Source organism: Sceloporus occidentalis, unplaced genomic scaffold (assembly GCF_023333645.1).
Source record: "Sceloporus occidentalis isolate IW3139 unplaced genomic scaffold, rSceOcc1.0.p SCAF_132, whole genome shotgun sequence".
Lineage (NCBI taxonomy): Eukaryota > Metazoa > Chordata > Lepidosauria > Squamata > Phrynosomatidae > Sceloporus > Sceloporus occidentalis.
The window spans coordinates 97492-169580 of NW_028317112.1; the positions used below are offsets into that span (position 1 = coordinate 97492).

The following is a 72089-nucleotide window of genomic DNA, read 5'->3' on the forward strand; positions in this document are numbered from 1 at the left end:
CTTTTAAGGGCTACCTGGAAAGGGTCGCAGGCTTAGGGCATTCGTATCTTTCTAGTTAACCCACCTAGAGATTCCCGTGTGTCCCTGAGACAGCATCAGACCGTATTGCCCATGAGGAGCAGGGAGCCTAAGCCTTTGCAACTCTAAGTGATGGTCTCTGAGTTTGACAGAGGCCAGGCCACTAAGTGGAGTCTCCAACCTACTTATTATTAATAAACAATTTTTATGTCGACAATGAAAATGGAAAGTAAATGGACATTTTAGGGATTGGAGGGGTAGTTGTACTAAAATAGGTGCATAGACCACAACCTGGTCACTCAAGAGCCACTCAATGGAAGCCAAAGGGATCGTAATAGTTGGCGAGCCACATGTTAAAGACCCCTGTGTACCCGACAGTCTGTTATCGGTATTGCCGGTGCCTTCATTGTCGGCGACCAACTCTGATCACATCGACATAGAGAAAGCACATGGCGGCACGTGATCGATGATGAGTAGGTTGCGCTTCTTTTTCTACATTTAAACTGTTAAGAAATTGATTAACCAGACGTTACTCGTTAAAGGTCATTATTTGAAGACTTTAAATAATTTGTATCCGCTCCCTAAACTCATGGAACTCGAGAGTCGTTTCCCCTCAATATTCGTTTTACTTATTTGTTTGCCAGACGCATTTCCAAGTATTTTATATATATATCTATATAAAGATATATATATATATATGCCCACCTGCAATTTATTCTGCAAGGGTTAACAACTGAATACACTTGAATAAATAATATATATAATAGGCAGAAAAGAAATAAGATATATGTGTGGTTAACCGACTCGTTCTTACCCCCACCTTACAAGAAAAAGTATTCGGAAGGCTGAGAGGAGACATTTCTTTGTGTGTAAGGAAGCTTTCTTTTGGTAGATGAATGGAACAGCCCCCCATCAGAGGTGGTAGAGGCCAATACAGGCTAATATGAGATAAGCAAGGGCTGGTTAAGATCAGAGTCTTATATCAGGAGTTATGTATAAAAAGTGATTCTAGTTTGAAAAGTGGTTTTATTACCAGGGTAACCAACAAAATGGCCCAATCATCATCATCAGCAGCAGCGTCCCTTTCATCGCATCAGTGATAAGACCATCTTTTAACATCTTCACAAGAGTCACATTTTATACATAAGTCGTTAACGTGTTTATGAGCATACCTGGGAACTCCCTGGAGCTGCTCCTCCGGTTCTCCGGGTCAAGACCTGAATCCCCCGGGTCGCGGGAGCGGGGTCCTGACACGCCCTGCTCCCCGTCCATTTTTCCTTTAAATGGGGGTGTTTTCCGCTGACGGCAGGGGGAACTCCTATTAACGTCAGCAGGACCTCCCACCGACGTCACAGGACCGCTGACGCCTCTAGATTGTAAGCTTGCGAGCAGGGCTCTCTCCACCAATTGTATCGGTTTGTCTTAGTCTGTCAATTCTTGTCTTGTCATATCCCTTGAATTTATGTATTGTATTAAGCGCTGCGTAAACTGTTGGCGCTATATAAATAAAGGATAATAATAATAATAATAAATAGTGGGTAGTCCTGGCCGCGTCCCGCAAGGGAAGTTCCAAGGTTTGTCTATGAGTCTCACTCACATCTGCCCAAAAACTCTAAACCCCCCCCCCCGGAGATTTCAGCCCATGACCCGGAGACCTGGAGAACCATCGCTTCACCCGGAGACTCCGGCAATAACATGGAGAGTTTCCATGTATGGGCTGCTGGCTGGAGTTGCCCCCCGGGGTTGAATGTTGCCAATCATTTACTGCGTACATCCCAACATCTTACATAGGGTAACTTTTTTTTAAAGGCGCCTTTAAGTGTGTTATAAATGGGATCGTATTATATTTAAGGTATTACAATATAATATTTTTATGACATCATCACTGTGTACCAGCATCCTCCACCCCCCATGACATCATCGCTATTGATGCATGTGGTTATCCCTCCCCATGAATTGCTCTTTATAAATAAGACCCGGTGGGGGTGATGTGTAAGAGCAATTCTGGCTTGGAAACAAATGGAATGACCCTGCTGATTGCTCCAATTTAATAGAAAAAAAAATGAAGGAAGGCAGGAAGATGCTCCAAACGCAGGGTTTATTGAAGAACAGAAGGGTATTTTATATATATATATAGTTTTTATATTTATGGCCAATAGTTTTGGATGTGTTTATACTTATTATTATATACCAAACTATCATGAAAATCCCAGAACTTACCTTTAAATAGTTATTTTTAAAACTAAGCTTACTCCGGAATCACTGATTATATCCCCCTCCCCCGGTATTTTTCATTCACAAGTCTCAGTTTCATTAGCGGATAATATTTTTATTTATTATTATTATATATATATTTTTTTTTTATGAAACAGAACCTCCTAGGTTACTTTGTAGCCATTCTTCACTCCGCATTGCTGTAGCTGTGGTGGTTACCACCAATGAACCTGTCTTAAAGGTTTAACAGTTTAATGTCCTAGACAGCCTCACCCGAGAAGAATACAGATTAAGGGAGTGCTTTCATATGCATTCTTTCATTCATTTTAATTACTTACCTAAGGGAGAAGCTGCATTTCCAGAGCTCCTCCATGGTCTGGCGTTTTGTTAGACACCCCACCGCCATGTACACCACGTGTCGGGAGATGTGTTCGGCCGAACTCATCTCCTGCATGGCAAATAGCTGGGGGACAGGCAAAGGGGCAAACGTAGATCTCCAGAATCAACCCAAAATGCATTTGCAAAGGGGGAGGGGCACCATGAAAATTTAAAGGGACTACTCCGGTACCATATGCACTAAAGTGTCCCTTTAAGCATGAGATCGCCGCTTAGTTTGGACATATGGTAAGGTGCTCCAGAATGACCTATTTAATGAACTCTTTTTTTTATTTTTCGGTAGTCCATATACAGGACTTTAAGGTTTTACCCCAATCTCAAGGCGACTGGGAAGATTCTCAGGGTCACACAGTCAGGAGCCGACTCCTTCATATTCTACACTTTGTAGTTTCATTTAGGATGAGAACATTCTTTGTTCTTTCAGATGCCCAAGTGACCGGACTGCTGGATCCTCGGCTCTGCTACATACTAGATGGGTTCCTGTTCTTATACGCAATAATCGTCACGGCGATGTTCTTTAAAGAGAAGGTCAGTCACACAGCAAACCTATTCAAAATCTACCCATTGCTGGATTTTCAGGATGCCTGTGAGCACCAGACACATGTTCTTCATACAGCATTTCTAACGCTCCTTGTAATTATAAAGGATGTGGGTCAGGGTGTTAGAATGTATCAGTGATTTTTATGTATCCAGATTCGTGGAGCTCTGGCCCTGGGCAAACCCATCTCAACACTAGCGATTCCTTACGTTCTGCGCTCCGTCTGATGACGGGTTCTGGAATATTTTGATTTTTTTTTTTTGTTATTAACCCATTATTAGAGGCTTATGGAAGCTCCCTCTAACCAATAGGCAGAGCTTTCAGACATTTATCAAATATAATTATTATTTTTTTTTTTTTATTCATAGCGATGTCTTTAGGATTAGATTCCCCTGATATATATTTGTTTTTAATTCTCTAGAAATATTTAGATCAATAAAAGTTAGGTTTTCATTTTCTAATAATAAAATAATAAAATAATAATGGTTTAGGGTTACCCCCTGCCCCCTCAAAAAACAATGTGTCTTGGAAACTTTTATTACACTGTAAAGTCTTTGATGAAGTATTCTGATATCTGTCAATCAAACATGTGTTTATAGTCGCTGGAACACAGGGGGCTGGCTTGATATTAGCCCCACCCACCCCCAAAACTGCACCCATATAAGGCGATAATAATTTCCACTTGTTTATTTCAGCTGACGAAGCAAGTCCCCGAGACAATGCAGCAGGACAGCAACTATTCTGTAAGTATCACGGAGGTCGGGCGTCTCAACGTAACGTTATCACACATTTTATTACTTTACGCTCTATACTACAGCTTTTACATCTAACAATGATCTAATTTAAGGAGCGGTAGAAATAACAAAGGAATCTTCGCTTTTCCATCTTTCAAGTTCCATTTCTTGATAAAACAGAACCATTCGGTGGTCATCGGTAGACTATATCGTAAACTCCCCATCACTTAGAGTGTAAGCTCTACAGGGCAGGCTCCTCTTCCTAATGTATTCAATCAAAACAGCACTTATTGTACCTCTCTTTGTATTTTTTACAGTAACCTGTAAAAAGCTAAGTAAATAAGAATATACATACATTACTTACCCCGATGTGTACGGCTGGCATCAGGGTTTCTGCCACCCTTCCTGCCAGCTAACCGCATGGTGATGCCCCACTTAGCAGGCAGCCGCCTAATTTGCCAAGAGAAGAATTACTACAGATGGATGTGAAACGGGAAGCAGGGCACAAGGCTTAGAGTTTCCCCTAAATTTTTCCCCTTGGTAGGCAAGAAAAGCGGCCTTGGTCGGGAGGTCCGTCGTACGGACGCTGCTGCAGCACCTGGATGGGGTCAACACTGCATCTCCAAAAAGTTTGCAATTAGGGTGACTTTGGGCTGTCAATGACCAAGAACACAAATGTAACCTCAGCACTACTAGATTATGGGGCTATGGTTAACACATCATTATCCCGGATAAATTCATTATACTCTACTTTTTGTAGGGCATCGACTACCTGAAAAAAGACCAACCCTACGACCATTTGAATAAGAGACGGGACCCAGAGAAGGGAGAGAGGGGTCAGGTACGTCAACAACGCATCGACACCAAAGAGTGGGCCATTTATCTGCTTGGGTGGCAAAAAACCCTAGATACATCAGATTTTAACTGAATTCTGAATAATTCAAACCACAGTTCAATCCAACATAGATTTAGCTTTTCGGCTGGACTTTCTGGGAACGTGGTGCATGACCTCACCATGAATTCAAGATGGCCACCAGATATGGAAGATGCATAAAGGGACGCTCCAGCATCCCATGCTTTACATTCGACTTTGTAACTTTACCTTAATAAGCCTTCTTCAAACCTAAAAGAATAACCACTTTCGTTAAGGAGAAGCTGCAGCTACAGAGCTGCAGCAGAACAACTACTCAATGTCCCAACCTTGCCGGCCAACTCATTGGCTGCTTGAATCAGGAGCTACAAGAGTAGTGGGTACATGAGTCTGTGGTTGTGGATTTGGAAAGCTTGTATGATAGTGACGTGTCGGCATTGGCGGTGCCGTCAGGTGGTTTATGAGGAACATTAAGCAGAATCTAACTCCAGAAACAAGAATCCGTGTCTTATCCCAGTGGTAGGCAACCTTCGGCTCGCCAGGTGTTGTGGACTACATCTCCCATAATGCTCTTACAGTCATAATGCTGGCAAAGCATCAAGGGAGATGTAGTTCAGAACACCTGGAGAGCTGAAGGTTGCCTACCCCTGTCTCATCCCAACCGATACATTGAAAACAGGCACGGGCTTGCCGTCTGCAGCAGATCTGTGGCCAACAGCTAGAAACACTTGGCTACAAGACCAAAGTCACAGCATTGATAAGCCGCTGGCATTAAAGTGATATTCTTTTGCTGATCAAACACTTAAGGGGATGCTCCAGCCATTCTATGCACTCTAATGCATATCAGAGATCCCTTTAACCTGACACGGTGTCCCCTTTTGCAAATGGGTGGGGGATTCTGAGGATTGCAATCAGTTGCGTGAACCATTGGAGCTGCAGCTTCTACCGAAAGGTAGTAAAGTCTTTTTTAAGTACGCGTCCTTTGTTTAAAGGGCTTTCTGGGACCCTGGATTGTCTCTTAACTGTTTAAAAAACCTCTTTCTATAAAGTCTCAGAAACAGAACCCAAGTTTGCAGCCTCCACCCAGCGGCAGAGGTCCGTAGCCTCGGCAATCGCACGTATATCTCTTACACGCCGGCCTGGGAACGCATTTAATTGGCAAGGAATCGCTGCATCTAGATGAAAAAGATTGCGTGGAAAGTGGGTGCGAGAGCCTCAGCCGAACCCCAGGAGAGATCCCTATCTGCGTCTGATTCCATGCGATATGAACATGCAGCTTCTCGCCCTGTGATGTCTCTCGCCCGCATCTCACCGCGGCACAGAGAGTATACCGACAGCGGAACATCACAAAAAAAACCCATCAACAACAAACAGGTACTCCGGGCTTTGAAGCGCAGAGGCTCGGCGATGACTTGTATCCCGATGCAGATCGCGGAAGCTCAAAGCCACCCGCTATCTGCACATTAACCGCTTGGCCACCGAGCAGAGGAGATGGAGATAAAACACCGGTCCTGGAAGCCGTTCCTACGGGATTTACTGGAAAAAAAATAATCTTCACGGAACCACAATAATTAGAGACGTCTAGAACAGATCTGAAAGGTCGGGCGAAGGATTTACAAACAAAGGGACAGTTTAATGTCACTGACAGCCCCACTAAAGAAAAACGTTTATTAAAGTACTTTAATAATCATTCTTCCAAAATAAAAAACACCTGAGGTAGAAGCTTCAGCCCTCCTCCTCGGTGGTCCGACAATTTAGCCAGTAAAGTAGCCAATCAGCGGCAAGAAAGCCTTCTATTGAAATCAATGAGAGCGGTTTCTAAGCATCCGCACAGCCCCCGGTACTGGAACCAAATGGCAAGAAGTACAAACACATCTCATGGACGGAAAATAGCAGGGGGGGGTGGGGAAAGGGGCAAATGTAAATAGGGGATTCTGCAGAATGACCCCACGCGTATGCAAGGGGGATTCCACGAAACCTTAAAGGGACCAAATCCATTAACGTGTTTATCCATGCGCTTTATCTAACAAGCTCATATAGGTGGGATGGTCAGGTGGCAACATACTTTTAGTCATTTAGTGTAAGTATGTGTGTGTGTCTGTGTGTTAATGAGTGTGTGGGTGTGTGTGTATGTATGTGTGTGTATGTATGTGTGTGTATGTATGTATGTATGTGTGTGTATATGTGTATGTATGTATGTGTATATGTGTATGTATGTGTATATGTGTATGTATGTATGTGTGTGTGTGTGTGTGTGTGTGTATGTGTATGTATGTATGTATGTATGTATGTGTGTGTGTGTGTGTGTGTGTGTATGTATGTATGTGTGTATGTATGTATGTATGTATGTGTGTGTATGTGTATATGTATGTGTATATGTGTGTGTGTATGTGTGTATGTATGTGTGTGTGCGTGTGTGTGTGTGTATATATGTATGAAATGCAATTCCATAGAAGTGTAAGAAAGGAAAGAATTATCAGGAACATTCCATTAGCTGCTATGGCGACTGCCTCCTTCCTGTTCTACGCGGCTGTGATTATATATGAGACGGCCAATCGGTGCTTCTGCTGTTACGGTTGCCACACCTGCCAAAAGTCTGCTATTGGGCCATTTGGTGAACACATTTGATGAGTATCTACATAGAACCTTCACGATGGGCCATGAAAGGGTTAAGAGTCTCGGTGTTCGTTCATTTAGAAAATTCCCAGATGTGCCAACGGAAGGAGGACAGAAAGCAGGGGGTGCAAATGCCGCCTACAGTTACTCTTCCTCCCGATCAGCACGGCACGTCCGGGGCATTACAAAAAAAATTATTACAAATCAAAATCTACATTTTCACATGAAAAAAAAATGATTAATAATCCTCGTGTTTGCATAATTATTGCAGATGATAAAAGTGACTTTGCCTTTTCTTTCCCGCAGCTCAACCGCAAAGTGCAGGAGAATTCTGTCTATACGGTAAGTGCCAACATTATAGGAATTCAGGACCCCCGACGGCTTTCGCCCGATCTGTCAAACGACAGCGTCCAGAAAAACCGAAATATGTTCATTATTACAAATTATGAGTTAAAAAATATGTTTTCTTTCAGGGTCTTCAACGTGATAAGTTGAGCGAGCCGTACAGCGGTATTCACATCAAACCAGAGGTGACTTTATGATTCAATGATTTTTAAAGTTGTTTTTACTTCTAAAAAGCCTAATTTACTCGTTCATTCGGATCGGTACGAATTTTAATTTTAGTTATTTTTGTTGAAATGGTTAATTGGTAGCAATCGCAAAAAAAAAAAAAAAAAAAGTAAAAGCTGGAGAGTTATCCGCTGGCCAGCCCTTATAGTTGGCACCCGGTACACTTTTACATTTAATTCAGTATCATAAATTTAGCGGAAAATACAGAAAGGGAAGCAAACCGTAAAAAAAAGCACACATCCAGATTCTGGGGTTCTTCTGAAAGACCAACACAGCGCATGTCTAGCAAATACTATTTAAAATCTGAGGCATACATATTGGGGGTTCCGTCACTCTATACGGTCATATATTGTACAGCCCAACACTACCCCCAAAGTACAGCCATGTTGGGGCTAGATAGTTATTCAAAGTTATGTTATAACAGCCCACGAATACATCATAAACAACTGTGGCGACCTCAAAAGCCCCCCAAAAATGGAAAGAAAAATCGTGGGGGGGGGTTTAAGCCAGCAGAGACAGGAAGTGGGTGCAGCATGGGTAAAGCCACACCCACTTTTCTCCAAAAAAGGAAAAAGGCCCATGAAACCACACCCACTTTTCTGCCGTGGGACTCCAGAAAAAGTTTCACTGCACAATGAGAGGACGACATGGTTACATTCTTACAATTAACCCTTTATTTAATGAGGCAATTGCCTGCTGGGAGACTGTGAAGACGTTCGCTCATCAAAGGGAGGGCTCACGGCTGCCCTTGTCGTTCTTGGCTACTCCTGCATAAACGTCGCGCAGAACCGTAGGACACAGCCTGAAAATCTTCCGATGGGACCCAGGGGGTTTGTGTATTTATTCTGATAAAGTCTGATCGTTCGCCTGTATAAAAAGGTAGACGTAGAGAAAATCCAAGCGTTTTTTATGTCTCGGTGACACAGAGACCGAACTCGAAGACTTTTATTGCAATATACAACTATCAAGGGACGTTCAGTCTGAAATAATAAAAAAGAGAGTGTCAAGTGAAAAAATAATAATAGCGTTTTTTTTCTCTTCTCAAACCCCAATCGGGAATTCAGGCGGAGAGAAAAAAAACTGAACGGAGAGCGCATTCGAAAATCAAACTGTGCAGAGATACCCGTCACCCAAAAAATGCCATCCTAACATATTCTCGCCAGTCACAATAAATCCCCGATAATTACCGGCATTGACGTGAAATACATTTTTAGCAGACTTGTTGATAATGAAATAAAAATATCTATTTTTTTTTTAGGTATGTTAAAGGAATTATTTAAAAAAATTATAAAATTATAATTTACTAAAAGTATAAAAGTAAAAAACTGCAATGTTTTTGTGAACTACAATTGGAGACAAAGGGTAATACGGGAGATAAAAAAATTAGAATAAATAATATTAAGAAACTAAAACAAAGGAAAACCGTATTAAAAGGTGTAAGCGTGAATCTGTGGTGAATATGGCTGCCATGTGTATATAAATGGGCATATTAGTAAGACAAGTGCATTATAGACCTTATACCATTATTATTATTATTATTACTATTTATTGATTTATAAAGGATCATTATATTCCGAAGCGCTTTTTCTACATATTATTAGGGCTACGCAAAATAACGTTTTATTACTTTTTTCTCCCAGCAGCAGAGGAGGAAGGGGAAAGGAAACGATGCCGTGTATCAGGTAATGCGTCACAAATGTCTCGAATATTGGTTGGTCTGGGAATTAACAAATATTTTTAAGAAATGAATGCAAAGTTACCTTTTTGAGAAATTAATGCAAATGTAGCTTTTTTTATATACTTTTTGGAACATATTCTTTGATTTTTTTTAAATTTAATTTATTTGAAATAATTTTTTTTACATGTTTTCCAAATTAATTAAATGTTTCTTAATACTTTTAATTGCTTTAAAATGTCTAATTTTTCTTTTCATTTTTAAAATCCTTTTAAGATATTTTAAAATAGTATTAAAATTTCTTAAATTTTTTATTCCATTTGTTTTTTAAACGCCTGCCAATTATTTGCCCCCCACCTACAAAAAAAAATAAAAAATGTTTTGTCTCGGTTTATGGCAAAGCTTTATCAGGCTGCTCATAGTCGTTATTAAGTTATATTATTTTATATAAATTATAATTATATTATATGAATGAAGCAGCAGGAGGACATTTAGATCGTTGAATTTGGGTATCTCTCTACTGGAGACCGGTCTAGTTTAAAAGGGATGGAGGTAGTGAAGTAGAAGTTGATTATGTTTCCGGGTTTTAACCACAAATTTAAAATAAATTACAGGGGGGGTAAAAAAACAAAAAAAAAACGCAGTGACCCTATCTGCTCCGAAATACCCAATTCATGTAGCGAGAATGTGAAATTAGACGGGTCCCATAATGCGTCTCATTGTTCTCTTTCTTATGATTCTATTTCTTTAACGGACAAGCATGTGACCCCAAAACATAATCAGTATTATTGGACCATCAGGAGATTTATATTAAAACACAAGACTGAATACATTGTGTGTCCAATTCATATACGATCTCGCGTTCCAGGGACTGAGTTCGGCCACGAGGGACACGTACGATGCTCTGCAGATGCAGACTCTCCACCCTCGTTAAGAAAACGAGAGCTCGTGAACGATACATTTCGAGAGGGGACTCTACACGGAAACACCTGGAAAGGAATTGGACGCGCTGTGTGTTCTCATCGTTACATTGAGGGTGTCTTTTTATCTCTGTTGTTTAATAAATGATAACGGCTTTGGTTTAATTAGCATCTGAAGCTGAAGATGGACAGTTGTTAACGGCTTTGATCTCTATGCAGTGCAATGCAGGTTACAAAAAAAAAAAAAAGATATTTACGCGCTTCTGATACATCGTTAGAGCTTTCGTTATGGTTTTATTCCCCCCCCCACACACACATTTTAAAGGTGAAGTTCCAGCACTTACTTATTGATGACATCGCGGTAGACGCTGTGAATTAACCAGAAACAATTTTTTTTTTTGTAAAAAAATAACAACTTGAATGAATTCTTCCTGCTGATTAGAGCCTTCCATTGGTTGCTATGGTGATAAAGCTAATTTTCAAACTTAGCACCAGAATCACTTTTTATGAGCAACCTCATTGAGTTCTTTCCTTTTCCGTTGAGGGAGAAGCAAGGCGTCTGGACGAAAAGCGTTTATTCACTAAAGATGGCACTAGAGATGGCAGGACAGTTGTGGTTTCAACTCCCTCCCTTCACTATTCATGATGAAGGGTCAGCACTAGCAGGTTTCTCCAGCGTGAAGGGCTGAGCTGACCTGTACAATGTATAATGTATAATCATACCATGGACCTTTCTAAATGAGAGGACCCCAGAAATCTTGGCCCACCGTCAAGATTCTATGTAGTGACTCTCCAAATGTGTTACCCAAATGTCTATAAATCCCCGTTCTCATGGAAACCTTTACTTTTTTTTTTTTTTTTAAGATACACTAGAGTCACCTGTGTTCAAGCAGAGACATCAAGCGTAAAATACTGGTAGCAAAAGCACCAATTGGGAGTCTTATTGATGAATAGAAAGGAGTCGGCTCCAGACTGTGTGACCCCGAGAATCTGCCCCTTCACCCTGAGATTGGGGCAAAAACCCTAAAAGTTCCAGGTACGGGTACAATGGATGAGCAGACTGGAGAGACCTCACCGATTTAACTATACATTATACAGGGCCAGAGAAGGTCTTTCTGTGGCAAAAGCGACCCGGGGAAGTCAGAGTCCTGCAAACTCTCTTTTTAGTGAATAAATCCCAGATACGTTCACACGCAAAGCTCAAAGCCCTGGCAGGCTTTACAACCAAAGGGAACGCTGTGGGGTCTCCATTCATTTCCTTGCCGCTCCGAAACCACTATTTTTACTTTAAGACCTGATTTACGGGGTCTATAACATTTACACGGAACTTCCCCTTTAACCCGTTCAGATCTGCTTTCCTTCCGTTGCTCCTCATAATGTACAGGGCGGTTTTGGTTCGTTAGCGCTTTTTTTTTTTTTTTTTTTTTTTTTTAATTAAGAATTTATACTCTTTATATGTGTTCGTTAGAACGGTGTGCTGATATAGAACAAGACGATTATGGTTTCCTGGTAGACGCCATATTAACATTTGCAGATTTAGGACAATATGTCACTTAGGTTTCAGTAAAATTTGCATTATTTGTTGATTATTTAACGCAGTTATATAGAATCAATGGTAACGGGCAAATTTCCTACTACCTGTAAGATTGTAAATAAATGTGCTCGATACCAATAACCCCCGAAGGTGTATACATACATATACAGAAGAGGTCGATAAACCATATTTTTGGATAAGTGAACGATTTAAATGCACATCATTTTTGAGAGTGACCTTAATGGAGGCCTCTAATTCCCAGAAAACAGATTAAACTATATGTGCTTTAATTACCCTAAAGGGTATTTATTGATGTCATTGTAAAAATCCCTCTGAGTATCCAATGTTGTTTTGTAGCTCCCCTTTAATAAATGTATTCGCTTGTAACTGTGTTGTAACTTTGTAGTCTTTTTTTCTCTTTCTTTAAGCTGTATTAAAATTACTGATTTGTCTATCTTGAAAATACGACACATATGAAAGTATCTATCTAGCGGTCCCAGGTAAAGGTCAGTTTGTGTGATCGCTCACTGAGCAGAAATCCTGATTACCGGAAACTGCATTTAATTTATATTGGGCGTGTGAAAAAGAAAGTACACCCTCTTTGAATTCCATGGTTTTACATATCAGGACATAATAAAAAAATCATCTGTTCCTCAGCATGTCTACAAATTAGGTAAATACAACCTCAGATGAACAACACATGGCATATTACACTGTGTCATGATTTATTCAACAAAATAAAGCCAGAATTGAGAAGCCATGTGTGAAAAACAATGTACACCCTTACTGCTTCCATTGGAATTAAGACAGGTGCTGGGAATCAAATGCCTTTGATTAACTGATCATCAGCAAATGTGATCACCTCTATAAAAGCCAAAGCTTTTAGCAGGTTGCTGGTCTGGAGCATTCAGGTGTGTGGTAACACAATACCAAGAAGGAAAAGACATCAGCAATGGTCATAGAGAAGCAATTGTTGCTGCCTTTCAACCTGGGAAGGGTTATAAGGCCATTGCTAAACAATTTTGAGTCCATCATTCTACAGTGAGAAAGATTAATCAGAAGTGGAAAACATTCAAGCCAGTTTTCAATCTTCCCAGGAGCAGATGTCCCAGCAAATTCACTCCAAGGTCACATTGTGTAATGTTCAGAGAAGTTGCAAAAAACCCAAGACTTACATCTCAAACTCTACAGGCCTCAGTCAGCATGTTAAATGTTAAACTTCTCGACAGTACAATTAGAAAAAAAAACTGAACAAGTATGGTTTGTTTGGAAGGGTTGCCAGGAGAAAGCCGCTTCTCTCTCAAAAGAACATGGCAGCATGGCTTATATTGACTCCTTTTACTCCTCTCTATACCAAAGTATTCGAGAGTCAAATCTGAGGCCATCTGTCCGACAGCTAAAGCTTGGCCGAAATTGAGTTGTGCAACAGGACAACGATCCCGAGCAAACCAGCAAATATACAACAGAATGGCCCAAAAAGAAAATACTCAAGGTGTCGCAATGGCTCAAAGTCCAGATCTCACCTAATTGAAATGCTGTGGTGGGACCTAAAGACAGCTGTGCATAAACAGATGCCCACTAACCTCAATTAACCCAAGTAATGTTGTAAAAAATTCCTCCACAACAATGTGAGACAAATCACTTGACGTTATTGCTGCTAAAAGTGGTTCTACGAGCTATTGAATCTGAAAGTATACTTAGTTTTTCACACATGGCTTCTCCATTTTGGCTTTATTTTTGTTGAAAAATGATGACACTGTAATACGTCATGTGTTGTATTTACCTAATTTTTAGACCTGCTAAGGAACAGACAGGATTAGTTATACAGGCCGGAGAGTATATAATATATAATACGAGGGATATAACAGGTTATAAGGACAGGGATTAGTTATGCAGGCTGGAGAGTATATAATATATGAGGGATATACAATGTTATAAAGACGAGATGAGTTATACGGGTCGGAAAGTATATAATATGAGGAATATACAGGGATATAATGGGTTATAAGGACGGGATTAGTTATACGGCCGGAGAGTATATAATATATAATATGAGGAATATACAGAGATATATAACGGGTTATAAGGATGGGATTAGTTATACAGGATGGAGAGTATATAATGTAATATGAGGAATATACAGGGATATAACGGGTTATAAGGACGGGATTAGTTATACGGCCGGAGAGTATATAATATATAATACGAGGAATATACAGGGATATAACGGGTTATAAGGACAGCATTTTTTCCCCTATATAATCTTATTTGGTCTCATCTGGAGGAGAGAAATAAAAGCAGACGGCATACAATGTTAAAACACTTGAAAAATGGTTTAATGATGTTTACAACAGAAATGAACTGTACAGTTACAGTAAGTTTAATATATATAAAAAAATTACAGCAGACAAATGCATCTACACAAAATCTACCATTTATCCTGATTCACTGTAGTCTACATAATCTTCCAAAGTTCATGAGCACTCGAAGGTGTCCCATTACGGGAAATGCTAGGATGCTTTTAAAGAGACGTCACCCAGTTTCTCCAACGTCGAGTGTACAAATAGTGTTGCAGTAAAAAGGCTGTGTTTGAGCTCAACGGAGAGTAACGAAAATGAGTAATTTCTTTTTTTTTGTAGTTTGACCTTAAATGCATTTGCACAGGTTATAAATTCACACCTTGGTTTTCTGGGTGCGACATCACCTCCGATCACTTAATTTTAAAATTTAAGGTGCAAAAAACAAAAGAATATAAGGACCGCACTGAGATAGTTTGGTTTTGGGTTGTATCAACAGCAATTTAAGTCGTAGGAATGTTCGTGATCGATACTTATTAAAGTTCCATAGCACAATTATTATGGCTACATTGTACCCTGGGTTTACAACCCTATACCTTTTGTCAACATGAAGAGAAACAAGGGCAGAGGTTTCTTTAAATGTAAATCCCCCCCCCCACCGAGACAGAAACTGCAGTCAGTGAAAACGTGAGAAGTCGATATTCAGACAGCATTTTCATTATTGAATATTATGTACACACTTTATTTCCTTTTTTCCCCCCATATTTTTTTTTTTTTTTTTTAATATGAACATCTAGGCAGTGAAAACTGTTATGTTAATACATACACAGACACACCCAAAACATACAAAAATACTATATTTTGAAACTACTAAGAGTAAGACAGGTCAGTTAATCTCCATGCTATGACTTAAGAGCATTACACGAACGAACAAGAATATCAACAATTTTTTTTTATTATTATTTATTTTCTTTTTTTTTTATTTATTTTTTTTTCATATCCCAGAAATATACCAAAATATACATCTAAGCTTTGGAATTACTGAGGTTAGACTAATGCAAGTGCTGGGTTATAGTACTCAATACACAAGTCTAAGGTTCTGCAGGAAAGAAATTATCTTTGGTATCTGCATCAGGCTATTATTTATTATTATTATTATTAACATTAGGATTTTGCTTTGGGATAGAGCTTGTACGACCCTACAACCAGACACCCCATCATCAACTGAGAATAAAAAGATCCATTGTAAAAAGTTCCTTCATTTTGCAATCAACCCGCCCCTCCCCCGACCCCATGAAAAGTTTAAAAAGTCACAGGCATCTTCCTAGCCTAGCACAAAAAAGTTGAAAAATACAATGCATAGTTGCACTTGGCGCTGAGAAGAACGTAATAGATAAAAAAGGTGGGATAGGTTCGAAACTAAAATAAATCGCACACAGACAACAATTGCACCTCAGCGTGTATTAATCAACACTAGCCAGCTCACTAGGGGTTTCTCGCAATAGAGGGGAGGGCCTTCGAAATGCATTGCTATTTGGTTAGCCAAAGGTCCCCCCCACTCCGGAAAACCCGTTGGAGGAGCCAATAATGCCCCAGCGTCTTCAGCACGACTCGGTGGAAAAAGAATGCCTTGGCACACACGCATTCTTCATGCCGGGGGGGGCCAAGTATCTGAAGAATAGCCTAGAAAATAGTTCTAGGTCTCTCTATTATATTTCAAACCGAGCACCCCATCTGCAACAGGCTGAAGACGCCCCCTCTCGCTCCAACAGTGTTTTGATTTTTTTGGTTTTTTGTTTGCTTTGAGTTTATACAATCATAGAGAAATCTTTGGTTTTGGCTGGAAAATTGAAAAAGAAAAGTAACAAAAACACAACAGAAAAACCCCCAAAAAACTAACAGTCCCAAGTTTTTATGGCAGCAGAACGGTGACCCGGCAAAGAGATGCCTAAGAGCTGGGGGGGGGCATTTGCTACATTCCAAGAAAATGTAAGATGTAATACGAGATTGTCCATCAACTAACTGCATTTTTTGGTCAATACTCGGTAATAATAGCACTGCAGAAAAAGACAAAACAAGAATGGCAGCTTTTGCTGCCAAGACCCACCCTTAAACTGCTGGACGGCAGGACACGGAACCTGTAAGCCCACCGCGGTAAGACATCAAACATTTTTCAGCCAGCTCATGGTTGTACCTGCACGCTACAGAAGTGGCATCATCACTTAGCCAGACTGTAGAAAAAAAAAAAGCAGATGAAGTGCTTTCCGATTAACGTGACCACCGTCAGTAGGGAAAAAAACCCGTAAAAGATTATAATGTGCCTTAAGTGTGAATAATGGAAGATGTCGAGAAGCTTTGGGATAGTTTAAGGGGTCAGGGCCCAAATGCCGGTCACTCGACCAACCTCGCTCATGTCAGAGTTGACAACTATGTTGGGTTCTTGGAAAAGGTGTTAGAAGGAGGTATACAACATCCTTGGTACCTGTGATGGAGTGACCCCACCGCTACGTAACTAGGTTTCGAAATAAACGGAAGGGGGGGGGGGAGGAAAACCAATAAGTATGGTGTTTGCCACCATGAAAAACTGTTGAGATGATGTGAAGGGGGATCTAGAGCTGTAATGGAAAGCAAACTTGGAATATGTATGCAAGATCACAAAATGAGCTCAACAGATGATGGCCGACAACTCCTAGGGGCGTAGGCTGTGCCCGTGGGCATGGGAGATGAGGTTAATAATCCTTTTTGGAAATCCCACAAGCCGGCTTGTCCTTGTCCTCCAAGTATTAACGTCTTGGAAACGTCATCGAGCGTCTCTCCCCTAACGCCTACATGCACACCCGCTGAGATACTCAAGTCCTGCAAAGTGAACTAACACAACACGCGTCATGTCACGTGACATCTATAACAAAATCAAACCCAAGAGATCTCCCCGACCAAACACTGCCGGTAAGAACGTTCCTCGCTTTCTTGGGCATTGCCTTTCCCTTCCCACCAGGTTTGTCGCAGGCATAAAGGTCACTAACAAGATGCCGCCCCCCCATTCCAAGAGGGTATCACCACAAATGTGTTTTTTGGTTTTTTTCTGGAAAAAGCAAAAAAAAAATCTGTTGGGATTCTTACTAAAAATGTAAATTCTAGTAATGCAGCAAAATATAAATTCCATCTCAAAAGTAGCCCTATTGTAACATTTTGGTCTTGAGCAATTATATTTTCCAAGAGCTACAGACACCACTACAAAGGGAAACACGCACACGTTCTGCAAGTTAACAGAAATTTAAAGGAACAAAACAAAAAAAAACACAAGTCTACTACAAACATTAATTACACAATCTTTGGAAATGCATTTCCTGAAGGACATACGGAGGCCAAAACCTTAAGTGCCTTCCTTCCACGGCCCACTGAGATTTTCAGTGTATCGACACAAACCTTCACTAGCCATTTAGTACTCAACAACCCGCGGCATTTTTTACAATTTTTTTTTTTTTTTAAAGCGCCTCTCAGACCTTAAATATTCAGAACTGGCCGGATTAAAAAAAAAAAAAAAAAAAAAAAAAAAGTCAGGCTCTGTCTATTAAACCGTTCAATAGTGGGTAAGGAGGCCACATTCAGAGCCTCTCTTTGCTCGTTAAACCTTCAGTAATCGTTAGGAGCGATACATACATACATATCTATTATATATATATATATTCATATATATAAAAACACTAAACAAACATCAGTCCATAAAACAAAGAAAGCTATCTGGGTCTCACAGTATTGGAGTAGGTGGCGGGATAAACGATCGGGTGCAAAGAAACGCACGGGACAGATTTCCCTTTCCGTTTTGGTTTTCACATTATGTTTTTGCTTTGCTTTTTGGTTATTTTGTTTCTTTTTGGTAATGGCATGCGTAGTAGCGATATTATTAAAATAATAATAAAAATAAAAAAAAAATTACCACAGCGGGGGCTAAACATAAGGAACATGTTTCCTTTCGGCTCTCACTGGTTCGGGGAACACGTCGCCAGTTGTGCCCCCTCTTCCTAACGCCAAAAAAAGGGGCTTTTGATAAATACATTTTAAATTCATAGGACAGGTGAACTCACAAGGAAAGAGTGGGGGAGGGGGGGTACGCCGCAAAGCTATGGTCTCCTAGTGAATAGTGAACTCATTCAATTCCTAAATAAAAACCAGAAGGACTTTAAGCCGGATAAAGTGTATTTCTGGAGTGAGTCTATGAAGGCTTTGGCAATTAAAAACAAAAAAATCTATACAAAATACATCATTCTTTATAACAAGTCTGTTCTTCACTCCCTCCGCCCCAAATATAATAGTCTATGTAACCATGATGCACAACAAACACAAAATAAAATGTACATACAGCATGATTAGGTTAAGTAATGTCTTCAAACCTAAACCTCTACAAACAATATTTTCTCAGGGTTTAATAAAGTTATTTTTTCCAGAATATCGGAGCGCGTCTATGTTAAAGCCTAGATAAACCGAGGTATTTTTTTTTTATTATTATTTTGTTTTAAATCAGGTGCCCAGAAACCATTCCGGGCAACTCGAAAATCTAAAAGTCCTACTGAGCTGCCACATAGTTACGTAGAAACGAAGGAGATGATATTTTTAAAGCTATTGGGTCAAGCAAAGTCTGGGAGAACAATGCTTCGTGATCCCCACCCGGCACAAGGCGGACATTGGTAAGGTTTTACCCGATACGGATATGCCAAGCAACAAAAAAAACAAAAAATAAAAAAAAAGAGAAAAAGAGAGAAAAAAAAAGAGAAAGAGAAAAAAGAGAAAATGAAAAAAGAAAACGAGAAAAAAAAAAAAAGCACAGAGATGATTTTGCGAACTGGGAAAATATCACGTTTTTTCATACATAGAATTGGCTTTTCATCCAGAATCCTACAGTCTATAGCGATCTTGAACCGTTATCCTTTATTACTTTCCCCATAAAACAGGACAGGTTTCTATTGGAAATGCCCTATAAAATGTTATTTTCGCACGGAAACAATCAAAGTATTCCAGAGGTTTGCCTCATTGGCAAAATAAAATGTGAATTTTTCTAAAGGCATAAAAATGTAATCCGAATAAACACATGAGAGGCGGAGAATCCGTCCAGGCGTTTCAGGCCGGTTACGAAAACCAAAACAATAACCGGAAGCAATATTTTGAAGACATGTTGATTCTTGCAAACTTTTCCTCGCTTGTAGTTTTCCCGGGAATATGAAACGGAATAAAACGACAGCTCTGCTTTAGAGGCTAAATGAACGAGCGATGATCCAAATGAAACCGGCTCTTCAGAAATAAAAACATTATCTGGGGGGTTTAGTGAAGATTATGGTCTACCGAGAAGCCAAACTCTGCTTGGGCACGAAGCTATTCCAGGAAGGATTTCAGGCTGTGGGGCAAATGACCAACAGGAATTGGGAGTTCAAAAAGAAGTCTTGCTAGAATTCAAAAGTGAATCATATTGGCAAAACTACCCCAAAAGGCAGTGGAGAAGAGGCTAACGGCTCAGCAGGGGTGGCTGTTTTTTGGTTCAGTGATAATTACCACTATGGTAAGCGGCATGCAGGCGGTGGGACGAGTTGCTGTTTTGTTCTGTTTGGGCTGTTCTTGAAAGCCCAACTCCATGTCAGCTTCAATGAGTGAGAAATTAGTCTAATTACCCAGTTAATTATATCACCCGCGTTTAATAAATGGAACTCCTAACTCAATACATGGAAGAGATTCTCTCATATGAAGCTTATCGGGTTCAAAAGGGGAGCAACGCTGTGTATCGGGTCATTATGAATATTTTAAAGAGGGTAACGGGACCCACACTGGCGGAATTTAATTCTTAGAGGTGAACGGCAGAAAAGCTGACCGCAGCATTCGGATTTAAGCAAATGAAGCCATTTTTACATCCCGATGGTTCATCTAAAAGCAGTTTTGGGTGACGTGGCTTGAAATGGTTGTGAATGGCAGCGGAACACCAAGTAGGTCTATTCTATTCATTTTCCCAGGAAAAACACCAAAAAAATATAAAGAAACGAGCAACAGAAATGAAAGAAATGGCATTTCCCAAATAACGAAACTACAGCCACTTTCAGGGGTTGGTGCATCAGGCGCCGCCACCGAGGACACGTACCGGACACACGAACCGGCAGGATTCCCCCCCCGATTCCAAAGCAAGCGACGCAGCACGTTCGCCCTCGGCAATCGCCTGCCTACACACCTCCCGAGCCAACCGGCGCGACCAACGACCATAAACCAAAACCCCCAAAAGAACGCCTACCACGAACGCCTACCACTTAATTCACGCGGTGAGGATGACGGGGTGGGGAAGAGGGTAAAGGGCTGGCTGACTTCAGTATCAGAGTGACTTCTTCATCCAAATATTTACAAGAGCGGATCAAGTTTACAACTCACTTTTAACATAAATCACTGGGAAAAAAAGAGGAAAAAAAAGAAACATCCCCAAAACAAGCAGCAATGTTTATATAAAATTAACACCCCCCCCACCAAAAACAACAAAAAAAACTCATTAATGAAAGAAATTGTCAGTAGCATCTATGTCGTCACACACTGCGCCTGAACTGCACTTACACAAACTAGTCCATTAGTACAGCAGCTGCTAGGAATTGACTTTGGTTCAAGCTTGTTTAACCGTCCTCCGCGCCGGAGACGAGCAGGCGACCGTACGCACTGAACGCCCTACTCCGGCAGCGAAGGGGTTTAAAAAAGAACATTTAACAAAAAAAAAAAAGAAAATCAAAGTATAAAAAAAAAAAACATCACAAAAATCCAACAATACATATACAAACACGGTAGAATGACACGGTTAGTATACCGTTTGCAGTTCACGACTCTAGATCGGTTAGAGATGGAAAGGATACGTATTACGAGCAGGCATAGAGGCCAGTAATGGACGAGCCCGGGATACGTGGGGGCCGGTCGGGACGCTCCTACGTCGGATTAGCAGAAACGAAGTCCAACGCGGCCTCCAGGAACCATCCCGGCCGGGAGATGTAGTGTGAACCGCAACGCAGTGATCCAGTCTGTGTTATCATTCTCTTGGATTTTTTTGGTTTCATATATACGATATCGGTACGTTAAAGGTAGAAAAAAAAAAAATATACAATGCAGACCACGTTCCGTCCTTAAACACACTTATAAATAGCCAGACGCGGCCCCTTGGGCACGGCGACAGAGAACTGAAACCGTATGATGTGTGCAAAATGGCCAACGCTTTAAGAGGACACGTTTACTGACCCAATATACAATTATATATATATATTTGTAACGGGGGGGGGGTGAATTGATTATAGACACATATTGAGAGCTCCCCACTGAAACAATAACGGGGTAGCCACCGATCGGTTAGGGTGAGTGAGCGGTTAACATTGCGTCTCACACAGAACTGGCAACTTTGTACACATCATCTAAAGCGAGGTTTCAGTCCTCAGAACTGAAGGACCGCCGACAAGTCAGGTATCGCCGAGAGATCGTTAGGCTGTCCTCAAGCACGTAGGAATCCGAACCGACTTGGATCGACTCCGCAGGGTTGGCAGAAGACACCAGGCGTAGTAGGCTTGGGCAACTGTGGACCTTCAGCAGTGGCTTGACTACGTCGTCGACGGGTTGTACTCCGCAGGCAGCTGGGTGGGTTCCTCCGACTTGGCCAGGCTGGTCTTGGCGCTCTGGACTTCAGGAGAAGATAGACAAGCCACCCCCCTTATTCATTACAAACGGGGGCCGCAAGGAACTCGTTTACCTGGAACCGGTAAGAAAAACTCATCTGGCAGAGGAAATAAAGGGGAAAAAAATAAAACCAGCAATACAGGCCTGCCTAAATTGTACCAGTTAAGAAAAGGAACCCCAACATTTTGATATGACTATAAACACCTTGCATGACATAAAAAGGTCTGTACAACAGACCGATACAAAATGATAATTAAAAAAAAAAATAAAAATAAAAAAAAGTATTCAGAGCAAACCAAATTTCCTCTTACTATATCGGATTTTGTTTTTGATAACCAAGCTTTATCGTGTCCATGTGACTGCTGGAAATAAGTAGTCCTTCCACTTTTTTGTATTTTTTATCCTTTTGTATTTTTTTGAAATTTTTTTTTTTTTTTCTTCGTCTTTTTCCTTTTTTACATTTTTGGTTAGAAAGTTCTCTGATCAGCGGTCATCCCCGAAAAGAGATTGTTTGTTATAAAATTAGGCAAAACGTTCTTCGGTTATTTGTTCTCGTTTCGGATCCTCTATTGAATCTCCTCTTTTTCATTTGCTTAGGAGGCAGCCGGACCTCAGGGCCGATCTACGCTAGATGGTGGCTGCGATCGGTCCCCTAGGAGCCCGTGTGCCGCTCACTGCGCCTTGGAACTCGACGTGGTGGTGGAAACGGCTCCGCTGGCAGAGGCCACGGTAAAGAGAGAGTTCTGGACGGACTCGATGGAGGAGGTGGTGGCGTGAAGGCTCGTGATGGGCATGGCGGCCCCCGCGGAGGCAGCAGAGACCAAGCTAACAGGGTTGCTGGTGAGCAGTGAGAGGTTTTGAGGATTGAGGAATAAGGGTGCAGTCACAATGTTGGGCGTCCCGCCGGCATTGGTAAAAACCAGGTTCCCAGAGGCATCTAGCGATGTTATTGGAAGAGATCCACTAGATGCAAGAGCTGGCATTGGACGAAACAACAGATTCAATTAGGGTCAATCATCATGAATTACGATACAAGCCATTTCACCGAAGATTTATATATAAATATTCACGCACATAATTCATCTCGGCGTTTCTTAAAGCTATACATCGGCAGCCTTTTTTATTTTTAACGGCTCACTCCGAGACTCATTAACCCTTCGTTGTTCCGCAGGAAGCGACATTTCTCTACCCTTAGCAGACAGCTCTTGGTTCCATACCTTCTCGGGGGTGCGTTTTTGTTAAGTATTACAGAGATGTCGTTATAGCTCGGAATTCTCGTAAAATAAGGAGCGGCAACAGTCAAAACGTTTAGTCGTCTCCTCCTTATATTTAAAAGTAAACGTGAAGTTTATTAAAGCTTGACTGACCTTGTATGGTTGCCAGTGTACTATTACTCATCAAGGCTGGGCTTAGCGCGCTGCCGAGCGTCCCCGGGCCGAGGCTGAATAATGCCCCTCTGCGAAAGAAACACATGGCAGCAAATTAACACGTCAGGTATCACTGAAGGGGTTAAAGATTCTAAATAGCAGATTTCTACAGTTATTGTAACAGACAAGTGCGCTAAAGGGATAGAGACCTTTGAGAGGAACGGTGCCTTTTTAAATGGCTTTGTGGAGCGGCAGCTGTCGGTGTTTGTGCAGCTGCCGGCAGCTTCCAGAAACGGTTGCTGACCTTTAACTTCTCAGCGAATTCACGGCATGCAGTAAAAGGATCCGGGGCCACCAGATCTAGAATCCAGGTAAGCAGCCCGGCAACAACTAAACGATGAGAGCGATACATGGAGTAAAGGAGATCCGTACGATGATAGCGGACATGCGGCAGTAGAAAATAAAAGCATATAAAATATATATATATATATAAAATTAATAAAGAAAACTGAGCAGCCAGTGTTCTTTAAAGAAAAACACACACACATATATATATAAAAATAAATGTTTTCCCTAGAGATTAATGCAAGTTTCTTTATTTGCAACTTATTTTGCAGAATTCCTTTAATCGTTGGATATTTATGAATAGAAGAAAAAAAAAAAAAAGCTATAGAGAGGTCGGAAGAAGAATAACAGGAGATAAAATTCTAATTCTGGTCATTACATGCCCACCAAAAACACGGGGGGGGGGGGGTTTCATATATAACGTTCTCCGTATTTAACTGCTGGGTGTGCGGTTATTTTTTGTATGTTTTGTAAGTGGCGGAATATTCTAGCGTCTGCTGACAGGTTCAGGGGGCGATCACCATCACCGCTTTGAACCCAGCAGGTTTCCTATTTAGCAAACAGCTCTCTGGCATCCTAGCCGCACATTACTTACCCAGCGGCAAACTGAGAGGGTGCCATCAGCCCGGGGTTGAGGCCGGCGGCAGCGGCGATGGCAGCGAGGCTCGCGTTGCCCTGGAGCGCCGAAGCGGCTGCCGTGTGAATCCCAGCGGCCGTCACCATCACCTGGCCGGTATTTAAAGAGGCGGCGAGGGGCGCGGAGGTGGTGTGCGTCGTGCTGGTCTCGCTCGCGCTGGACGCTTCCGAAGTTGCTGCGGAGGCGGACGGGGAAGGAGTCAGAGACGGCGAAGTCAGGACAGAGGACACGGGAGGCACTGTAGATATCACAGTCGCTGTGTTGGTCGCAGGGGTCCGCGTCGTGCCTGGAACGGTCAATGAGCCGATTTAAAAGAGGGGCCACCGACTTCATAAAACGACTCGAGGCAGCGGGATGGTTCAGGAGGCTTTACTTACCGGAGGCAGAAAAGTTGGTTACAGCAGCGCTGGTGAGAGGGATCACTGGGTTCACGGTCAACGTGGTGGCCGCGCTACTCGTCACAAGGCTCGGCGTACTGGCGACCTGAAAATCAGAGGTGGCCATTTAGCGAGAAGCCACGGAGACCCCGCAGCGATCATTCAACAAGAAAGCGCTAACCCGGCGTATATCACAAAAGGGCAATTTGGTACCAGCTGTAAACCTCTGGTTATTCTTAAAGGAAATAGAACACGGAACACGAGTCCGTCAACAAAGACACATGATATCACTCAGTATGACACGGAACTGACTTTCAGACAGACCGTATCATGACCGAAATCCCCGCTGTGCTCTCTGCATCATGAAGTAATTTATTAACTTTTTATTTCATATATATATTATATATTATATACACACATATAAACTTGTGTTCAAAAGTTTGGGGTCACTCAGCTTTTTTCATGGTAAACAAGGACATTTCTGGCTGTAACAATTTCAAAAGGGTTTCTATCCATCAATTAGTCTTTTAAACTGAAACTTGGATCAGTGAACACAGGAGTGATGGGAGTGATAAAGGGCCATTGGAGCACAGGAGTGATGGGAGTGATAAAGGGCCATTGGAGCACAGGAGTGATGGGAGTGATAAAGGGCCATTGGAGCACAGGAGTGATGGGAGTGATAAAGGGCCTCTGTACGCCTATGAAGAGATTCCATTAAAAATCAGCTGTTTCCAGCTTTTATAGTCATTTCAGCTACATTTTAAATTGTTAAATCCTAAAAAAGTTATGTTCCCATATTCCTGTAGTTGTCACAATACATATATATATATATTTTTTAACCTGACCCATAAAACTGGGGTCTCCCATCTGCCCCGCGGTTACTCATTGACGGAGAATGCCTGCCGCACAGGGCTCTGTCGCCCAGCAGATGATCTCACGGCGCAAACCCCGCGCTATATCTGTTAACGGCGCGGCCATAACCCTCGCTACGGTGCAGTAATCAGAAGATACAGAGGAAGCGGCAACAATATCACCGCTGAACATTATAGAGAAGGAAAAAAAAACACCGACCAAAATACAAATGCGTGTTCTAATTACTTACTGAGTTATATAGCGCCATCATATTCCGCAGCGCTGTAATAACACAGATGTTTGTGAAAAACATAGCCAAAAATAGGGAATATCTTAAAGCTATGTCCGCTAACTAGAGCTCTGCGTGCCGCGCCGTCTCTTTCGGCTCCCGTCGGCCGCCGACAGTTGAGTAAGTTTATGTCGCGCCTTACCAGTGGGGTTGGAGTGGAGAACATGCTTTTAATGGGCGAGGTGCTGGACGCCCCGCTGCTTGGAGGGTTAATCCTTTTCTCCTTTTGCCGTCGGTTACAGAACCAAACACGGATCACCTCTTTTTCCATGTTCAGCTGGTCGGCAATCATGGTGATTTCCTCCGAGGTAGGCTTTTGGTTCTGAAAGCGTAAAGAATGTTATTAAAAATAAAATGTCACACGGAAAGTAAAAGCATAACGAGAGAGACGTGATTATTTTAGGAACTTTTCTTGGGGGGGGGGGCCTATGTACACCTGTGAGCATTATTACTTCTACCACCACCACCTGTAAACATTACTACTACTACCACCACCACCACCTGTAAACATTACTACTACTACCACCACCACCAACACCTGTAAACATTACTACTACTACCACCACCACCTGTAAACATTACTACCACCACCACCACCTGTAAACATTACTACTACTACCACCACCACCACCTGTAAACATTACTACTACTACCACCACCACCACCACCTGTAAACATTACTACTACTACCACCACCACCACCTGTAAACATTACTACTACTACCACCACCACCACCTGTAAACATTACTACTACTACCACCACCACCTGTAAACATTACTACTACCACCACCACCACCTGTAAACATTACTACTACCACCACCACCTGTAAACATTACTACTACTACCACCACCACCACCTGTAAACATTACTACTACTACCACCACCACCACCTGTAAACATTACTACTACTACCACCACCACCTGTAAACATTACTACTACTACCACCACCACCTGTAAACATAATTTTTTTACCTAAAGCTTGGGATTTTTGCTTGGTATATACATGGTCTAAAAATGAATGTTTTATTTTGTGGCAGGGTCAGCATTATTTCTAATTTCCTAATTCATTCACCTCCCTGAATCCTTACGAAGGATGCCAGCAACGTAATAACAGGGGAGGAATAACTTAACAGGGAAGAGTACGTTAGGAAGGCTGTTCCAAAGGGATGTTTTAATACATATATAGCTTATTGAAATCCAGAAACGCCGCTGCATATCCCTAGTGTACAGAACGATGAAATGTAATGTACGGGAAAGTTGGCGAAGACCCCTAGACTCTCGCACCCCCCACTCACCTCCAGGAAACTCTTCTCTAAGGCCACTCGTATGTTGGTCTCTATGCTGGTGCGTTTCTTCCTCCTGCGATTCAGCCCCTCGATTCCATGCCCCGGGGAGTTCAGGACACTTTGGTTGGTGATCGCAGAGTCCGACGTGATGTTTTCTAGAACACAGAAAGCGAGACCTGCGTCAGTGACGTCAGTCCGACATTACACCCCCCCCCCCCGGTATCATCGGGCGTCCGTCACTGGACATAAATGCTTAAATTCACCTGTATATAAAAATAAGTAAAAAAAAAAAAAACCTGGCACATGGGCCCCCAGTGCCCACTTACCTGCATCATTCAGCCACTTTTCCAGAAGGGGCTTTAATTTGCACATGTTTTTAAAGCTGAGATTCAAGGCTTCGAAGCGGGAGATAGTCGTTTGGCTAAAGTCATTTCCATAGAGTTTGCCCATAGCAAGCCCCACATCACCCTACGGATAAAGCCACAGTCAGCGGTTACAAGAGAACCGGCAACCTCAATAATAATGATAAACTATAAAAAACATCAATTTACAAATGTGTGTGATTGTATGCACACGCACAAAAAATGGATATACATACATACACACATACATACACACACACAAACTACAGTGGCCATTCTAGGCCATATTTCTAAATACATTGCAGGGCGCTCTGGGGGTCGGGCGCTCTGGGGGTCGGGCGCTCTGGGGGTCGGGCGCTCTGGGGGTCGGGGCGATTCTAGTTCTAGTCTGTCTACACTCACTTACAGCAGTTTATCCCTTTTCCCCCCCGATTGTCGACATGCTTAAACCCCAAAAGATTTATCAGGAACACAGCTTTAGACTTTAATATATAAACACCCAAAACGATAGCCCGGAACCCTCGTCACCGCGTATGTTACGGACGCGAGAAGCCGCATTAGCGCCTCACAGAAAGAGGCCTTCAAGCTGTCGCTGAACTACAACTCCCATGACTCTAAATCAGCTTTTCTGTGTGATAGCCGCAGTTCAGACACTGAAGGAGGAACGGTTTTCCGAGGCTACGTAAAGCCAGACTTCCGTCGGCAAATATATTCCATTCCGAGCATCTCCGTATCTATGCGTTTATGCAAATAATCTACTCAGCCGCGCGCAAACTTCTCGCCAAATCTGCACGTAAGACAGGCTTTTCCACACGGCGGGAAATCGCCACCGCTTTCACAGAAGCATCCTTCGGAGCGTTTCGCGTGAACGTAAGACGTCTTAACGCTCATTGGCATGCGGAGAGGCCGCGCGAGGCGGTGAATCGCCCGAGACATTTATTACACCTTTTGTGCGGCTTCAGCGCAGTTAACCGGTCTGACACGCTTAAGACGTGTAATTAGGACTTTAAAGGTTACACACGCCGGAGCTGCTTTTTAAGTGTATTAACCTTTAAGACGGAAAATGCTACGCTAGCGAGAAGTAGCCAAGCAGGGGCTTGCGGTGAGCGCACCGCGCACGCTGGGAAAAATACCCAGGAGTTTATACGGCGGGGCAAGGCAGTCTTATTACAAGACGTTTTCTCCCGGATCCACCTGCCGGGAAAGGGCTCGCCTCCCGCCGCTTACCTGAGTGAATCCAAGTTTGATGCGTCTTTGTTTGAATGTCTTCGCAAACTGCTCGAGCAGCTCCAGGTCGCTCGGCTCCTCCAGACTCGGAGTGTCGATTCGCTTTGGTGTTGACTGGCTCTGTGGAAGTTGTTGCACGGGGGTCGCAGCTATCGTACGCGTGGGGGTTGCTGGCTGCGAGAGATCACAAAATAAAAAATGAGACAAACACGTGGCGCTCTCGGAGGAACTCGTATGGTTTTTGGTGGATGGTCTCTGGTGAATGACGCTCCATCGGAGGAAAGCGCGATAAGGGGGACAGCTGGATGTCTCTTCAGAAACCGACCCCCCCTAGGCTGCAGCTGCCCCAATACTGCTCATGCAACGTAAGACCCCAATTAACGAAGACTCTTGGGGGTCTACACTGCCTGAGATGACCAGCGGTCATCAATGATTTATTTGCTCTGGTCAACATAAAGGACTTGAGATAAAACCCTAACCGCCCCGGCTCGGATAACCGCTTCCCGATGGCGGGACCCTCGAAGGCTTGAAACGTTTATGGGCTCCGATGACGCAAACTAAAATATTATCTCCTGTACATTCACAGCTAAGGATGTCTGCGATAAATACGTGGCCAAGAACAGCCTAAAAACCGCTTCTTTGTAACGATGCAATCCCCCCCCCCCCGCAGGTACTGAAGGTGTGATGTCATACATTATTCATAGCCAGGAAGGAAGAGGTCAGTCGGATGCCGGGAAGCACAAGAAACTTCAGCAAAAATGAGTTAAAAGCCCTGCTGAACAATCACTAACTAAACAGCGTCTAGCATCGATGCCTTATTGCATCGATGGGCATAAAGATCTTATGTTGCAGAACCCCAAAAAAAGGTGGGGGGGTTGGGGGTCTGTCTACCATCTCGAAGTACATGGTTTTGCTGCTTTAAGTTACCTTTTCGGTATAAAATAAAAAATAGCAAAAATATCCCAGAAACTTAAAAAAAAATGTAATTTAATTTATTGGGGTTTTTTTTGGTTCTGGTTATGAAGTCGTTGGCGGCTTAGCGAAGGCGGATTATTTCGAGAACGCTGACCTGTGAGGTGAGGGTGACGCTTGGCTGAGACTGCAGGAGGTTGGCTTGGCTTTGCTGAGGTAGTTGCGTTAAGAGATTCTGCGCCTGCAGAAGGCCTGGAAAAAAATAAATAAAAAAAGAGTATAAAAAATGTGTAGTAACATGCAAGGTATACAGACGCTAGCTGAGCTTCATAATACTCAAAGATTCAATCATTAAATACAATCGGGGATAACCGGTCTAAAGAATTATTACAACTAATTTCAAAAAGAGAGACATTAAAAACCTTTAATTAAAAAAATAATAATAAAATAAATAAATAAATAAATATATACTACGTATACCCGGCCATCCCGCGGACTAAAGGCATAAGACCTTGGCAAGGTACTAAAGTGACAAAGATAAAAAATATCATTAAAAGCCTAAATAGATAGGACACCACTTCTCTTCTTGTCTAAAATATAGCAAAAGATATATATATATATAATAGGCAGATATATATATATTACGTGGAGAAATACAGCCCTGTAATATATAGGTATAAAGTTAATGCTGGGCTGCGAACGGTCTTATATTGGGGTCGGACAAATTAGCTGCCGCTGGTTATAATGTAACATCGCTGCCAAAAAATGAATGAATGAAACGCAAAGTCAAAGACAAAATAGGCAAAGGGAGCGGGGTCTGAAACACCCGGTGCGTTTCACCCACGCGGCTTCGTCAGGGGCTGGGTATACGCAGTACATATAGAGATATTTGTATTATTCTTTGATTCGTTAAAAGTCACGTTTTATGTTTCTCTCTCCGGTTTTCAGCGTATGAAGTAAAAAGCAGGGCGTTGTTTACCTTGTTGCCCCTGCGGCGTCTGCGAGATGATGAACTGCGCCGGCGGCAGGTTGGTGGTCGGATGAACCAACACGAATTGCTGAAGGTTAAGATTCTGCTGCTGCAGCTGCTGCAATTGCTGTAAATCCTGTATTTGGAGACAAAAAAAACGCAAATCGTCAGCGCCGTAGCTCAGAGGCGCGGACAGGGCCGTCTGAGCGTGCTGGGAGTGGGAGGACGGGCTCGTACCTGTGCAATCTGCATGGGCTGAGAGACGGGCATGTGTGTCATCGGAGTGGCGGCCGAGGCGGAGATGGTGGCCCCGGCGGCGCTGTGTTGCTGGCTGGCCGAGTGCTGCACCGCCGCCGCCAGTAACTGTGCCTGCGCCTGCTGTAGTAACATCTGCTGCTGCGCCGGCGTCAACGTCAGCTGCAAGAGAGCAAAACGGACTCACATAAAACATCGCGATATCAGACTGTACAGACCCAACGAGTGTGATGAGCGAACCCCAAAATGTACAAATACACCCTGTTTTAGGCTTCTTTTCCAAACAAAAATACACTTTAGACCAAACCATCGCATCTCTCCCAGAAAATGTGTCGCGTTAAAAAGCCTTTTAAAGCCGCAGGACTTTTCACATAAAGTCTATGGAGGAAGGACTTCATTAGCATTGCCATAAAGCATCAGCTCAGTGTGGTGTTTGAGCCGGGAAAGTCACTCAATAGGTTCGTTGGTCTTTGCCCCCAGAGCCGCACCGTGTGCACTAGTTTGCTTACATTGCAAGGAACCCCTAGGCGGCTCGGCACCCGTAGGCAATGCTTGGCCTGAAGAGGTAAGGCCAGCCTTTCATAAATTTGTATAAATTGTAATATAACCCAAATTTTCAGTTTTTTTTTTCTTTTTAGTTTTTATAATGTCTGTTTTGGGCTCCACAAATGGAACGGTGCGAATAAAAAAGGGTTCTCGCTTAGGGGAGAGAAACACGCCGGTGTGAGTGGACACACAGGCCGCGCCATCGCACCCCCATGTGAACACGCCGTTCAGCAGTTACGCACCTCCTTCACTTCATCGTAAAATAAAAGGAATTTGTAGTGATTTTTTTGGGGGGGGGGGGTTATTTTAATAAAGTTGTTGTTCCGTATTAACAGATTCTTTATTTTGATCTTTTCTCTCTCATCATTTTTTTAGACGTGCTTTATCTTCGCTGACTTCGGTGCTTGTACGTCAAAAATAGTGAAAGAGGCAAAATCGTGACAATTAAAGGATTATTTCCAGGAAGGGTCCGGGTTTTCGGCGGCACCGACAACGTCTCCGCTTTTAATATCCTTTCTTACGATCATGAACACCCCGTAACAGGGCTGCAGCTTGTTACACGCGTGTTACCCGCTGCCTCGCCGTGAAACGCCGTAACGCTTGGGGGGAGGTAACGAAAGTCTATGAGGAAAGCGCTCAGCGAGAGCCGCGATAGAGAAACACGCACGGGGAGGGCTTCACGTTAAGAGCGCCAGCTCCGGAGACAGAATCCGTTACGCCGCCGACCACGACCAATAAAACGGCCACTGAGGCAACCAGTAAAAGAGGCAATACCTTCTGCACTGGTTATCCCTTCTCCGAGCTCCGCTGTGCTCGGGGTCTCGCTTAGGCGGTCTTTGAACAGCGAATTTGGAGTGCTGCCACCTGAAGGCAACCGAGACCCCTGAGCACAGCGGAGAAACCAAAACCATCCCCGCCAACCAAGCACAGCCTAGGGAAGATGTAGAGTGTCACTCAAGCCAGCAGCGCTACTGCGCATGCGCTCTGAGACATCACCGGAGAATTAAATGGGGTCCCCGATCCCACCACGCTCTACCTTTGTCCCGACAAGCGGGACAGAGGTAGAGCTTGAAGGACAGCGGGATCTGGTGTAGAGAGTTGGGACTGTCCCCTGCAAAGCTGGACAGTTGGGAGGCATGCACTAATACATTGTTCTAGCTTCCAATCGGCCCGGCATGCGCAGGAACGGTTAGCAGCCAGCTGGATGAATTAAAACTATACTAGAGCAGATTGCACAATTTTCACACTTTTGGCCCAATCGGCACTCGGCGGACGAGCCCAACGTCAGAGAGAGATTATTTCCGAGCGAATGGAGACGCGGATAATCCGGGCACCCGAAACGAGTTCACATATAAAAAGGGCTAAAAATAGCGTTTCTTACCCCAGTGATCTGTCCCCCGGCCACCATGAGCTGAGTCTGGGGTAAGGCCGCCTGGAGTGAGGGCGGGTGGGATGGCTGGACTGCTTGCGGAGACTCCCCAGGCTCTTCTTTAAATTTAGTCTACAAAACAAGGGGTAGAATCCTCAATAGGCAGAAACAAGCACTGAAACAAAGTCTTTCCTTTATCGGACGGAGCCCCGCAGCGTGCGCGGCCAAGCCGGGCCCTTTAACAGCTTTACTCAAACTGAATAAACCCAAATAATCAACAAAATACAAAAAAAAAAAAACCAACATATGATGTAATCTGCTTCACGCGCAAAACGTGGAAATAGCCATCCCAATATATTGTTCTAAGGATCGGTGCGATTATTCCGTCCCATTAAAGAGCCGCCGGCCATCATATGGGGAGGGGAGGGGAGAGAACTTCAAGACAGGATATTGATTAGATAATACTGACCCTGCCACGGGCTGCCACTCTCCCAGAGTTATATATATATATATATATATATATATACATAATATATTACACTGCCTGCCAAACCAAAGCTACGGGTAGTTTTGCGGCACGGAGTTCTGCTAAAGCGGCGACTGGCTGAGGCAGCCTGACGGGGGAAAGACGAGCGACAGCTTCCCGACGGGAAACTGAATAGTTAATACTGTTTACGAGACAGATCTTTTATGCCAATCACACGGACCGGCAAACGAGCAGCGCAGAGTCCGGGAAATATTCATTCCGCTCGGCCGGACCCAAAGCGATAGAATTTGCTTTAAATATACGAGCAGAAAAATTAACGCGCAGAGGGAAGCGGCTGCCAAAAACCAATTTATTTTCCTCAATGAATCGGAGGTCCACCAAATGCAGACCCCAGCTGGAGGAAGAGTATTGGTTTAACGGAGGGTCATTCCATGTCCAATGCGTGTCTGTGTATGTGTGTATGCGTGTCTGTGTGTATGCGTGTCTGTGTATGCGTGTCTGTGTGTGTGTGTATGTAAACAGAATCTATTCTGGAACCACAGTCATGTCTGCAAAATAAATCCCATCAAGAGAATTCTTTGAAGCCGGTTTGCGTGCCGAGCTGCCGTATCCGTTCTCATGCGCGGCGCTGCTCCGTATACCTCGCGTGCGGATACAACAATATACATCGGGATAGCGTGTAAAATTGATTTGTGGGTCCAGTAAAAGGCTTTAACATTTACGAACGGCTTCCCCCCGGGACTAATATCTCTACAAACGTCTATGCAGGCATCATTTAATGCGGATTACTCCAAACGCGCTCTCGTTAGTTTACTGGTGATCGGGAAATGATATCTCCGTTCAAAAGATAAATAGATGTCTGCCAGCCACAAAAAAGATCCAGGAGCCGAGAGCATCACACGTGGAGCCTTAAAACGGAAGCGCAGAACGGAGACAAAAAAACGCTGAAACGATTCCACAGACCGAACGCCAGAGGGGAGCCAAACCGAAACACAGAGCCGGCCGGCACATCGGCCCCGTTCGGCCCGTTTCTCCTGCTGTAAAGACCCAAACCTTAATCAGTCGTTGGTCTCGTCTTAGATTCAGGAGCCGTATGCCGATCCCACGCATGTTTAATCCTCTCACTGTATTACCCTCTACCACTTCTACTGGGAGGCTGTTCCACTTATCTACCAGCCTCTCAGTAAAGTAAAACTTCTTTAACATCTAAGCCGCTGACCCTCTCGTCTGCACTCGACTAAAGGGTTAAAAACTAAAGGCAAGATCAGACCTGTCTTGACAATGCCCCGGCTAGTTACCCCCCCCACACACCCTTTTTTGCCCCTCCTATTTTTGCCAAGGCTCCTAGGATCTGTCCTGTTTTCCCCCCGACTTGCAGCACTGAAGCCACATGTGCCATTTTTAACCCCGCGATGCCTCCTGCCAACTAACCTGGATGCATCGTCGGTACCGCACCGTACGTGGCACACTGGGTTATTGGGGAGGGGGGAGAAAAGTAAAGGAGAGGAGAAAAAAAAAAACGTAGTGAAAAAGGTAGAGGAGAGAAAAGGTAATTAAAACCGGTTCTGCGTTCATTTGCATATTTTCCACCACCTGTTTCAGGGACAGCGGCGCGGCTAATTAACATAAAGCTCTGATTAATTCTGCCAGTCATTCGGAGATAATTGCCGCGCAGGACTGTAAACATTCTGCTCCGGAGATGCCGCCTGTTTGCCAACATCCCTCTCGGGGAGAGAAAAGTTTTGCCATGGCAACAAAAGACTATTTTCTGGCTTCTCCGGCTCCAAACGGAAGGTCGGTGTAGCAGCGCAATAGCCGCGCCGACCCCCTTCTGCCCTCGCCGGCTTCTTCTCAGCTGCGTTTGGACCGAGCGGGACCCCGGAGCCCTCGGCGGGATAGGAATCGTTCGCCGACGATGGCGAGGGGTAACGGCTAGGCGGCAAACACCGTGCGCCGGGTGCCCCTCGCTGCCGCAGAACAGCTAACAACATGGGCAAAGGGCATTTTCTTTGCAAAAATAAATAATCCTCGGAAGACGATGTTTGTAAAAGATGGCTTTTTTTATAAAACGCGCACAAAAAATGAGCAAAGAAAAACCCCAAAAAGTTTCTAAATCAATTCAGCAATTTGACGTGGGGCTAAAAGCGCGAGACGTTGGTAAAAACGGCGTCCCTGGAGCTTGTTGCTGTTCTGGGGTCATTTGCTGCACAATAATCCATGAATCCGTGATTTGGGTACAGAAACCCTTTTTTTTTTAAAAAAAATATATCCTTCAATCTTAAAAAGCAGCTTCTAGGGTTTGAAGATCCCTCCTGAAATCCCATTAAATCCCAGTACGGCAGACTCGGCACCCATTCCCCAACACTTATTCACCCCGGGGATTCTGTTTCATGGGCACTTCTGGGTAAAAAGTGCTAAAAACTGTGTAAGAATCCGCATTTTCCGTGGCGATTGCTCCGCATTTAATTGCATTTTATACCAAAATCCCAAACGACCCCTCTATCCCCCCCAGGACGAGGATGCCGGGAGATTATGACGTCACCGCGTGCTTTTGATTCCTCCTGCGATCCCTTTGGTTTCGCGCAGGTGGCCGGGGATGCTCCGCACAGCAGATGGGTTTTGATGTTATGGATGGAGTGGCCGGGGGGGGGGCACTGTCCACGTGACACCAAAGCGTCTAAATTCTTAACAGATTAAAAGGAAATCGCGACATTGTGAAATAACTTAAATATTCCGACATGACGAGGGATGAGGGATGAGGGAATAGCGAGAGGAAAACCCCGTCCGGCTCATAAACGCCACAAATAATTCTTTTCAAGGAACGCGGCTTGAAAAAGGAGGCTGGATAACACTTTAGGAAAAGCAGACTTCCTGCCCGTAAGTCAGCCGTATTTCTGTAGGCTTCGTTTATTCATCACATGTAGTTCCACGTTGTGCTACCGGCTCTTATAGCTCTTCGGGGCTTACACGTTAAAGCGGCAGAGCTAGGGTTTCAGCTGCCTGCTGTAAAAGCACCGGCCTGGCCCATAAAATGGATAGTTAAGTCGGCGAGAGGACTTTAGGAAAGCCACAATTTAACTATGCATTATACAGGGCCGGCTCATCCCTTAGAGCAGGAGAAGGTCCACTTGGGTTGATCCTTTACGTGTATAGGAGTCGGGGAGCTGAAGCTGCAGCTCTCCTGAAACCTCTTGGCTTTGTAAACCCTTTCTTACACATACAAGAGCTAGCGAGGCCACGGAAGGTTTACCAGCTCAGGTACACGCGTGTATTCTTACCTGTACATTTAAGGACTGTGCAGCAGCCTGTAAACTGGATCCAGCGAGCTGAGCCTGTAACAGACAACAAAAGCACACTGATTACCCCGAAAAGCCCAGCGCTACCCCAAACGGCACTGCCCATGGTAGGAAGCGGGCATCTATGACTTCGTCAGAAAGGATGGGGACCACGCAAAATCCAGAACGGCCACCAATTGAAATAGATACATTGTAATTCCTCCCCATCCTATAGCAGGTCAGAGAAAAAAAAACCATCATCTCAAATAAATCGAATTCCCTCCAATAGCCGTGGAATAGGCTGCGTGGTCACCTCGATCGCGAAAGGCTCTGTATTTTATCGTCATGATTTTAATTTTACTTTCTCAGTCTATTCATTCCTTCGTAAAGTGGTTGAATGAATGCGCGTGGCTCCTTTAAAGAGTCGTCAAGTAGTTAGTTCACTAAATTCGTTCCGCTTCTAGAACACACTGCCCAGACACCGACTACCCGGATCCGCTCCTTTCATTATCGAGCGCCCCGAGGCGTACATGGTTACTCCGGCACCTTCCTCCACTAATACATGCAACATTGTCTCGCGGTGGAAGACGCTGCAGGGTTCCGATTGCGCAGCGAAAAGTTCATTCCACTTCGTTATCACAAAAAAATACTCAATATGTAGCAAAAAATGCACATTATTTTGGGATGCTAAATATTTCCAAAGGAGAAAAAGCACCCAGAATGCAATCCGACAGACAAGTTACTAATAATCAGAAAAGTTTGGAACTTGTGTGATGCTCGCTACTCTGGCACTGAACGGGTTAAATATTTCGTTCATTACATCGGTTGTGGCGCTTAAGTGGCGGCCGAGGGATCGGAGTTAATTTCTCCAGCTCCGCGCCATCTTCGTGACCGTCTCAGGATAATCACCAAAAATATATTTCGATGTTAACATTTTAAGCATATTCTACTGAATAAACTAATTATAGAAATAGATATAGAAAAATATTATACAAACAGATTATATATACATAAATATAAATCATATGATATAAATCTATATATAAATATTATATATAACCTTCTTTATTGTAGGGTTAAGTAAAACAAAAAAAAGTGGAGACTGAGGTTTTTTTGTTACTTTAAATGCCCCTTTGCCCCTTTGCTAGCCGTACGGTGTGTGCACTATTCTCCGTCATCCGAAACACGGAGCTCATTGCAGGGTCTTGAATACTTTTAACGAATCCGGCGCGCAGCTTGCAATCTTTCGCCGTTCGGCCACCTGCGCGTGCCGGTGCCGCACACACCATGCGCGTGCCCGCCCTACAGTCCCGTCTCGCGAAAAGGACAATAAATATCCGCTGGAAACGGGTCTGGGGAGCCAATTAAAACTTCACGCTGGATATATCTTATCTAAAGTAGACAAAAATAAAACCAGACAGGAATCTCTCCGCAGCGCGATAGGAAGAAAAATAAATACGTAAGGGGAGGGATCTCTGCTCTCCCCGGTTTAGAGCGTTTTGGGGAGAATATCCTTGTTTCTGTAAGTTTCAAAGCGTCTATAATCTTCTTTGTTCTGCGCCTCCTGCTACATAATATCAAAGATAAGTTATCAGTTCTCCAAGTTATAATACAGAGCGATAAGAACGGCCCGGTAGCGATTAGCAAAACCTCGCTGGAACCCGACGCCACCGGAGGCCTCTTCACTTATTTTCATACTTCTGCCCCATGCTGCAAGAACGCGAAGGGCAATAAAACGTTATCAGCGCCTTTACAGCTGCCTCACGCGGGTCTTTGCAGTTATACACACGTTGGCGCACGTCACAAAACCACAAAAAAATATAAGGGGGGAATCTGCAGATACTGCCGACAGTCCTGCAGTCAGGATGCCATTCCCGCCGTCGAGACCTGGTTATGAGCAGTTGCCGGTCTCGTAGGGCCAATGGCGACTGGGCAAGAGATATCACAATACGCCACAAAGTGTTGCAGAATTGCGTTACCGAGGTTGGCATCACTCTAAGCGTTTTGTGGAAGTTGGCAAGAATGAATCCTATTAGAGAGTCCGTGCTCGATGGCGGTAATCCAGGTATTTAAATTGGATATAAAAATGGCGTATCAATGAACAATACAATTTTCTAGCCAGAATAGTAAATTAAAAGGAACTTTATGACTTACGACGTTGGGTCATCTCCTGCCGCTTGGGACATTTAACAGGCTCTGGTTACTCAATGCAGTCAAAGCACAAACAGGGCATGATTAGCTAAATGCAACCTGCCATCATCTGCCAGACCCCGGTATCTGTACCCAACATAACACTGCCACGGCATAAAATCCAAGGCCGGGGCAAGCATCAATTTACTATACGTTCAAACGCGCAGCCCTTCTGCGGGGAGCCGGCTTTTAGAGGCTGCGTTGTTTGCCGTCTGGACGAGGCTCTGCGGAGCAGCTCTGGAAATAATCTGCGGAGTGCGAATTAAGTAAATCGCTTGCTCCGGGGGGGCAAACACCTCAAGACATTTTACAGCCGAGGCGGCCTGCTGTGCCAGAGCCCGCTAGAAAGGCTTTTAAAGCTGGAATTCGGCCGGCGAGAACTTAAAAGTGGTAGAAAACCATCTTCTTACTTACGGAAAAAGAACCGCCGACCCGGGCTCTGATCCCGCTAAACTAGGAGGCCAATTAACCCGCTCAGCATGATCACCAACATCTGCTAAGGGCAGGTTTACAAAGTAAGAAGCACATGGCAGATATTTCAGCCCTTTAAATCCTCAGCTTCTTGGACGGCAATCTTTTAACAAGAAGGAAGGCCTTGCTAATTGCGAGGAACGTCTGGGGTTCTGTCGGCCTCCTCATTCATACACGGCGTGGTTTGCGGAATGAAGCCTATCCTGTTTTAACTTCTGTGCACTGTATCCATCCCCGGGCCTGATGGAGACCCTCTCTGGTATGGTCAAAACGTTGGTATTGGTTGCTATACGACCACATTTTTTTTTTTTATACAGTTTTGGAAGAATCTGTAGAGGGTTGTTTTTTTTTATTTTTTTTTAAGAGTTTCTTTGTTGCCTCAAATTGTATTCCATGATTCAAATGATTCATTGATTCCTGCCTTCCCACCAGGATCTAAATACTCACGGTGACTCCAGGATGAATGTTTTAAACCCACGGTCTATTCGTAAAGGAGTTTGGTCATAAAGCATACATGCAGGTGTCATTACACACAAGATGCCGCACTGCGGTTTATGTATATATATCATGTAGCTGAGTTTGGGCACAATAAAGACTTTTTAAATTAAGTGGGACAGAAGCTGCTTCTATTTATAATAATAATAAAAAACGGGGAGAAAAAAAACAACTAAAAACTGATCTGTAGAACATGCCGAAGTCCCACAATGTAATTTAGGTGTAATGCTGTTTAGTCGGAAAGTGACCCGTTGCCTGCCCGGCCAGCAATGTGCCGCTCCCCTAGTCTGCAACGTGGCACCTGGGGTCCTTGCTTACCTGGTGGAGGTGTCCAAGGAAGGCCTGTGCTTGGGCAGATGAGATGGCGGCTCCCACAGGCAGTGATTGCTTCTGAAAGTCCAGGCCGTTTGTCTGTGTGCCTGCGCAGATGGCGGAGACGTTAGTTTCTCACCTTGCGAAGGAAGCCAACTTCTACTGATAGAACCTTAAGCACCAGGTGGTTTTACCGACACATTGTGTTAACCCCCCCCCCCCCCCCTGCAGCTTCTACGGGGCTCGTCACATCAGCCAATCCAGACAGATAATCACAAAATCGTATTTTATTTTTATTTGCTCAAACTAAACACACATAAATACAAAAAAAAAAAAACACTTCCGGATGTTTTTCCTCCTTACCTGCATTGCCATCTCTATTCTCTGTTGATTTACTGTTTTCTGACGGATTGTTCATTCTTGCATCTAAACGGAAAAAGAAAAAAGAAGATTATGAAGCACATTCCCTGTATGCCATACTTTATTTTGTGGAAGGCCGTTTTCAGGTGAATGCCCACAAAAAAAAAAAAAAGTCCTAAACGCACCAAAGAGTTTTGGGAACCCTCCCAAATTAAATTTAAGATATAATTTTATATAAAAAAAAATATAATATATAAAAAAAAATATATAAATTAGCTATTTATATATAAATGTATCCACAAGCAGAAAACACATAATGATTAATCCTCATGACAATATTATGTTAAATGTCAATTCAGTAGACAAAAAACAAACATATAAACATATACAATTCAAAAGAATAAAAAATATAAAATAATAAATTGGGTTTTAGTTACAGAAACTTTTGTCCCCTTACCGTTGCCGCTACAAAACGTGCAACAGAGGTTTTCCAGACAGATTCATAAAAACTTTACTCCTGTACAGAAAATACTGAGCCCCGGGCTGTTATCCGTCAATCACCCAGAATGCTCGGTGCCGGGTGACACCGAACGGGCCTGTGGCGGACTTTATTAAGGGAATACGTATCGCTCGGGTTGCCGAGGGGGTGCTACACGGATGATATTTGTCTGACTGCTCCCCAACAAATTGCTGTCTGATAAGGGACAACTGCGAGACATTTTCTCCTCAATTAGGGACCTCGTTAAAATGAAAAAAAAAAATCTATCCTTCACTAAATAAATTACAGGAAGCCTGTCTGCCCTTAGGAAATGTCACCTGTGCAGCAAACGTACATTATAATAATTCTCAATCATCTCCGAGAAGCCCGGAGAGAAGACATTGGGACTGCGTGTCCTTTAGTAAAGGAGAAAATGCTTGTTTTACCGATTGCTCTGGGATTTATTCACTAAAAGGGAGTTGTGGTTCACTTCACTATTCATCATAAAGGGCCGACACCGGCAGGGTTCTCCAGGACGAAGAAGTTGGCCATGTATGATGTATCAATTCATGGGCGAGCACACTGAAGAATTCTCACTGATTTAACCATACATCACACAGGGCCATTCAAGCTCTTTCTGCAACAGAAGCCCGCCGGGGATGGACCTTCACAATGTATAGTGACAACTCTCCTTTTGGTGATCAGATCTCATTGATTGCTAAAGGAGCTGCTCGCAAAAAATGCTCCCGGGCACCAAGCACCCCGGGGCGCGCACCTGCACCGTTCTAGAACATTTGGGTGCTCCCAGGTACCCCCTGGTGGGGAGATTCAAGGCTGAGCTCTTCAAGGAGCTTCCTGGAGGAGCCAAAGCCAAGTGTTTCACAGAAGGACTTCGGAGAGCGAGTGTGTGTGTGTGTGTGTGTGTTGTATAGTTTTGTAATAAAAAGTATAGTTGGGTAAAAATAAAACATGTCTATAAAAAAAAACAAAAAACATCTAGCCAGCTGTACATCACGGCTCCTCTAAGGGTTCCCCCAATCTAATGAACGCTGTATGAAGAATTATTACCATCAATAGACTTCATGGCAGATAAAAGTCATTGGGCCCATCCATCTCTTTATGGAGAAACGACTCAAATATTACTTAGTCCGTGGCATTCATGTGGCCAATTTAAAAGTGGTCTGAATGGGTGCCCTCTGGTTCTTCGTGTAGTCGAAGTGGTTAGCATCGTACCCATATATATTTGTATAATTATATTACATCCTCATTTAGATGGCCTTTTATTAATGTAAACAAGTTCAATGTCTCAAGTCTTTCTTCGTGACAAAGGTGTTCCATTCCTCTTACTAACTTTGTAGCATTTCTTTTTCAAGACCAATAACCGCCTCAGAATAGGCCCTTGCAGCAGCTGACTGACATTGAACACTTTATTGTCTACAATTATTTCCAAATTCCTCTCATTTAATGATTTTGCTAATGCAACCTCATTCAAGGTATTATTTGCACATTCATTTTCTTCCCCAAATGCATAACTTTGCACTTATCGATAGGAAATCTCACCTGCCACTTGGCTGCCCAGTTCTCCAAATCGTCCTGCAGGGAACTCATGTCCAGTTGAGACAGTATTACCTATTTATTAAGTATTGAGTATTACAATTTTGTCCCCATCTGCAAATACCGAGAGCATGGCTTTGACAACACACGAAATAGCAAGGGCGCTTGGGACAAAACCCGGAGGTTCTCCCCTCACGACTTTTATCCAGTTGGAGAACTTTCTAGCACATGCTCTATAGCGCTCCCATCGAGGACACTGAAGTAGTAGCCAATCGCAAATATGCTAGCAAACCAATGATAAAACAGCATACATGTGATTGGTTGGTGCTACTCCCATTAAGTAACTCCCCATTGGGAGTTCTACTGAGCGTGCTCCCTGCTTTCATGGGGAGGCATCAGCTGAGAAAGTAGCCTGATTTTCTAACAACTAAAGAACGCCTGGACCAATTTGCATGCACTAAATGCCCCATGCACTTAAACATGAAAATAGAGCTGGAATGAGCTAAAAAAATACCATGTAACCGACAGCCCGCTGGAAATCTGACGCCATAAAAAAGTTTTTATGATGTGTCACTAGTTTTTATTATTAATTTCTAAGTATCTGTATTAGCATGAATCACGGAATCTTTTCCGGTACTCGCGTTAGAACTGTAATCTTGTAACGACTCCTGAAAGTAGCAGATGTGGGGTGAAAAAAACCCCTGTCCTATTCACAGAAACGTCATAACACTCTTAGTTACTTTATTATTCCACTTAAATTATAATTGCACCCACTGGTATACCAAACAAATACAACTTGGCATGTCTGTCATTTTATTCTTTTTAAAGGTTTAATCACATAAAAAAAAAAAAAATAAGAAAGCGTAAGCAATTACCAGTCGGCGCCTACTTTTGTGTCACGTGTTTGCCACAAAATTGACAAGCGCGGCAAAAACTTATCTCAAGCATGGAAGGTTACCAGGAATGCTGCATTTATTTACAAAAGGGTTAAATTGGGCAGAGTAGGTGAAAGTCTGAATTATATCCAGTGTATGGCAGGATCCACTGCATTTAACGATGATACATTCTATACACATCTCATAAGGATAATCCCCAGCAAACGCGTATGCAAGATATTACACTGGACGCCGCCGGTGCCTGCTGGTTTCCAATATGGCGGCTTGGGTGTTGAGCGTGCATGAGTGCTTACTCAGACTGGTTGGTGCCATTGCATGCATCATCCGCAGAGCCCATCTACCAATTTAATGCCGACACTGAGATTATGGGGGGGGGGGAGGGATTAAGATTTGACACATCTCTGTTTCTTAGGCAGTTGGCAAATAAATGTGTCCTCCATAAGGGCCCACCTTGAAAGGTTGTGTTGACCACCGGCTCAAATGTTCTAAAGGCCGGAAACTGGCCGGTCCTCTCCAATCCTGACTTCTGTGAAGTTTACCAAAGAGGCACCTCTTGGCTTGACCTCTAGAGGCAAACACTATGGCGAGAACGGACTTCATCCGTATGTTCTACGATGAAAGGTTCTTGCCCAACACTGAAGGTCAATGTCCCCAGTCAGGGCCATACTGATTTAATGGAAGTCAAGTTTTTTGGGGGGGCTTTCTAGGAAAATGCTGGTATAAACCGACTTGTCTCCATCTTCTACCCTTCCTAATGATCATTGCACTTTTCTCCCTAACCTGCCTAATTTCACGGAACATGAAATGAAGTAACGTAGCAGGAAGAATTTACAAGGACAGTCTGATGCCGTTCCACATCAGCATACATACATAGTAATATTTTGGCTCTGACGATCGATACATTAACAGGAATTATTTTCTGATGTAAATTGAGAGACAAAATAAAAATGGCAGGATGAGTTTAATGTGCATTAGGTGTTAGAGTCCGAGTGGATTTTGCTGCTGTTCTGGGAACTTGAAAGATTTATAGGAAATATTAGATGAAAGTGCTGTAGCCAAAAGTCAAGAGTACAAATTACCCAATTTCTTGCCCGAGCACAAAACGTGAGCCACAGATTACATCCTATGCACATCAGAAGATAATGTTTCTCTTCTCATATGAGATGTGTGCGTAATATTTATATATATTTCAATTCTCCAAATACATATTTTTATTTGTATATATAATGTATGGGGGATGTAGAGAGAGACGGGGAGGGGGATGTAGAAAGAGGTCGGGGGGATAGAGGGAGCGCGAGAGAGAATGGACGGGGAGAGGGAGCGAGAGAGAATGGACGGGGAGAGGGGAGACCGAGCGAGAATGGACGGGGAGAGGGGAGACCCGAGCGAGAATGGACGGGGAGACCCGAGCGAGAATGGATGGGAAGAGGGGAGACCGATGAGAATGGACGGGAAGAGGGGAGACCGATGAGAATGGACGGGAAGAGGGGAGACCGATGAGAATGGACAGGAAGAGGGGAGACCGATGAGAATGGACAGGAAGAGGGGAGACCGATGAGAATGGACAGGAAGAGGGGAGACCGATGAGAATGGACAGGAAGAGGGGAGACCGATGAGAATGGACGGGAAGGGGGGCGAGCGAGAATGGACGGGAAGAGGACCGAGCGAGAATAGACGGGGAAAGAGAGAGAGAGGATGGGGAGAGGCGAGACAGAGAGGACGGGGAGAAACATTAAGTCTAGCGTTCCAAAAGTTTATATAAGTAGATATGCCCTTGAGCCTAATGCCTTGCTCATCACAAAGAGAGACCCGCGAGTGGATCGATCTCTATGAATAATCCGTTTGGTCAGCTCACCCACCTCTACAGCAGTTAGAAGGGATATAGTCCACTGACTGGGGGAAGGTACCACTGATGGTTAAACCAAAGCTCCCCTGATGATCTGCCAGCAGCACAGATGACTGCGTCTCAATCGGAGCTGCAGTTCCACATCAGGTGAAAACAGGTCGACAATCCCTGCTGTAACGTAATTTAGTTCTCGAGTGGATTACATAATCTCTGCCCCGATAACGCTTCTTAACTTCAGGGCTTTGAAGCAGAGAATATGGTTGGTTGAATAACTGCAGCCGCAGGTCCGACGGTCATTTCTATTTTGCACACCACGCCAACCATCACCAGTTCACTGGGTCTCACACACGCTTCGTATTGTATTTCGGAATGGGTTCCTATCCACCAAAAACGTGTCATTAAAATCCCGCTCACTATGAGGGTGGTGAAATCAGAGGCAGCGGACTCGGATTCAAATGCCATTTAGTTTTCGCAAGACTGGTAATCATGATCGGCAGACCGCATGTCAATTTATTTTTCTCTTTACCATGCTTGGCAATAAAGACTATTTGAGGTGATTGGGGTTTCTTTATATCCTGACGGCACAAAAACTCATTGATTTGTAACGCAACTAATTTAATGGGACACTGCAGTCATCATACGCACTTAAATACCATAGCAGGAGCCTTTAAATTTTCATGAGGCTCCCTTTGCGACTATCACGGGAGGTGGGGGTCTGATGAAACATGCACAGAAAGCGCTCCCCATTGATATCAATACAAAGACTTTGCTGCTGTTGATTGGCTGCTTCAAGCAGCCAATCAGCGGTGAGAATCACTGGACCATGGAGACGGCGGCTAGCGGCAGCTTCTACACCAGGTAGGACGTTTTACTTTTTTCCCATTCTCAAAGAATGCACATTAAAAGTAGTCGCAGGATTTGGGGAGAGTGACCTTAACCGCTGCTGTGCCGCCTACCCTGCGGAATTTCACACTTTTGTAACTAAATTCAGCATAAGAACCAAGATTTCTGGTGTCGCCAAATGTCTAAAAAGCCTTCGCCTCAAACAATCCTTTAATCTCGTGCTGAGGTTCATTCGCTTGGTTTTCTCGATGTTTTGTGTACGCGGAACCGCCAGACGGACTCCTCTCCCACAGAACTCGTGGACCTCGTTTTATCCCACGACGGTTATCAGGAAAGATCGCGTTGCGACTCTTGTCGCTCGTTACACGGACACCTTATCTCCTGATATATTTCTCCATCCGGATCCGGCTTTTGATACAAAGTAACGGATGTCTTTCTAGTCTTCCTAGAACGTTATCTAGAGTCGTATTCTCTTTCTAGATCATTGTGTCTATGCGGGTCACCCGACTTTTATTTATAAAAGCATTTGCATTCAGGATTTCCACATACAACAAGGTAAAAAGGATCACTTTAGGGCTGCAACTAACGATTATTTTAATAATCGATTAGTTGGCCGATTATTTTTTCGATTAATCGGATAAAAAAAACAATATGCAAATTTTTTGTTTATTTAAAATAATTTAATGAACTGGATGTTAAAAAACAACTTAAAATTTACATTAACATTCTTATTTTGTTATGATGTAATAAAAAAACAATTTTCAAAGTACAAAAACCCAAACACAATATTTATGAAACAAAATAACCCCAAACATTCTGAAAAGAGGTGGACTATTACTGTTCAAGAAACTTTGCACCTGGCACTTTGCACCCGGCACTTTGCACCCAGCCCTGGCACTTTGCACCCAGCACTTTGCCCCACCCCTGGCACTTTGCACCCGGCACTTTGCACCCGGCCCTGGCACTTTGCACCCAGAACTTTGCACCCAGCCCTGGCACTTTGCACCCAGCCCTGGCACTTTGCACCCAGAACTTTGCACCCAGCCCTGGCACTTTGCACCCAGCACTTTGCACCCGGCACTTTGCACCCAGCCCTGGCACTTTGCACCCAGCCCTTTGCACCCAGCCCCGGCACTTTGCACCCAGCCCTGGCACTTTGCACCCAGCCCTGGCACTTTGCACCCAGAACTTTGCACCCAGCCCTGGCACTTTGCACCCAGCCCTGGCACTTTGCACCCAGCCCTGGCACTTTGCACCCAGCACTTTGCACCCAGCCCTGGCACTTTGCACCCAGAAATTTGCACCCAGCCCTGGCACTTTGCACCCAGCCCTGGCACTTTGCACCCAGCACTTTGCACCCAGCCCTGGCACTTTGCACCCAGAAATTTGCACCCAGCCCTGGCACTTTGCACCCAGCCCTGGCACTTTGCACTGTGCCCCTGCACCCAGTCTCCAACTCTGCCCTGCACCCAGCCCTGCCCCCACACTCACACCCTGCACCCACTCTGCTCTGCACCCACACTCACACTCTGCCCTGCACCCAGTCTCCAACTCTGCCCTGCACCCCCACCCCCACTCTGCCCTGCCCCCCCCACCCCCACTCTGCCCTGCATCCCCTGAAACCCCCCCCCCACCCCCACTCTGCCCTGCCCCCCCACCCCCCCTCTGCCCTGCATCCCCTGAAACCCCACCCCCACCCCCGCGAATCGCTCTGTGCGAACGGAGCCACTCGCACAGAGCGAACCGCAACTAAAAGAAGGCGCGTGTAGCGGAAGCGGGGAACGCTCGCGGAGGTAAGTAAAAGGAGCCGAGTGCTCCAACAACGAATCGATTATTATCGATTTTATCGATTCGTTGTTTCAGCCCTAGATCACTTCAACACCAAAATCAAATCCTAGCAGCACGGGTAGGCCATTCCACTTGCTCCTCTCACGGAGACTCACAGCAGCTTTTGCTGCTAGCAACAGCCAATCACTGGCCTAAATGCTTTCCCCTGAAATAAATAGAACCCACCCACCCTTCACATGGGGGTCTCAACACAGGAACACAGAATTTGCCGGCAGATCAGACCCATCCCTCCCACCCAGTCTGCCCGTTTCTCCCGCTGTAAAGACTCAGACCTTAACCAGTCGTTGGTCTCGTCTTAGATTCAGAAGCACTACGCCTATCCCATGCATGTTTAATACCCTCACTGTATTACGCTCTACCACTTCTGCTGCGAGGCTGTTCCATTTATCTACCACTAAGTGGACACTCCCCTGGAAATATCACGCGAGTGAGTGCTTAATAGGTAAAACAAGGCAACAGACCATACTCATTAACGTTCCAATTTAAAAAACACACCAACTAGAAACAGCACCTTGCATAAAGTTTGTTTTCAAATGGATATAGACGTCCAAGTCTGCCTCAAGGTCACAACAGACCCTAAAAGCATCTCTCCCTCCAACACCTGAATGCCATTTCCCACCCTACTTGCTACGGATAACAACACCGTACGCCATCGGCAGCACCGTCCTCAAACCGCTAGAACATCAGAGCAACCACCCAGCCCCTCGCCGGCTGCCAAAATCAGTCCATCGCATTATTAATCGCCATCCACGAGCTCAACGCAAACCCTCGCAGATGTTCTATACCTGGTGGAACAGTGGCACTGCGTCCAAAGACAAGCGCGTGAGCAACGTAGTATTTTAGATCTGTTTTTAACCAACGCGGCGCTGGATATATTCCATAATCCTGCCGTACTTTTGGAGAAAATACATTTTACCGCGTGTGAAATCGGATAGAAGTGAGATCCATCATGTCTCTGGATCACAGGTAAGGCGGTTCAGAAGAAGAAGTCACGAAGGAACGTTGTGGAAAGTTGGGCACAAAATACCACAGAATTTATGGCACTTTAATTTAACCCCTTCACGACAAAGCCCGTACATGTATGGGCTCACAACGCATTGTCATTAATGGGTTTAAGGACAACCTGTTGTCCTTAAGGGGTTAAGGAGCTTATATGTTGACAAATGTGCCAGATCACATACTCATTTTGGAAAAAGTTCTACTGGGGTCCCCTGTGGCAGCCCCGCTGAGGCCAGATAAAGTCAGCCGTACGTCGAGCACAACCTCAGCTGGGCTTACAGGTATTTACAGTATCGCCACCAGACACTCGGCCGCTGCGTTCTACAATAGACACGGCGACAGACGTTCCTGGCGTGGAGACAGCAGGACCCGCGGCGTACGGAGAAGGAGACATGGATAAATTCTTATAGAAAAGCGAAAGTCCTCACCTTAACAGATTTATAAAACACCACCGGACTTGCCAAAATATACGTAAACAAGTAGATTCCACGCACTGCTGCTAAAGAGATTTCCAAACTACCGATTTCTAGCCGATTCAGTAAAATTCACACAGTCTGATATGTTTGGAAATAGCAAGATTTATTAATACGACGACGGAAAAAAAAAATTGAAATCCCTTCAAACACCAAAAAGGAAAAGAGAAAAAAGGAAAAGAGAAAAAAGGAAAAGAGGAAAAAGGAAAAGAGAAGAAGGAAAAGAGAAAAAAGGAAAAGAGAAAAAAGGAAAAGAGAAAAAAGGAAAAGAGAAAAAAGGAAAAGAGAAAAAAGGAAAAGAGAAAAAAGGAAAAGAGAAAAAAGGAAAAGAGAAAAAAGGAAAAGAGAAAAAAGGAAAAGAGAAAAAAGGAAAAGAGAAAAAAGGAAAAGAGAAAAAAGGAAAAGAGAAAAAAGGAAAAGAGAAAAAAGGAAAAGAGAAAAAAGGAAAAGAGAAAAAAGGAAAAGAGAAAAAAGGAAAAGAGAAAAAAGGAACTTGGTGTTCTGCAGCCTCCGCCGCTCGCTTACAAGTGGAAGTCAAAGAGAGCGGATCAGCCACAGGAGTGAATCCCACTTCACGGCACATGCGATCAGCCTATGCACAGCCAGCCACGCACACCCCCCAATTTCCATATTAAACACTTAGAAGAGCAGAGGCATTACCCACCTAGTACGTAGTCGCCGCAGTCCAGCATGATCTTAGGTGGCGAGCGTCACCCAGAATCCAAACAGGTGGAAGGAAGGATATCCCAAAAAAGGAGGCTACGGGTTTTTTTTGACAGCGCGGGGAAAGGGGGGAGAAGAAGGAATGGATATTACGCGCTACACCATGGCAATCGCAAACCCAACAAGGAAAGTTGAGTTGCTCGGCGGAGCTTTAGTCTCTCCTGCTAGCTCGAACTGACATTGTCAAGGCAACTGAAGCGTGAAAAAGTTCCCCTTTCTGTAATAAAACAGAAACAAAGATTGCAGCTGGCAGTTTCCATAATGAAGCTTAATCAGTATGCGGCTGATTAGGGCCTTATGCAAATCTCGCCTCGTTAGCACAGCAGCCAGCACTTTGAAGTCCATGAGCAATTCATTTGCAGAGTACACTGAAAGCGCTCCCTGCATAATTTAAATCACGGCATAAATATTTATCAGCTCATTTGCATATTAATTGGTTAGCTCAAACATTCCATGCAGTATGGCAGCCAGGGAGGAAAGGGGGGTCCGGGGGGGGGGGGGGTATTATCTCCGGAGTGGCAGCATAATAATTAAGGGAACAAAATGATTTTTTTTTTCTTTTCTTTCTGCACTGAATTGGCTTTTCTGACCTAACACGAGCAAAGTATTGTGACAGGAGGGATGAGATAGCATCAAGTGAGAAGGAGAACGGGTAAAAGGGATGCGGGTAAAATACATCAAAATTATATATTTTTAAAGAACATAAGTTAAAAAATGTGTCAAACAAAGCCAAAATGGTAATTTAGGGATATCTGAGCTGTGATAAGCTACTGCAGGGTATGAACCCTAACATTACAGAAATACTTTGGAATTAAAAGGATTTTTTTTAAAGGAAAAAAGTTTTAACAACTCTTCATAACTTAATCTGTTATATAACCTATGATACCAAGCCAAAATAGTAACAGAAAAAAATATGCAAAAAAAACAAAGCTAAAAGTTAAAAAAAAAAGAGAGAAAGTGGTAGCAGCCAGGAGTGCAGGAATGAAAAAATAATAATTTAATAACTTAATCCATTATAAATGTATGATACCAAGCCAAAATAGTAACAGGAAAAAAATATACAAAAACTAAAAAAAAAAAAAGTGGTAGCAGCCAGGAGTCCATGGATGAAAAAATAATAATTAATAATTTAATAACTTAACCCATTATAAATGTATGATACCAAGCCAAAATAGTAACAGGAAAAAAATATACAAAAACTAAAAAAAAAAAGTGGTAGCAGCCAGGAGTCCATGGATGAAAAAATAATAATTAATAATTTAATAACTTAACCCATTATAAATGTATGATACCAAGCCAAAATAGTAACTGGAAAAAAACACAGAAAAAAATATTAAAAAGCCCTAAAAACGTTAAAAAATATAAAATAAAAATAAAATAAAAAAAGTAGTAGCAGTCGGGAGTCCATGGATCAAAAAAAAAAAAAAAAGAAAAAAAAGAACAAAATAGGAACCAGTCAAAAAAAAAAAAAAAAAAGAAAGAAACCCCCCCCACAAGTCTCCACATTCCATTCCCTGTTAATCCCCTCACAACAACAGTGACCAGAAGAACATGGTTATAGAGCAGCGTACGTGCTGCCTCTGTGAGCACAGTCTCCGGGAGAAGAAGAAGAAAAAAGGACAAAAGATTACAATTAGAAATCTCCGCATGTAACAAAGGGAAAATATTGCAGTGAATGTTAACAAGTGGGCACAAAACTCACAAGAATTCACTTACTAAAATTTGCTATGGATTGAGATTAACCTTTTTTGGGGGGGTCAAGATTAACACAATATGGCCAAACACGTGGCACAGAAGCTCTACAAGTGTGTGCCATGTACAACTGGGGCCAAGACTGGGCAATGAACTTATATGTTATGAGTTAGGAAAATTTCAGGAATTGTTTTTGTTTATTTTTTTAACAAATAAAAAGAAAAAAAAAAAAACTGGCATTTTACGATTTTGCACCAGAATTGCTCCTAATGCCTACTGTGAAAAGGAAGCTTTAACGATTTAAAGATCTGTAAAGAAGGTTACAAACGATGATGAAAACATGTAAGAAAGAAGTCTAGGAAGATTTCACTGTTTAGAAGATCCAGCCCGTAAAATTGAAAAGCATTGCACTCCTTTGGAGACAGGAACTTCACTTCCATTTATCCCGGGCACTGCACCCGGGGACCATCCCCACTCACAACAGTTGTGAATCAGTTTGGAATATGCAGATGTAGGAATTAAACATGATTAAGTATTAATGACAAACACCGCAGCTACGGTACCAAAACGCTGTACAGTACTTCTAGAGCCCTTTATGGTAATGTCAGCTCCATGTATGGTAATGTCAGGGGTCTCCCAGGAGCTCGGTGAACCCTTTATGGTAATGTCAGCTCCATATATGGTAATGTCAGGGGTCTTCCAGGTGCTCGGTGAACCCTTTATGGTAATGTCAGCTCCATATATGGTAATGTCAGGGGTCTCCCAGGGGCTCAGTGAACCCTTTATGGTAATGTCAGCTCCATATATGGTAATGTCAGGGGTCTCCCAGGTGCTCGGTGAACCCTTTATGGTAATGTCAGCTCCATATATGGTGATGCTTCCATGTATAATATTATATTGGATGTATATGACGCCATCATATTCCGCAGCCCTGCCCAACGGGACGTTGCATTTGAATCGCAGAAACAAGTGGCGAGGAAGGACCGGCTCAAATGATCTTACGTTTAATAGCTTCAGCCTATTCAGAAGATTGATACCCTCCGGGGTAGGACACTGCCAACACATAAAGGACTAATACACTAATTAGTTCAAGATTGAGGAGCGACCATCAAGTTGCAAAAGACCAAGTGAAGCCTGCGAAAGTAGAGTGTAATTATGCAATCACAGAGCAGCTTGTTGTGGGGTCTCAATCTCACCCCCCACCGAGCCGGCCTGTAAGAGGCGATGCCGAGAGCCCGGCCTCCCACTCCGCACCCTGTTGCGCTTACTGGGTTATGCAAAGTCTAATCAGCCCTCCGTGCAATCACATTAAAACCAAGAGCAATCAACGAAGCCGGGACTCGAAAGTTTGCCGCGACTCCGGCCCCATTTAGGCTCCACGTACGGCAACATCCACTCGCGGGAACGCTGCGGTGCCCTAATATTTTCCTAAATCCTTACCGAATAACGGTCATCAACGTTAAATCCTTTTATTAAAACTAGCCGTAGTTTGTAACCGTTTGAATGTCTGGTCTAGGACATGAGGTACGCCATCTCAGGTGAGATCAGCTTGTAAATATATATATATATATTTTTTTTAACTTTACTGAGAGGGCGGTAGGTAAGTGGAACAGCCACCCAGCAGAAGTGGTAGAGGGTAATACAGCAAGGGAATTCAAACACGCGTGGGGTAGGCCAAAATGAGGCTGATCTGCCCGCAAATATACAAAAATACATATATTTAGTAATCCTCCCCATCTGCATGCAGGGTGCACATGTATATTAACCACTTGATCCCATGATCACTCCCTACAGGTGTAAGAAAGTAGGAGAGTTCAGGACAGGGGGGTAATTATGTATGCATGATTTCCCTATGGTAATTAAATTGTGTTTTGAAGTAAAATAGTCCCGTTTAAGCAAAAGGTCTGTAGAACTCCGACAGCCCACAGAACAGGCAATTTTGATAAAATGTATATATTCAGCAGTTCCACTTTAGGATCTTTTAAAAGGGACAATAATTCCCCCTTAACATTGTTTTGGGACATTTTGTATTTTTATTTATTTATTTTTAAAGATTTTAAGCATTTTTTTTTTTAGTTTTTTTTCCCCATTAAAAGTTTTTGTTTCTACACGGTATTTGCTAAAATACTCGACCATAAAAATATATCTTATACAACATTTTAGGATATGGGTTCATTTATTTAACCCAGCAGAGCTGACCGACCCAGCCAGAAAATCCCAGGCAAGCCGAGACAAGACGTTCCATTTACACGTAACTCAATACGCATAATTACGTCATTGGGACAGTAAGTCATGATTCCTGTTTAACTATTTTGTCCTCCTACATTGCGCCAGCCGTATAACGATATCATGAATCCCGTAACCTGCAGCATGGTAAGGCTTTATAGGCGCACAAATGCTCATTCTCCCTTCCGGTTGGGGGAGGGGGATTTCGGAAGGGTCTGGCATGGTTTAAAGGGACAGAGATAAGACAGGGGAGCTCCCCAATGACTGGGACCCCTGGGGGGACTGATAACCCCCAGAGCTTTAACACGGTTAAAAGGATGATTAAAGTACCAGGCAGGGTGTACTACAAGCCAAGCGGACAACATGCGCGAAGAATTCTGCATCTAAAGGGGGAACAGATTAGTGCAAGGCCCATTCGCATGTCTGCCAGGAGGGAACATGCGCTTTGTTTCCCTGCCGCACTCAGCGCACAGGTGATCGAGATCTGTATTTTTTTTTATTTTTTTTTTAGCAAGGCGGCTGTGTTTAAAAGCCAATTTGGGCCCAGGCGGCGGCCGTTCCTCTCGCTCCGGCTGCGGAATCGTCTGTTTTGGAAGAGGTAAAGGTTAGGCAGATGTTCCGAGCAGATGCCGTGTTCCCAGAGATCCGCTATCTCTCCTCTGCGGCCAAGCAGCTGCCGTGAAACGAATGATTGTGCTGCCAGACGGCGAGATGTGCCTGGCACGGCGCGGAAAGGAAAGGTGGCAGAATATGTATTCCTAGATTATCCAAGAAAAATAAATCACAGCTCCCTCGTATTACTCGGAGAGACAGCCAGGAAAACAAATGAGTCTATAAAGCGTAAATTCTCCAGCCAGAAGTTATATGGTGGTTACAGAGTTAAAAGGCGGTAGTCGTCGGCATCATATACTTACCACCAAATGTGTACGGCGCCCAAAACTTTCTTAGAATACCACATGGAGCATCCTTCTACATTTTTAACCCCCCCCCCCCATCATATTTAGTAAAGAAAACTGATAAAGAGCCGCATTGGTCCAGGAGAAGGAGAAGTCTTTAGTCGAAGGCGACAGCTTTTATTCGGCCAGCATGAAAAAGATGTCAGATAAGCTTCCAGGACCTCGGAGGTCTCTCGTGCCATCGGAAGACTTTGTTCCAGACTTCAGCAAAGCCCGAGACGTCTGAACGTTACAGGCAAAAGAAACTCTGCATCGCCCAGGAAGGTGAAGTTCTGGGGCACACAAACTCCCGCATCATTACCTGACTCGCGGAGGACTTCTACTTCCCACCTGGTGGAGGTGAAGTAATGTCACCTGTCACAAAGGAAGGGTACTAGTCCACCCAGAAATGACCCCGTGACCTGCAGAGCCACCTACTCAATGAGAATTAAAATAGTTGGGAGATCTGCCCCTCTCACGCCCGGTAAAATATTTTAATCAAACCCCCAAGTACCACCAACCCGTTCGGAACATTGAGCGCTTGTAGAACCTTCTCTGAGAACTTGTCCAAGAACAAAATAAGGAGATATTTTTCATACGCTGGGTAAGCCTGACTTTACAGGCACGCGTTCTTCTGCAGAAGACTCTGGGAGCGTCTCCGAATTAAAGATGGCAGTCAACCTTGCATCTCCTGGGATTAATTCTCTAGATTGTAAGATCGTTTGAGCCGGGCCCTCCTCACCTGCTGTCTCTGTAAGTCAAATTGTTATGTTACATACTACTTGTTGTGTCCTGTCCACCCACTGTACAGCGCCACGCAATTTGATGGCGCTATATAAAACAATAAATTAAATAATTCAGGGAGAAGAATCTCAGGGCAAGGCCAGAAAGCAGCAGCCTTCCCCCGGAGACGATTAGTGTCAGGAAGCCTATTGAAAAGAACGTTAATATTTATTTTACGAGAACGGAACGCTTATCAGACGTGGAGCCGCTCAGAATCATCCCGTATGTCGGCGTTACATTTAAACGGCTCGGGCCATTTGGTTTCACTTATAAAAGCAGCTTTAGCGTAATCATTTTCAATCCGTGAACGAGAGAGACATTCCAAACCATTGCCACTCTATTTAAATCCGGCGGATGTCTCACGGCGCTATAGAGGGGGCATTACGTGGTGTCATCGCTTGCCAATCACGCCGATAAAGCCGAGGACCGGGACTGCTCACATGAGCCAAGCGTCATCTCGCTGCTTGGCTTGTCTGCTGCCGTGAATAACTGCACAGCGATCTAATCGCGAGATAAAAATAAACACAGAATACAGACATCGCGGCTTTGCTGCGGTACGGTTTGAACATACGTATGCAGGAAGTTGTACCCTTTTATTGGGGGCAAAACAGGAAAAAAGTAAATAAACTTTTCAGAAACTTGAAGTCTCTTCAAGAGGTCTCAGTTGGGGCCTCTCGGAACCCATTTGCTTGCATTGGATCAGGGTGCCGCCATCTTGGTAAAGGAATGTTCCGGAGCGATCACTGGCAGAGCAAAGAAAGCGATTGTTGGTCGTTTTCTAAGCGCATGTAACCCAATGACATGCCAGTCCATTGTCACCAAGTGTATGCATTTCCCTAACTTGTCTGACACACTGTTGTTAAGGGGTTAATATATATATTTTTTTTACATTTTTTTAAACCCTACCGACGCTTTACACCCGACCTAAACGTTCCAATAACTAATCCCCACCACACTAAACTACACAATATAAATGAAAAAGTACACAAAAAATTTAACCCCTTAGCGTCACGTAAAAAAAGAAACATCGAGAAAGAAAGAGAACAGAGACAAAAAGGTAGTGCTTACAAGCACAGCCTTTGTCACGTGACAGTATCCGTGCTGGCGATTGGCTCTAGAAGCAATCAAATGCACTGAATCATGGCGACGTGGGACTGTTCAACCAGTTCTGGTACGTCATTGGTCAGGAAAGAGTTAAGACTGATTGTTCCTTACTTTCAGTACTTTGGCTGCTCCAATGATTTGGGATGAAAAGTCCATTTTAATGATTACATTAAAGTTACTCATAAAAAAACATGTCTTGGCCTTTTAAGAGTGGAAAGAACGGCTAAGGAATCACACATTACACCTGTTGCCTTTCCTGCCCGAGGCATTCGGACTCCGTGAGGCCGGGTCACGTCAAACTCTGATCAAGCAACACGGACGGATGCATTACTGCTACCTGCCTCGGGCGGGCTTTAAATCTTAAAACCAAGCCGCAGGCTCTCTAGACGCTGCGGCTCTGAACGCGATGCTTCATGGCGGCGGGCTACGGAAACACGGAATGGAAAGAGCAGCTTTAACAAAAACTATGCTGGTTGAGGCAAGAAGCCAACGTCTACCATCACATCACCGCACGCCGGGCAAGACCACAGAAGGTATAAGAGAGATGGTTTTCAGGTCACACGTTCTGACGAAGAACTCATTCGAATGGTTTCAAAGACGCCCCACTTTCAGTTCACGTCATCTGCTTGGTCTCGCTGGGAACGCTGATGGGCGTGAATGGAGAACATCCGCGACTGAAGCACACCCGACGATCCTTGCAAAGATTTCTAATGCTCTTTGCATTGTCCCTTGTGTTAATGTTGCCTGGTTGGCCTGAAGGACTATAAAAAGAAGGAAAGACCTCTTATTGGCCAATGCGTTTATTAAAGGTTGGGTGATTAAGACTGAGCCATTCTATTGTTCCCCACAGGCAGTATGATAAGGAGTCGGGGGTGTTTAGTAGATCGGGCCCAGGTAACAGAGAGAACTCATACAAACGGCTAATATGCAGCTGCCTGAAAACATTACATTATGAGGCAAAAACTGATACTAGAATTTTTTTTTAAAAAGCCAGGAGTTCCCCTTTAACATCTGGTAAATTCTACCACTGAATATTCATTATATGCGGCATTAGAAACTACTTAAGTCAAATTGGGATTTTAATTTGTTTCAAAAAGGAAGGCGCCGTGAAATGCTCTAGCGATACGGAAACGCCACCCCGACACCGGCAGCGAATATCCCAGGGGGGGGGCAAACGGCTTGCCAGCCTTTCCGTCCTGAGGAACGCAGAAAAGGTATCGACATAAAACTAATTTAAAAGAAACCAGGATACTTTATTAAATTTAAAAAAAAAATAAAAAAAAAATAATCTAAAAATATAGGAATTTACCGTTTTCTGTTTTGCAAAAGGATAAATGCCAACATCGAGCAACAAAGGCTCCTTAAGTTAACACAATTAGACTGATATTCACCACTTTACACAGAATTTAGGGACAAACCGTTTATTTTTAATCTATTTCTTTTAGGGGGGGCTAAAGGAGTAAACCATGAGATAAGAACACACGATTTGAGGGCTCATAAGACCCATTTGGTCCATCGGGACTGCCAATCTTATCGTGATGCATATTCCTTTAAATGACCCATGATGACCCCTAAAACGGGGTTACGCTGAAGGTCGAAGTGTTGGCCGACTACCCCTGTAAGAACGTAGCCCCTTGCAGCTCGTTCTGGATAGATCTCCGGGTTGCTTTGTTTCTTAGGAAATGTGCTTCTGTTCTTGTAATTTTGTTGAGTTTACTTGATGGACAGAAGGCTCTTGAAACTCTGCCATGAATGATGGATTTTATTCAAGTCGTGCCTTTGGAAGGGCCACTCGAGAGCATTACATTTCTTGTTGTTGCACAATCCCTTTGTGGCACTGGCCTTGGGTCATTCATAATGATAATAATAACTCATATTGAAGGCGGATTTTCATTTGCAGTTGCGTAGGCAAAACAATCTTTCCCATAAGGCTGGACTTTAACCCCCATTCTACCCCTACAGGGTTTCCCCGTCGCGTATCTGAGAGAGGTACCCCCCCCCATTGTGGTTGGTTATACGACAGCGATGGACCAGTACCTCTCCTGAAATTTGAAATTTGAAAAGGTTGGTTTCCGTATCGTCTTAGAACAAAAGCTTTTTGTATTTGCGGACTCTATCGAGATTACGCTTTTTAAGTAATTACTTTCTTTCTCCTGAGGTCACCGTTGATTTGAGAGCGATATCCCAATTCTGCGTCCTTCATGGCCTACTAGTCCGTCTAGGAAGCTTCCCTGATCTCGCCCATGGCTGTATAGCATGATGTGTAATCTATTTAATGAGGAAACCTGCTACACTTAGAGGGCTATTGGGCACAAATGTATCTCTTTCCAGATCTCATCCATTATGTTCACTAAAAAGTTTTGTAGGCGATTCGCGGTGGGAAGAAAGCTGTTGTCCAAACGCAAGCAGCATTCTACTCTTCAAAATGCTCGACTTCATTGAAATCGATTTCTCGTCAAGAGATGTTTAAATAAAAATCTTTTAAAATTCAAATATTTGTAGTTATCTGCCACAAACTACTTCCCGTCTCAAAAAAAATAAAAATAAAAAAAGACACCGCCCACTATTAAAAGACCCCAACATATTACCTGGACATTAATCCTGGTTACTATGTGACACTGGCAGTACTGATCATTACCATAAACGCATGGTTTGATATCACATATTTAACAAAATATTAGAAGAAACCAAATTCCGCTGGCGTCATTTAAAAATTTAGGAGCCAAAGTTAATTTGCCTTTATTGCTTGTCCCAAAAAACCAACCGTTTCAGTGATGGATTTGCCTTCACTTTGGAGGAAATATTGTCCGTGTTGCTATGGGAATTCCCCCCCCCCATTAAAAATGTTAGTTTTAGAACAAATTGTGCACCACGTTCTAAGCTGAAAAATAAAAAGATCCTTAACAATCTGCCTGCCACAGGGGTCAGCTCCACATTGAGAAAACGCGTTCGTGAAAGAAGAAGAAAAAAAAACGAAGCCTACAGCACACTGGGGCCGTTCCACTAATTACCAGAAATCCGAGGCTACTGGATTCCTGCAGGCACCTGCTGCAGGGAATAGGAGGCGAAATAAAGCAGAGGACAGGCCACAGGAACTGCTGGAGAGGCCCCGGCACAAAGCGGGTCGCTGCAGAGACGGCCTTAATAAAGAACGCGCATGCAGAACGCAAACGGGTATCATCGCCCCGTCCGTCCCCAATACAAAGATGTCGCTTGCCGGGGGCACTAAGTGTGTAAACGGGTTCAACAAACAGGCAGATATTGCCCTGTGTTTAAGAGAAGCAGCCATATTTTGCCCAGCCGGCTGGTGGCTCAGACGTCCACCTTATAAGCGCTAGCATATTTATCAAACAGCTGACTTTTTTGGTCGTGACACTTGTGAAAACTCGCCCAATGACCGCACCAATCGCTTCCACGGCGTCATGCGCATATGGAGAGCGTGAGCCGAGGACTTGGTCCTCTCTCTCCGCAGCTAGCAAAACCTAGTTAATGGCGCGACGGTAATTATGGATAAGGCGTATCTTGCAGATCTTAAGGATAAAAGTATCAAGATGAAAGTTTTGTTTGGCGAAGGTTTAACCTTCTGCCCCTGGCTGCTTACATACGATAATAGATCTCGGAGCTTTCCGAACGTCTCGATTCGGACAGACAGGACACGCAGGGTACGGCCTGTAATTACGAGCTGCCGTCACCCGCAGGAGAGGCCTCTGCCGAAGGACTCTATGAAGCCAACCCTCTCATTTGTTTTTCAGCGGTGGCTTCAACTTGTAGACCTCTTCCCGTGGTTTGTGCAGGGTAGGAAGGACGCATGGCGGAGAGCGTCAGAGAGAGAGAGGTTACGGAGATCTGGGCACATGAAACAAGCGTGGAAATGTACTTGAGGAGGTGTGGAGCGAGAGCCTACTGTATTTACCATATGCGCGGGGCATGCGGATAACAATGGAAGCCATGTAGGGAGTGCCTTTGGTCAGAGCAGAACACGGCAGTCTAATAGGATCCCTTTGTTCTTCAAAAGGGTCTCCTCTCCCCTTTTGTGCTTCACTTAATTCATGGCATCTGAGCTGCTCTTGAACTTGACAAGCTCCGAGAAGAAGAAAAAAAAATAAAAAATGGGGGAGGGTATGAGGGGGGGATAAAAGAAAGGGTCTTCAAATGAATTTCCACAGAATCGCAAGAAAAAAGAAAAAAAAAAAAAAAAAAGTACTTCTTAAGCCGCTCTCGCTAAAGGCGCTGGACTTTCTGGAAGCCGGATACAGCGGCAGAATTTTGAAACTTATAAAAGTAAAACCAATTTTCTTCTCTCGGCGCTCGCATTAAACTAGATCTCTACAGCCCCGCTATAATCCGGTCTCTGCCGCTCATCTTCAGACATGACCGTAACCCTTTCAGTAAAGAAACAAAAATGCTTTGCCATTACTGCATCACGATTGACAGAAAGATACTATATAACCGCACGTCTACACGGTTATATGTATTTATCGGAGAGAGGGAGCCTTAAAGCGCGGCCACCTGGAGATGTTGGATTTAATTACAGCTTTCCATCCCTTTTTCTTATTTTTTTAAGGTTAATATAGAGTTAACATTAATAAATCATGGCATGATAAAACAAGTTTCTGATATATTTTAAGATAAGGATATTTTTACGTGTTATGCACACATATGCCACAGACTATGGGATAGGGAGGGAGCAGAGGTTAAAAAAAAAATAAAAAAAAAATTAATAATAATTAGAATAATATTATAAAACACATGCACACACGTTTAATATTACATATTGTGTGACAGGGGACGGTCATTGCTTGTTCCCTCAGGGAACGCTACTCGGTATCAGAGAGAAAAAAAAAAAAAGGCATAGCCAAGTTTCAGTAAAATTAGCCCTTTACTGGTGAAAATCCTAGAAAGAAAAAGCACAAATCGGTTAAAAGATATCATCTTTACCAAATGCCCTCTTTCTTTACTGGCTAACTGAACTACATATGTAGGCGGCGGGGCGCAGGGCAGAGGCGGCGGGGCGCAGGGCAGAGGCGGCGGGGCGCAGGGCAGAGGCGGCGGGGCGCAGGGCAGAGGCGGCGGGGCGCAGGGCAGAGGCGGCGGGGCGCAGGGCAGAGGCGGCGGGGCGCAGGGCAGAGGCGGCGGGGGGCAGGGCAGAGGCGGCGGGGGGCAGGGCAGAGGCGGCGGGGCGCAGGGCAGAGGCGGCGGGGGGCAGGGCAGAGGCGGCGGGGGGCAGGGCAGAGGCGGCGGGGCGCAGGGCAGAGGCGGCGGGGCGCAGGGCAGAGGCGGCGGGGCGCAGGGCAGAGGCGGCGGCCACAATAACTAGTAAACTAGTTTTTAAGAAATGGTGTCTCGTAACAGAGCTTTACAACACTGGATATGCTTGGTGCCACACAATACATGCTTGAGTATTTATTACGGAGGGTGTCGCGCCAGCCAGCGGAGTTTGAATGGGTCCGGTTATTTTCGAAAGGTTAACAATAATAATCTAAATTCTGTCCAGATTTATGCAACGGTCTCATGTCAACCGAGGTTTACAAACCTGTGCCTTCCCAAGAGATATTTAATATGTTGCTACATCAGTAACTAAGTATAGAATACATTTGCATTTTAAACTTTTTTCTTGTTACATTTTATCGGGGTCTGTTTACAAAGCCTTTTTATGTTGCCCAGCTATCACACTGGAGATTCGCTGTTCTTTGTCAACGGTGGTTATTTAAAGTAGGGTCAAAAAGCAAGGAGAACCCGGGACAAAGCAAGCATGTCATACAGATGCAATGTCAACACCGATGACCTGCTTGAAGATGGGGGGGTCACCCTGCCCCCAACTCAGCCAGTGACTTTCGGGAGGCATTGGGCCATCTGCTACAGGACAATCCCAGTAGGGGTTAGAACGGCCACAAAGGGCCACAGCGTGGCCTGACACTCAGAACAAATTCGGTTTCTAAAGGAAGAAAAACGGACAACGTGTGGGCGAGCGCTCCGGGGACACGTTTCGTATAAAGCAGCAATTCTTCAGCCATTGACAGGAGGACAATATAAGGGGGCTTTGACCCCAAAGCCATTCATTCAGCTCTCCTCTAGTTGAAACAATTTGGAAATTACCTTCAGAAATCATAAATGTACACTTTTGAGTTCCTACAATACCACACAGCAAAATATGAAAGAAAATTTTAAAAAAGCCAGGTAAGGATCTGGGGGGGGGGGGTATTATTTTTTGTGTGTGGGGGGTAGTAGTTTTTAAACCGTTACAAATTGCAGAGGTGTCTCTAAACAGATGGCCTGGCCCCCCATCTGGCGCTTGGATTGGAACGCATAACATAAAATATCACTATTATGTGACATTTTGTCTTACTAGAAGAAATTGGGGAAAAATGATGAACTTTGATAATATCACGGAGTTCATTTTATCATTTCTACGAATAAACTATTACGTTTGTATTCCACTTAGAAGAAGACAAGAATAGACCTCTGTAGTATGTCGAGAAAATAAACCTTACCAGACCCCGTCCTTTAATGATTTCCTCTGAAGGTTTTATTTGCATAAAAACATACTTTCAAGAAGCTTTTTCCAATTTCTGGAGCAACTGAAATGTAGCTTCGCTAAAAGCTGTTAAGGTGATCGTTCCCATCTACCACTAGGGTAGAAAAAGGACCGTATCGCCCACCGCCTTACGTATTTAATTCCACCACTTTTGGTGATTTTAAAAGCGACATCCAATGATCTTTTTGCAATAAAGCTTTTTACGCAGCTCCAATAGTTAATGCGGCACAATACATAAACATTAAAAAAAAACAAAACTAAAAACTAAATCTACTAAATCCTCCTTAAAGTTACAATAAAGTCCCCCTGCTGAGGGGAGAAAATTTGAAGTCTGTTGCATCAGTGGCTTTTGGGTGATCAAAAGCAGGATTTAATCTCCGATGACAATCGGCATCCCTTATCTAGAACTCTTTAGTTCCGCCGAGCGAGCCCCAGCGTTGGCCGCTACATTAACATCTAGATCTTTTGGGAAGTGAACCCGGTCCTTACTGGGAACAGAAAACTTTTGGCAAGTTCGTCAAAGACAGCCGGCACCCGAGCGACAATACCATTGTGCGTCTGTTTTGTTATTAGCGTGTTGCTATTGAGACCCGCGAGGATCCTACACAAGTAAGAATGGAGCGAAAGGTCAGACTCTGCAGAGGGAACACGTGACGGGTCTACAAGAATCGGCAGAACAGCAAATATTTCTGCCCTCCCCGGGCTGCTCGCTGGACCAGAACGGGAGGTTTGGTGCCGAACAATACGCTATTATGGACGGGAACGGAGGGAGGGAAAAGCAAATAGCAGTCCGGCCGAAGCTCCCGCCATCGCTCGCCACCCATACACCAAACACCATTTCTACACCGGCGCTCCGATTAACCCGGCAAACCCGACGAGCGGCACCGACATTCCCGGCAGCACAAACACGTTTATTTAATTTTTTTTACACCACAAAAAAAAAAAAAAAAAAGAACAACGTTTTCCCCCCGCCTGTTCTGCAGAAGTGACCACCGTTATAACCGAGTGCTGCAGCAGAAACATCATCCTTAGCACCGTCAAAAGCCCAAACCCTTCCCAGAAATACTTCTTTTACCGTGAAAGTCTAATTGTCATGTGACACGGAAGCCGGCACCGATAGGCCCTCGCCATGGTAACTGAAAAAGGCTTCTAAGAAGTGTCTGCAGTGGTTTTGTGTGACTAAGGCTTCAAAGGAAAGAATAGGATGTCAGATCGGCTTAAGGTTCATTTCTTAACATGCAGTTATTGCGTCGTTGCAGTGGAACGGCACCTTTAATACACATGTTCAGAGACCTTTTGTTCAGAGACCTTTTGCATAAATCTAGCAACACTCAGCCACTTTCCATTCTACTTTGCTGCCATTAAGCCGGTTTGTATTTTGACCCCAAATCACAAAGTCTACGAAAGGTTCTTTATAGGTTAAAAAATGCAATATATATAATTTACATTAACACCTTAAAAACCAGCTGCGTGTGAATACACAAGACCTGAATAATGATTCCTCACAGTTAGATGAGACAGAGGGTGGGATAAGGAGATGGGAGAGAACTCCACGACAGAGAAACCATTAATGCTGGCTTTGCCACGGGCTGCCAGTCCCCTCGGCTTTTATTAGGTGAAAATTTCATCTGCTTGACACCCCCCTCCCCAAAAAAAGGCACTTCATCTTTAGTCAGTATAGTTCTTATTATGTTTTATTTATTTAGCTGCAATATGCAGGGTCTGTCCATTTCGCGTGAACTCTCTGCGAGGCTGGCACTTTATAAACGCATACGGAGGTTTGTAGATGGAAAGATTCGGCTATCCCACGAAACTTACAATTTAGTGAATACGCCCCTACTGTGAGAAGCTAAAACGATGGGACTAAACATAACGAAACTGATCAATATGAAAGAATACAACATTGTTAGGAAAATCAATAAATGCTTAACCCTTTAATGACAAAGCCCGTACAGGTACGGGCTCAAAATGCATTGTTTCCAATGGGTTTAGGAACCACCCATTGTCCTTAAGGGGTTAAGAGGTTATTAACTAACACCGCGCAATTAAAAGGTTTGAAATAGGATACAACCTATACATTTTATATAAAAAGAGGCATGTCGCCACTCGATAGCGATGGATTGCCGGCCTATCATTATTTTAATGATGAGCACATCCGCTAGTTTATTAATAGTTCTTTAACATTATGGATTTTATATTTAAATTAGCGAGCTTAAAAGTCTGCTATCGGGCAACACCCAATAAGTTTATTTTGTGTTATTTAATGACACATATATATATATATATATATATTCTGGTGCAACGCTCAGCGTTCAAACAGTCCCATCTCTTCTAAAGAATTTGTCAAGTAATATAAAGAGTGATACAACCGAGCCCTCCGAATACTCCGGAAACAAAATAACACAGCTGGACCTCAAATGAGAGAAAATAAATCACAATGCCGCAGCTCGTTGACTTATACCACACAACACAACACAGGCCAATTATACCCCCGAACCCATGTCTCTTAGGAAAAGGGTAACTAAGAGAAAAGCCTCTTCTAGCCAAGCCAGTTGAATACAACAAAGACTAGCGGTTAGAGGGAGGCAAAACTTTATTTTCCAGAAGCAAGTGGAGGTTGCGAAATAAAAAGGTCAGCGGTAATTGCTGCTCGGTACAAGGGCTATGTGCTGCGCTGCCGGGGTGGGCTCGGAGTGCCAGCTAACTGCCCCCGGGCTGCGGGCACAACCTGTCACAGACTAACTACCCTCAGAACTGATTATGTTGCCCAGGCCCCTTATACAGCTAGATGGTAGATTGCGAGAGTCCCGAGTGCTATATAAAGCAGCTTAAAGGGAAATGCACAGTTTAGGCTGCTTTTCAAGACAATTCCGGGGTCATGTTCTGCTCCATAGACCCGTTCTAGATGGTCTAGTATCACCACGTTCCAGATACGTATATAGTTCCACGCGTGTGCCGTAGGAACCATTGCTTTCCTTCTGCTCTGCGAGATGCAGACTTGCCCAGGAACCATGAAGAGGAACCGCCAAGCAGGGCCGGCCCGACAATGGAGCCGAGTGGGGCAACCGCTCCAGGCGGCACTTTTGAAGGGGCGGCACTTTGCCGCCCCAAGCCCTTTTTTTTTTTTTTAAAGCGAGAGAGAAAGGGGCTGTCAGTACCCGCTCGGCGCCCCTCTCTCTCCTCTGCGGCGAGTCTCCCTGTTCGGTCTCGGTGCCGGCTTGAAATGCTGAGTGCCGGAAGATGACCTCATTTCCGGCGCTCAGCATTACAAGCCGGCACCGAGACCGAACAGGGAGACTCGCCGCAAGTCTACTGAAAGGTAAGTACAGGGGGGGGGGGCGAGGAGGGGTAGATAATGGGGGGGTGGGGCGAGGAAGGGTAGATAATAGGGGGGGGCGGCAGGGACGGAGGGAGAGGAAGGGTAGATAAGGGGGGGGGGGCGGCATTTTAAAATTCGCCCCAGGCGGCATTTTGCCTTGGGCCGGCCCTGCCGCCAAGGACTGCTTTCATTTGCAAGAGAATTATCATCAGGTAGCAGCAGTGTTTAGGAGACATCCTAACTACTACTATTTCTCCCCATTTGGCCCCTTTCTCAGCGTTCCCCTATTCAATGGACATTAAGCTTTGGCTACACTGTAAGAAAAGCAACGTTTGCTTCTTGTGTGTATTTTATTCGGTTCGCCAGCAAAAAATATTGTCTTGCTAAACTCAGAAACATGGCATGAGTTGAAATATTCAGACCAACCTCATTGGACCATCCCTGCCCTTATATAAAGCCAAATAATCATCAACTACATGACGCCATAACCAAAACGTAAGAAAGAAAAAAAAAAAAAAAAGAATATTAAAACGGAGTGAGGGATCTAATCATATATATATACACACACATATATATATATATATATATATATATATCACACACACCCACACATCTATATATACACAGATGCATACATCTTATATACACACACAGCTCTATGAGAGAGAGAGATTTTATACACACCACTGTATATCTATACATTATATACACACAAAGATCTATGTATACATATATATATTATATATACACACCACTCTATGTCGAGAGAACGAGAGAGATATTATATACACACACCGCTCTATATCCATATATTATATACACACACATAGATCTATGTATACATATACATATTATATACACACCGCTCTATATCGAGAGAGATATTATATACACACACAGCCCTCTCTCTCATTATTTAGATACATATATATATATATATATATATATATATATACATACACACACACACACACAGGTATATAAAAGAGCATGACGCTTATTCTAGAAGAGAATGATATCCAGGAGTTTGAAGCTAAGCACCTGAGCTGCCACATAACGGCACATAAATATATATAACCGGCGTTTTAGTTTAAGAAAAAAGTGCTGCTTAAAATTGTTGGCTGAAAGTTGAATCCCTTTAATCGATACGTTTAGCAGTACAAAGCAGTAAATGAAGCGCGATCCGGGAGAAATAAAGTAAGAAGTCCAGTGGCAGAGCGAGGCAATGGATGTCGGCGGCTCCTCTGAGCGTCCCCTGGTGCCATTCGGTGAGGAGCCTGGGATTTACAGAAGAAAGCCTGATCTTTTTACAAGCTTTATTTTGGGTTCTTATGGACCATTCGAGACCAGAAAATTGTACGCCGCGCATCGTGATGCTCTCTCTGATGGACAATATGGCCTAGATCAGCTCCGGCAACCTTACATTTATTACCCAGGAAAAAAAAAAACAAAAAAACGCTGCTTCCCTGTCATTAGCACCGATGCCTTCTTATACAAAAGCTTTACCTCAGCAAAATATCTGCTTCCCAGTAGCACCCAACGCCATCATTTCTATCGCTTGGTATGCACCATGCTTGAAATTAATAGCCCCACCAAAAAAAGAAGTTTGTTTTAGAGCCATTAATGGAACAAACTTAGCTATATCATATCCTACTGACGCCTCTGATATCTACAAGACTAACAGTCAAACTAACGGGTCATCAGTGACATCACAAGAACCTGCAAACAGCACAAATAGATTTTTATTATTATCCGAGAATAAGGTCTGGAGGCACCATGAGAACTCACTAGATTACCCGGCGTGACACGAGACCATCTAGACCAGGGGTTCTCAAACTGCGGCCCCCCAGCTGCTGCAGCACTACATCTCCCATAATGCTCCTTCAGCTAAGGGGCTGGCTGAGGAGTATGGGAGATGTAGTCCTGCAGCAGCTGGAGGGCCGCAGTTTGAGAACCCCTGATCTAGACCCATAATACGCTTTAGGAACTTTGCGACCAATTTCCAGATTGGGTAAAACATAACTCAATCCGAGGCTTAGCTAACACTTTTTTTTTTTTTTTACTTAATTCATAATAAAATTAAAAAAAGGATATGAAGCTACTCTGTATCCACGTTGCTACAAAACACGAGCTGTCCTGGCAACCCGGTGCTTAACTTATTTCATACAGCTTGGCCCTCGGTAATATGTAACCAGCTAATCGCGGCTATCTAACATCTACGATCCGTACATCTCTGGGCAACTACGTATCCCTGCCAGGAACAAACGACTTGCTAGTCGGCAGCCTTGCCCGACGGGCAAGCAATCAATTGCTTTTCGGTGTTGTGTCCTCCCTGGCAGGGTTAAAAGAGAATCTGCGGGAGAAGAAGATGCCCAGGACGGGGCTGCAGTGCTTCCCGTCTATCGCGGCAGTCTGGTAATCTGCCAGGTACTATGTTTAGCTGCTTTATTAGTCCTGCCTACAATTACGACGGATTTAAGGCTTGCATTTTGAGATATAATAACTCGCCTTATTGCGCCAGCTTTTATTGCTCTTGGTTACAAAGAAAAAGCGCCGACGGGGATCCCGTTTCACAGCTGGCTGTAAAAAATAAAGAAATAAACAGTCAATTCGGTATAAATCGGCCTAAGATTCCTGTGTCGAACATCAGATTCTTACAGCAGAGGAAAGACACGCTTTGCCACAAACTGGGACTTATCTACTAAGCCGGAGAGGCCGCATCGACGCCAGCAGCGGCTACCAAAGGGGATCTTCCATTACGACGAAGAAACGCATGCCTCTTATACACTCCTCAGCCATTCTGCGGGCAGAAGACGGGCAGGGGGGGGGGAATCGGAAACGAGCAGCGAGGTCGGTATATTTAAACGACAGGGAAAGGACTCGTTCTTGAGGGTCTGGGATTGTTTTTAGCTGGAGGTCAAAACCCATTATAGAATTCCTAGTTAATGAAAGATGTATCTGCGTAACAAACGGACGTATGGAAAATGGACCAGAAGACCACTGAAAGGGTTAATCACGACCTGTCCCTGACACAATGTCACAAAACATCGCAACAACCATCATCCCCTGCGTGAAACACAAATCCAGGTCACACAACCCACCCCGTGCCTGTAGAGGATTCCCCTTCAGGGACGCTTTAATGCATGATAGATTGTATACCTCCACACTCACGTTTCCTTGCCGTGATTGGCTGCTTGAAGCGGAGGGGGCAATAGCATTTAGGGAGGCAAGTACAATTTATTTTGGAGGGTTAATAAAAGTTAAAGCCCCGCGTACATTTTCTGTTGGTGGAGCTGCGCGAGCCGGCATGCTGTCCCTTTAATACTCATTTGAAATAGTAAATGAATTGTATGTCGATTCCGGTCTGGCCACAAAGCAGAGCTTTTCCATATTTAAACTGACGCAAAATGACAGTTTTTGGGTTCGGACCCGCGCACGCCTAATAAAAGTACCAAGGAAAATCACGGCTGAAAACATCTCAAGCGCACATCCTACGCCGAATACAAATTTACATTTCAAAGCAGAGAAGCGAACGTCACGTCGGATAAGCCCCCTTTTGGGCAGTTTCCTATTTTTCGGCATTATATTTGGGTATAAGAGGTTCCGTAGCATGGCGCCCACACAGGACGTGGCGTCCCCTCGCCCCCTATTACACCCTCACGTCTGAAGCTGTTGAGACCAACGTAGACCTGAACAGGTAAACCTTTTGAGATTGTACATCGCCGCGGAATAGGATGGAGCTATATTAAATCATTATCAGCGCCTGGAAGCAAGGCCCTCCTCACCTCTGTTTTGTCCGGTTTATCTTTCGTACGGCTCTGCGGAGCATGATAGCGCTATATAACTCAAAGACTGGTCAATCACACACAGATGATAACAGAATACATACGGCCACCGAGGAAAGAAGCCCATCCCCCAACAGGTATAGGAGGGGGGGGGGGGGAGACAGGATGTATGGACCACATACGGGCCAAAACAAACTTCTTGGCTGAGAATAGAACGCAGTTACTGTCCGCGTTCGGCAACAATCACAGACATAAAGCCAGTCAACCGCCCGCACTGGCTTAGGGTGATAGGCGGTGTAACAGACTTGGACACCGAGCACGGGGGGGGGGGGGGTGCGCGATGCCGCCCGTGCCGTGTAGTGACAGGAGCCGGGGCACATGGGCACGGTGCGAGCTGTAAACAGGGCGGGCCGCTCAGCGTATTACTAAACATGAGAGGCCGGGCGGGGGCTGCGCGCCGCCATATTACAATACTGGGCCCCGCCCCTCCCGCACGCGCTGCTTATTCAAATGAGACGGCGGCAAGATCCGGAGCGAGCGCCTCGGCTGGACTGGGGCTGCCTGCCTGCTCCGTAACCCTCCGCTTGCCGGCGAGGAGGTGATGAGCTAGTGCGGTGTGTCCGGTGCGGCCCCTACTCCCACCAACCTCAGCCAGCTGTGTCAATGAAATGGGGGAAATACGCGATTACCGAGCAATTCCAACCGGATCCACTTGCGTCTTTTTAAATGATAGCAGCCGCCGGGCATTATCACCAATACAGCGATATATATACAATCAAACTCATTCCAATATATGATAACAGTGACCCAAATCACCCAGCTCGGTGAACATCATGTCATTAAAGATGGCTATAGCACCCTCATATTCCGTGGCGCTGTACAGTGAGTATACAGGACATGAGTAGTGCATCGGGTTGCCGTTTATATGAATCCAAACAAAAGATAAGGACCCTGCTCACAGGAGTTTACAATCTACACTCCCACAAAATACACACCTGAAATCCCAAACCGGTCCATGCCCAGGTGTGCGGCCTGAAAGCAAGAGGGGAGCGGACGTATTTACTAAGAATACCTACAATAGTTTTCTACGTTTCCTAACGATCAATCAGCCTTTTAAACTTAAATCAGCAAACTCACTGTGGCATTGGAACACAGGAGTGATGGGAGTGATAAAGGGGCCTCTGTACGCCTATGAAATTCCATTAAAAAATCAGCCACTTCCAACATTAACCCCGTCTGCGCTGGATTTCTGATCCATTTCGTGTTATTTTAATGGACAAAATTAGCTTTTCTTTCAAAAACAAGGACATTTATAAGTGACCCCAAACTTTTGAATAGTCGTGTGTGTGTTGCTATCGTGTGCAGTTACAGATCATTTCCAGGACTCTCCTATCTGCCTCTCAGGGTGGCCGGAGCGGCATTATCTCATCAGCCCCCCCCCCCTCCGAAGGCTGCCAGAACCAACCAACACCAACCAGCAACTTCATAGCGGAGAGATAACAGGATAGCAGCCCCCATACTTGCAATACTTCCTGATACACAGGATGATTATAAATGTAACATTTCAGTAATTAGCCACAATTATTATTATTTATTGTTTTATA

The 72089-nt window shown here is 44.0% G+C and overlaps 2 protein-coding genes across 3 annotated transcripts; one reads left to right on the plus strand and one right to left on the minus strand.

Annotated features, from left to right (window-relative positions):
- The first annotated feature begins 3027 nt into the window (after positions 1 to 3027).
- Positions 3028 to 10566, plus strand: LOC149281419 (T-cell surface glycoprotein CD3 zeta chain-like). Its single transcript, XM_089499281.1, has 7 exons — positions 3028 to 3276; positions 3862 to 3939; positions 4661 to 4741; positions 7694 to 7729; positions 7861 to 7917; positions 9604 to 9639; positions 10501 to 10566. Exons 1-7 carry the CDS (start codon positions 3028 to 3030, stop codon positions 10564 to 10566), a joined length of 603 nt encoding a protein of 200 aa, XP_089355407.1.
- A 12162-nt stretch (positions 10567 to 22728) lies between these two features.
- On the minus strand, positions 22729 to 50075 carry LOC149281420 (POU domain, class 2, transcription factor 1). 2 transcript variants are annotated; one of them, XM_089499267.1, is made up of 16 exons: positions 50048 to 50075; positions 40450 to 40512; positions 40093 to 40193; positions 36622 to 36675; positions 32869 to 32988; positions 30924 to 31103; positions 30696 to 30822; positions 29874 to 29968; positions 28805 to 28978; positions 27542 to 27683; positions 27225 to 27370; positions 26067 to 26246; positions 24784 to 24889; positions 24365 to 24692; positions 23425 to 23513; positions 22729 to 23033 (listed from the first exon to the last, which is right to left on the minus strand). In XM_089499267.1, the coding sequence occupies exons 1-16, from the start codon at positions 50073 to 50075 to the stop codon at positions 22729 to 22731; spliced, it is 2238 nt and encodes a 745-aa protein (XP_089355393.1). The 2 variants fall into 2 exon arrangements, with proteins under 2 accessions (XP_089355393.1, XP_089355394.1); XM_089499268.1 differs by lacking the exon at positions 50048 to 50075 and having other exon boundaries at positions 29868 to 29968; positions 40450 to 40504.
- Positions 50076 to 72089: the final 22014 nt, after the last annotated feature.

Excerpts from the sequence above, each read along its gene's own strand:
- LOC149281419 (XM_089499281.1), top strand. The coding sequence starts at position 3,028 with ATGAGAACATTCTTTGTTCTTTCAGATGCCCAAGTGACCGGACTGCTG. Across the intron at positions 7,918-9,603 it reads GTATTCACATCAAACCAGAG|AGGAGGAAGGGGAAAGGAAA; the intron begins GTGACTTTATGA and ends TCCCAGCAGCAG. Across the intron at positions 9,640-10,500 it reads GAAACGATGCCGTGTATCAG|GGACTGAGTTCGGCCACGAG; the intron begins GTAATGCGTCAC and ends CTCGCGTTCCAG.
- LOC149281420 (XM_089499267.1), bottom strand. The coding sequence starts at position 50,075 with ATGCTGGACTGCGGCGACTACGTACTAG. Across the intron at positions 28,979-29,873 it reads GCGTCACCCTCACCTCACAG|CCAGCAACCCCCACGCGTAC; the intron begins GTCAGCGTTCTC and ends GATCTCTCGCAG. Across the intron at positions 23,034-23,424 it reads TACACTGGCAACCATACAAG|CTCTTGCATCTAGTGGATCT; the intron begins GTCAGTCAAGCT and ends GTCCAATGCCAG.